Source organism: Streptopelia decaocto (assembly GCF_964273445.1).
Source record: "Streptopelia decaocto genome assembly, chromosome: 2".
In the NCBI taxonomy this organism is placed as follows: domain Eukaryota; kingdom Metazoa; phylum Chordata; class Aves; order Columbiformes; family Columbidae; genus Streptopelia; species Streptopelia decaocto.
In genome coordinates this window covers 42,568,553-42,640,641 of record NC_138655.1, presented here as the reverse complement: position 1 = coordinate 42,640,641, position 72,089 = coordinate 42,568,553, and the positions used below count along the sequence as shown (strand labels likewise).

The window sequence follows — 72,089 nt, the reverse complement described above, 5'->3', positions numbered from 1 at the left end:
CATCAAGAGAAGTACTGATAAAGAAATTTATTAAACGGTGAATTCATAACAACATCACATTGATACACAGGAGCCGAGAAGTTTATAGATTTATAGATCATTACCAGCTAGTATGGTAACTGACAATATTTGAATGATGCTATTAAATAACATTCTTTAAATAATTTCCAGTGAACTACATAAAAATGAAAATAAACTGCGCTTCTCCCTATTCTATACTGTAAAATCTGTTCTGAGCTTAATTTTCTGGAAAACATACATATAAAAGAAAGGGAGTGTAAAAATGCAATATATTGTCTTACAAGCATAATTAAATCAGAAAGTTTTGCTAAAATATTTCCTTTCTCCACTGAAAGCATTCTCTTATGAAGTCCTGAGATTCTTCTGCTATCTCTCTCTCTCTGCATATTTTACATAAGACTTTTCTGGCTGCATATTGCAAAAGGAAATGTGTCATTAAATTATTTTCAAAGTGACATCACTGAGTGTGTTGGAATTATTTTCTGTGCTCATCATGAATGACAGGCTGTGTGTCCCAGGCATTATCTATGCACAGTTCATTAGTGCTACAACTGCGGCAAATCAAATGACTGGTTTTGCCAGCTTTCACTGACTGAGGAGATTACTCCTATACCCACAAACTTCAGCTTTTGTTTTGGTTTGGTCTTTGGTTGCTGTTATTAGTTTTGTTTTGGTTTTGCTTTTGTTTTTTTAGAAAACAAGTTGTTGGTCAATGAAAGGAAGAATGAAAAATAGATTTCTAAGAGACACAGAGACCTTTACTAGAAACTTGTCTATCCAGGTCAAATTGGAGAGTGGAAAATCTTTTACTGGAAATTTTTCTGGAAAAAATCCTCTATTTTTCCTTGATGATTTGCTTCATAATTTGTGGAGGTTTTTAGTAAAATCTAAAACAGGCTCAGGTGCATCCAGCATCTGGAAAGGGCACACAGAGTTTGCTTGCAGGAAGTATACTTGAAGTTTCCTTAAGTGTATTAATATATATACACTTTAAATTTTACTTGCAATTACTAATTCAGGTAGCTTTTCTATAAGCCTGGTTATTAATGTATGCAGTGGGATCACTATAATACCAGCAGCTCAGTTTCCTCTAATGGTTTGCTGTATATTAGATTTTCATGAATGGAAATGTAACCAGTAGATTAAAGTCTTGAGTGCACCCCAATGTTTTCCAAGCATAGACGGGGAAAGACTAGAGCAAAAGTCTCTTAGGTCTTGTTTATGTAGAACCATTCTGAGAATTAGTTATCCTTACACTAAAGGATAGGATATTTTCAACAAAAAGATGGACAAAACATTTTTGAAAGGTAGAGAAGAATGTTTTACAAAAGGCTCTATTAGTTCTCTAAAAACATTTTGTCAAGTTTAAATGTGAACTTACTTTCAGAAACTCTTAGAATTGGGATAGTGTGTTGCAAGGGAAAGCAAGCTTTGCATGTGCCAAATCATGCTACTAAGGACTACAGAATGAGATGGAAACACATACAGCAGTTTTAAGCATAAACATGACTAGACTAGTTTCTGTATGCATTTGCCACAGCATGCTCCTTCTCCTGAGATATATCGTATCTGATAACTTATCCCACAATCCAGGACACTGATGATATTAAAGCAAATTTGTGCAGCCACATGACACCATGCATCAAAATACACATTTAACGAATGTAAGCAAGTCACTTTTGTTAGCATGACCCACTGAAAAACGATCGGAATCCAAAAATCACTTAATCTTTCTGAATGACCTCGAACCTGAACATCTGGCACCCCTACTATAAAATTCTCATGTCATCTTTGCTTCTTCCTTTCAATTATGGAGAGGTAAGACACCAGGAATGTTCATAAATAAGTGAAAACTGCAAAGTAAAAGACTTCAGGCTGGATGGAAACTGCCCATGCTTCCTTTGTCTCCCAAGTCAGTTCAGATAAGCTTGTGACAACAGATTGCTCAGCTACTGAGAGATTCATAATTAGACATACATCGTACACTTAAAAAAAAAAAAAAAAAGAAAAAAAATATATATATATAATGGCTAGCAGCAAGTGGTAGGTTTGACAAGACATCAGGTGAAGAGGGACATCTGAAGAACGCACACTTTACTCAGGATCCCAGGTTTCAAATCAGGTCCAAGCTCACAACTTTTCTACAACTGAGTGCTTTCATAAGCATCTCACAAATTATTTTGTCCACACTGAAATGGAGTTTCTAGCTCAGAGAGTAACAAAACAAAAAACAGACCACTTGATTACAGTTTTAGGCATAAGAGCCAAGATGTGAAAAAGAAAGAGCTGTATTTGATCATCATTCCCACTAAGGAAAAAATGAAGCTCTTTTGATCCAATAAAACACACAGGCTAAGATCTGGAATAAGAACTGCCAAATCTCAAACAAAACCCTATTTTGTCCTTGACAAAGCAGAAATTTTTTCTTCAAGATGGAAAAGTATCTTTTTGTCCAAGCTTATTCTTTTTACAGGTTGTTTCATTTCTTCACAGAAATGGGTAACCTCTTCATTTCTACATCAAGCAAAAAATGCCATAAATAGATCAAATATAGATTTGACACTCTCCAAGTGAGAGAAGTGCATTCTACAATATATGAAAGGAATCCTAAACTAGAAAAACAAAAATAAAACCAAACTTCTAAACAGTTATTTAAAATTTATATCTGAGAAAGCACTGTATATATTCAAATGACAATCAATTATTGCACTTATTTACTCAACTTTTTCTTTAGTTGTTTATCTTTCTATATACATAACCATGCAATTCACCAGAGAATTGCATGACATACTGCAATGATGCAGAGCACCCAGCTGAAACAGTTGAAACAATATTAGACTGTTTGTTAGCAAGAATTCAGTTTGCATCTACAAAAATCTTTATTTATTATAAGGATTTTTTCCATCTACCAACATTCTGATCCATTTTGAAAGCAGAAAATTTTATATTTTCCACCCTTCAGGCTGGTGAGGGAATTCACCCTCTTTGAGGGACTTTAATGGTGTGTCATGTGAATTTATAACCAGGTTAATATTGAAGATATGGGATAAGATTTCAAGCAGATGTAGTTCTGCATTTAGCTTAAGTTTATTTGGCTAATGCTTAAAAAGCCCTAGATTTGCACCTTTTGACAGAATAAGGTTGTAGCTTAAATTAATATATAAACAAGGCTAATTAAATGCATACAAACTTTTCCCTAGCATGCTTGTGAGTATATTTGTAACGCTCAGTAATTTTTGTCTTATGGTAAGTAAGCAGATCTGTTCCAGAACAGACCTTTTATCACTTGCATCTTTTTTAGGTCACATGCCTGAAAAATGGTACACTGTGGGAGTTCAAGGCATTGCTTATAATACATTGCAAATGTTTGTCACCATTAAACTAATTTAAATGCTTTAAAATAAATCTCTCGGCTCCCAGAGGTTTTCACTTTCTACGTATATTCCACCTTCTATGGAACACGCAGTTTTAATTCTCTTTTAAGATCCCATACTAGTGCTGTGCAAAACACTGATTAATTACACAGCACCAATGATAAAGAAAACGACCAAGATAAAACCACACTGCTTCTTGTGGAAGGTATACAACAGTGATGATGATTAGACATAGCATCCAGCTGTGAAGGAACCGTAGGTTCCCCACATACAACAGCTTTTCAACCAAAAAAAAAATCAACCTCATAAGAATCCAATGAGGATTTTCTCTACAGAATTTTTGCTCCCTGTGTCTATACTGCATATATATATAACCCCAGTGCTATTCCAGCTCACACGTTCCCGCATTTGTTTTAGCTGTGGGCAGCACCTCACCAGGTCCATGGTTCTGCCTGGATAATCTGTGCTGCTCAGGACACTTGGTAGCATTTACATAGGACCTCACTGCTTGCCACGGAAGAGGCTCCCACGTGGAGGAGGGATAAGAAGGATCCCACCTCGGACTGTAAAGTGGTGCATGGACTGTGCCACAAGCTTGACACGTGGGCCCTTCATGAATTATTACTGACTCTAACAGTACAAACAACAACAGCAATGTTTTTGATAATCTTGTTGTATTTCATCAATTATTTTCAGTATAATCCAGAGATTATTTAACTTCCTAACTAAAGCCTCCAGCATTCAGCTATATGTAGGTACTATAAGTGACTGTAAATCATTCTTTTCTTCTTTAGGAGAAATAAGTAGGCGAGCTCAGGGAAAATTTTCATTGATCTGAGCTTCAGAAAAGAGAATTTGAAGGAACAACACACCGTGTTGTGGCTATAAAACTTATTGCTTAGCAGTTTCAGGTAATACACCGTATTTGAAAAGATTAATTCAATTGTGATCAAATCCAACCCAAAGTTCATTCATTTCCATACAATTTCCAGCCATCCATTGTTCACCCATTTAATAAACTGCCACTTGCTTCCCAGGCTCCAAAAAAGCATTGGGCAGACTGCTATCGAGGCTATAAAGAAAAAACAAAACAAAACAAAACAAAACCACACAATTATTACAAAATTTTCAACATTGTTGTAACTCTTTTCCGAAGGTAAACTATGATATCTCCTAAATCAGATCATCCCGTCTACACACAGAATTAGATAGGCAAACAGAGCGTGTTTGTCCACAGCAGTTTCAATCAGTTACAATCAAACTATTTTTGATTTTAAACAGTCCATAAGTAGGTGGCAGGCTCAAAAACATAATCACTTACAAGCACATACTCTGAAATAATAGTCATTTGAAAATCCCATGCTGCTGTAATCATTATCCAGTGTTCCTTGTTCATATTACACTCCCACAAAACAAGCATTTCCAAGCATCCCCTTCTGACGTATGAACATAAGGAGAGCAAAAATTATGTGTGGGAACCTTAGCTAAATGACAATAGAAGTAATCAAGCTGAAAAAACATCTGCTACTACTGGCTGTGCAGTGAAGTTTGCTCTAAAAACTACATTGTGGGAAGCTCATCTCATGAGCAGAGAAAAAGGTATCCTGGCTTAGCAATAAGGAGAACCAGCAAAGCCCAAACCTTCAGATGCACATCAGCTTCCTCTACCAGCAACTGCACTGTGTGGCCTCAAGTCCGCCATCCAGTATGATTCAGCTTCCACATGTATGGAGATGTTACCTACTACTTATATTACTGCAGTATCCAGCAGCCTTTTTATTCAGTCCGTGCATCCAAGCATCCTATGATGCAGCTACATGGTGCAGGCAATAAGTACTTCTCCTTTAAGCAGACAATTTTCTGTCCTGCTGCTGCTGTTTATTCTGCTCAGAGGTCCTGCCAGTACTAGCCTCTTCAGAGCTGCTGCATTTTCACCTTCGATATTTGCAAAAATTCAAATATTTTGAGGTTCTGCTCACCAGGACAGTTTCCCCTTTCCCGCTGCCCCCAACCTCATCTCTCCTTGCCACTCAAACTCTAGCAACCCAGACAATCACTTGTGGTCTGGCCCTTCCCTGGAGCTCTTCTGAAACCCAGCAGAGTAAGGCCAGTACCCAGCGGCCTGGGACAACATCTGAATAAGGTGTCTGCATGCCAGCAGGTGCAGAGGCTTTTCAAAGCGAAAGAGGAGGTAGAGGAAGAGCTGCTTCTCACCTGAAAACCAATGAAAACCAGGCTGGAGAACTCAGCTGCGCACACACCTACATGGAAAGGGGGCAAATATTGCTGATGACAAACTGTCTTGCAAGAGGAGAGCTGCCAAACACAGTCCACTTCTGAAATTCCTCAGAGGTAATATCAGTCTCAGGCTGTGACCAGCAAGAAGTTATCTAGATACAGAGCATTAAAGCTACATCACGTTCTCTGCAGCCTGGGCAGGCAAGCCCCCTCTCTTTTGCTTTTGTTCATTCTTCTGTTTTTCACTGCTGTCTTTCCTCGTTCTTTCCCAGTAAGAAGAAAATAGGAGAAAAGCAGCTCACCGACTTAGCTTGTCCTGCACCAGGACCTAGGCCCGGTTACATAAGGTCTCATTCAAATAATAAAGTGCTTCTTGTAACGAAGTAGTCCTTTGTGTAAAAGCATTTGCTAAAGGGGTTCAGTGACATAAAGCATGTTTTCCTAATGGATAAACTGATGCATTGGCTAATGACATGTATTGTCACCAAGAGAGCACAGAAGGAGCCTCCAATTCCCCCCCAGATTTCCTGCATGCCTATTACTATGAAAGGCTGTTTCTTCAGATCTGCTGGTAAAATTCGAAATTTGTGGCTAGATCCAACTTAACAGCTTAGATCTCACAGTTTTAGCAGTAGCATTGTATAGTATTCCCTAATATGGGGGCATGATGCCTACAAATGATATGTGCTCCTATTGCCAGACAATATTTTAAAGTTTTAAAAAGAAAATTTTGGAGACAGGCTCTTTGCTTTCAGCTTCACATTGTAATGAAAATAGACTGGCATCTTCAGATGAAATTAATATGGTTCCCTTGGACCACAGTGTAGAGCATCTATATTTATTTACAGCCTCCGGTTGGGCCCCATACCAAAGCAATATTTGACAGCAGCCCTCTCCCTCCCACCAGTCAGCTTCTTGTTTAACTGCAGATTTAAAGGTATTCATGGCACCCTGCATTAAGTGATCTTCATCTCTCTGTGTCTGTCAGGCCCCAAAATCAAGGCTGGGGCCAGGTGACAGGGAATCCACCAGGGTCAGGCAGAGTATTCTGCCAAAATTAAATGTTGAAGAAATGATGGGACTGGAAGTTGAGTCTGAAATCTTACAGTTCTAGGAAGAGTGTATTTCATTGAGTTCTACCATTTATCTTCATCAAAGCTGAAAAGACTGAGTATTCCCCTGACAGATGCCTATGCTGCTCCTTTCTCATGAAAAAAGTGCCAGTGTCAGCTCTTTCTTTCCTCAGTAGTTGAATTACTACAGGAACAATTTTCTAACATTTTCTCTGCTCCCCTGAAGGAAACATGCTGTGCTGGTGGGAGATGGGGTGGCCATCGTGAGCCCTGGCTGGGGAAGGGTTGGCCAAACCCTGCAGGGAGCAGGGGCCCAAATCAGCACCCCATGGCTGGCAGTGAGTTCATCCCACTCCCTTTTCAAGGGCAGCCTCAGCACTTTATTTTCTTTATCCTCTGATCTCTGCATATCTGCTACCTTTCTTCTGTTTACAGTCAGATTGGTCTCCATTTTTGTGGCTCTGCCCCTGCCTAATTCCCTCTCCTCTCCTCTCCTCTCCTCTCCTCTCCTCTCTTCTCCTCTCCTCTCCCATTTCCATGTCCCTTCCTTTCCCCTGGGAACTGTATCTAGAGATGTCTCAGCCAAACCCTTGTGTCTCCACCACTCATTTGCCCCTTTTTGGAAAGAAAACTTGCCTGGCTTTTTCTGCATTTAGTGTGTTCCTTGTGAGGGTGCTTAAAATAAAATATTTAAACACACATGGGATTGCAAGTTGAAATTCAAGTCCCTTCTCTCCCCAGTGAGGACCCTATCCACCAAAACCATTTTTTTCAGTTGCCTCTGACCTAATGCTTACTGAATAATTCCATTAAAGTGAAAATATTTTCAAGTTGAAGAGACACCGAAAAGTCACATTTTATCTTCCACACAGAATAATCTACAGGTCAAAAATTAGCATATGCAAAAGACAGAGGATTTTCAAACACTCTGATCTAGCACAGAAGTCCAAAAGCACATCATGTGCATTCAGTGGCCTATTGCTCAGCGCTTTTTTCTTTGAGGCCTTACATACATTTTAGATTGGACTCCATAAGCAAGAGAAAAGGAGAAATTTGCAGAACCAAGGGGTTTCAATGTGAACGAGATGAACCCAAGACATAAGGACTTGTGTTTGTGAAATGTTACAAGCATGTGAATACATTTTCTTGCCCTCCTCTGAGTTATTTGGACAGATCTAGGAGAATAAATTGGTATCCCTTTCAGTCAGACTAGGTCAGAAGTCAAACAAGGCTGTGCCATTGTAGCCCAACCACCTCCCACCAAAGCCAACAGGTCTCACTGGGTACAAAAAAAATCAGCAGCTTGCTCTTCCAAGCTACAATAGTATCAATGTCATTTCACATCTTCCTTTCATTGCTGGCTCATCAGTCCAGTCCCTTCACTACCAAGAGAATCCCAGAGCAAACCCAGTCCATCCTTTGTACCTGATACTCACAGTTCTTTCTTACCTTCCAACTTTCCTCCTTCCTACTTTCTGCTTCATCTGCTCAGCTCGTGTCCCAGGGAAACCTTCATGCTGCTATGCAGGCTCCATTTCATATGTTTGAAACCAGAAAAGGCCTTGCTTTAAATTTGAACAACTTACTGTAAGAAAAAATAAACCACTACTACTAATGTGACATGAAGCTGGTTACACGCTATTTGCATACCATATTCCTTCACTACATACTTCATCTCTTCTTTGTCTTGTATTATAAACTCTTCAGAGACAGGAATTTTTCTGAGCCGTGAAATCCAGCATTTATTGGAGGTGATAGCAGAAATTCTGTTGACTTGAACAGAATCAGGTTTTCATCTTTTTCACACTTATTCCTGAGTAGACTGCTGCTCTTTATCAAAATACGTTACATCTGTAGCTGCTAGCACACTGATGTTATAGGTAAAACCCAAGTCAGAAATGTATATTCTGTTTAAAGCTATAAGATTTCTAGAATATTTATTTCTAGTACACTTGAGAACAATACAGTGAGAAACTTACTGTTCAGCTATTTCCATTAATATTATTGTCTGTTCTAAGCCATATCCCCGAGCACTAATTAGGAAATTGCTTTGACACAGAGCTTTAACATTTGTCAAAGCGCATAGCTAGCACTTTTGCCATTCTTATCTGTGGCCATAGCCTTTTCAATCTCCCATTTTTTATATTGATTCTGAAATCTCCAAGCAAGTTCACAGCAAAGCAAGGCTGCATCATTAAAGGCAATTGACTTACAAAAGCTATCACACCAGGGGGAAAAAAAAGAAAAAAAACCTGAACCTAACATAAAGCACATGACGTTAGTAGAGCTTTTTTCCCCAAAAGATCTAAATAAATAAGTGAGTCCTAGTATCCCACTATGTTGCAGAAGCCACACATCTGAGATAACTTGTGGGGAACAGCAAGGGATTCACAGCTGTCAGCATGATGACATGGGAACTAATTCAACCAGCCACAAATATTGAAGCCTAACACAGGAAAAGATTGCTGTTATTCACTTCCATAAATTCTCCCAACATGGCAGTTAGATGTCTTCCCTGTCACAGGGGAACTTCCATTGACACCCTTTGTTGTCAACAACCTGGTTTTGGGATGGCACTTGCACCAGTACCCTCACTGTCTGCAATAGCATCATTCACCTTCTCTGAGGGCTGAGGCTTAATTCAGCAGAAGTGTTTTGAACTTTCAGCACAAAATGAACCGGTGAATACCTGCTCTGTGATCCTTGCTGGGATTTAGGTGACAGCTAAGTTATATTAAGCCCCACGGCACGTGGGAATTGGAGGTAGCAGTTGAGTTGAGAAGCTACGGACATACAAACTTCTGTCTTAAAGTGCCCAGTGGGAGGCACTTCTAACTCTTTTGCAGACCTTTGCCTATATGATTTGCAGTTATTTGATTTTTTTTTTCATAATTTCATATTAGCCTGAAAATTATCATGCAACTCCATTATCCACTGGCATTCAACGTTTCATCTGTGATCAGTTGCTAGAGATTATGTTCTTCTCCCAGAATCTTATACAGACAGTGGCTTGCAATTAGTGACTGCTGGAGTCCATGGATTAGATACAAGGCAAAAGGTCAGTAGTGAATAAAAACAAGCAAGATCACTGTGACAAAACTAAACCTGTCTCACCACATTTCCTATGACTGCAGAGGAAAAGAACATTAATGTGATTATTTTAATAGTGGTAAAAGAAAATATGTTTACATGAAAATAGTTACATCAGAATTTATCATCAATCTTCAGTCAGTATCACATCATTATCACTCCCTGAAATGTCAGTTATTTTCCCTTCTCCACAAAAAAAAAGAAAAAAAAAAGCCTGATTAATTTTTAAACGCAGTTTCTTGAAGTGAGATAGGGTCATGGAGATGTATGTCATTTTTAAAAAATATTTAGAAAGGGTTAAAAAAACCTAAAATCCCTGTTTCTGGTATGGAAGAAATCACTGAGTGCAGGTACTTACGATGATCCTAGAACAGCTTTCACAACACATTCACACAATCCCTATTTTAGGGAGTGTCTGAGACTAGAAAACAGGAGCTGTGAATGAAGCACTAGAGGTTTTCCTAAGGAGATGCACCTTGTTACCCCTTTCCCTTATTTCAACTTGTACAAACTCTGGTCTGAAAACTTCTTAGTGACGTTTTGTGTACCTTGTGCTACTCGAGCTAACAAGCCTGCCAACCTTTGTATCCAGGCAAAACCTCAATCTGGCCTTCGAACATTCAGCATTGGTGTCCTTTCTCTGCTACCACAACAGTTTAGAAATGTATTCTGTTTATCAAGAGAATCTGAAACTGCATCTGAGTAAGATTGTTGCCAATGCCATCTCAGCACTAGCATCATCACCAAAGCTGAGATCATGCTGTGGAAATAGTATCACAGATGTTTGTCTCATGCTTTAAATGACACTTGTTTTTTGGCCACTGTTTTCTATTCTTCCCAGTTTTAAGAAGTACATCAGTAACTGCCAGAGACTATGAACTCTCAGGACTGCAAAACTGCCAGTTTGCATAATCCAGAGGCTTGAATGGCTACCTTGGTTGTTGCTGCAAACACTGAAGGTAGGACTGGAATCTGTTTGTGGCATAGCTAGAGGATATGAGATGGACAAAAATCTTGTCAGTGCCCTTGGCAGCAGAGCAACTCCAAGGTGTTCCCTCTCTCAGGTCACACCTCGTTCTCTGGGAAACGTCGTCCCGCTGGGGCCAGGCTTTAGCACTACATGCTCTGTAACGCTCAGAGTGTTCTTGCTTCACAACTACTGCCTCCCTTGCAGCCAACGCTTCTACAACACACACTGCTCTCCAGCATAGGAGATGAGCAGCAGCGCTGTGCAGCAAGTACATACAGCAGGCACAGCAACAGCCAGCTACTGCATTATATAGGTCTGCAAGAATCGTGCCCACATATAGATGATATCATGCATGGCAGTTTTCCACACAGCCGTGCTTTCCTCACACGCTCGAGCATCTAGTTCTCACGTTTTCAAGTAAGCATTTGTACGAATTTGAAAATATCTCTGGCAGCTGAAGATCTCTAATACCCAATTACACAGCCAGTCAAGCCCTTCCAGACCCTTCTACAGAGTGGTACCTTAAATTCCTATGAATGAAAGGTTTTATCCACATCAGTGATTCTGGAAAGGTCTCAAATTGCATTAAAACATACCCTTGAAGAAACCTCTTACACTATACCCCTAAACCAGACATTTCAGAGTATTTAGAAAAATCATAAAAGCACTTAGAGGAAGATTCTACATTTTTCACTTATGCATCTAAGCAAGCTACTCAAAGAAAAATTTCATTATAAAGCACCAATGTAGGTATGATTTTATTATTGTATTTTCTGCCAGTTGTCTGTGCTGGCAGAGCTTTAAGTTTCCTGTGAGGCAATACTGCCCTCCTTTGGTGTCATTTATTATGCACAATTCTTCTGATGCAATTCCTCAGCAAGGTCAGAAAGCATTTTCAGGGATGCTGGGGTTTTTATTTTTGTAGAAAACTAACCCATTGAGTTTTGAAAAAGCACAACAAACAAAACCAAGCAAAGTACTACAAACAACAGACTTTGTTTTGTAGGATGTTGATCTAAAGAGGTCACTACTGTTAACAGATTACTGAAAGCCAACATTACAGAATTTGGAGCAAATAATACAAAAATAGCGCATTATGTTTGCTTTTACTAATTACAGCACAAATATGCACTCCACCATTTAGTAGAGAGGCAAATTGCAGGCCAGGACAAAAACTAATTGAAGTTAGAAAAATTAAAAACAGGTATTTAAAGTGGTTAAGCCACTTAACCAAGGAAAAAAATCTCCTTTCAAGCTAACATTCAAAGAATATTGTTTGGACAGACTTGGGAACTAAGAGATATCAAAAATTTTGAAACAGGAATCAAAACTTCTTGCTAAATCTTCTGTGACATAAACTCATCTGTTGCTACTATTTACCAGATACTTCCCCCTATACAGATTTCCCACCTCCCACTACCTCCTTTATCCCTACTCCTGTCCCAGTGCTAAAAAAATGCTTTGTGATGACTTCATCAAGAGCTTGTTTTCACCCTTGTGAAGCCCTGTAGTACAGCACCAACATTGCCAGTAACACGCCACATACTTTGTATGGAGTTTGCAAGGCCTCTGGACTCTATATCTGAACTTTCCTTCACCTGCTTGTAGCTTTTACTCAGTTTAGCTGTGACAGCAAGCTCTTTAGCTGACCCAGTGTCCATAGGTAACCTGTTCCGCTGTTTACCTCTGTTTGGTATAACCCTAGTTTTATACAGATAGCACTAACAAGCAGTTATCGCTGGCAGAACAATATATTTATCATTCTCACACAATGCTGTAGAGCAGAGAAATGTGGCCCTGGCTCAAGAGCAGAAGCCCTGGAAAGTGGGGACGCAGGAGGAGGAAGAGGCAACTGCTAGCATGGGATGGCAAGAAATGGGGCCCACACCTGGTAACGGACATCCCACAGCTGTGCACAGCTCTCTGTAATAGTCAGCTAAAAAAACTTGCAGACTCAAAGCTTAATAAGACTGGTGTTAACAGCAAGAAAATACAGTACCTAACATATAGAGAGTATTCTATATAGTGAACTTGGATACAAGCTGGAGCTACAGAACAAAGAAGCTGCAAAAACACATTATCCAACATACAGACTCCCAGGCTGACCCCAGGAGAGTAAGAAGGAACCAGCAACATCGACAGAATATTCCTCCCATGGAGGACTGCAGGGCTGTGGTACGCTGGTACCCGCTCCAGCAGTCAGAAGCTCTGGACTTAACACTCAGGAAGCCAAGGGAGGTTGAGCATAATTGCAAAGAGAAGGAACAAAACCAAAGAAGTGCATGTGCTACAGTGTTGCTTTTATTATTGTGATTTTTTTTTTATCTCAATTGTGGTGAGGAGCAGGGAGTGTGTATGTAACAATGATTCCAAGTGTAACATCTTCCAAAGACAAAAACTACTTTTCTGGGAAGCAGGATTAGTGACCTTGCATATCTTCATCAGGAACCAGTTAAGAGCTTCAGTAAAAATGACCACTTCAGTCACAATGGTTTCTATCAGAAGATGGAAAGAGTCTCTACCTGGGACATACAGGTTGTCATATAGATTTGTAATAAAGATCTGCAATTCACCAACACAATTTCAAAAGTGAGTCTAAAGTAAGGCTCCTGAACTAGCTAGTTTTCTTATTTAGATGGTTTGATTTTCAGAAACGTGACATGAATAGAAGCCACTAGCCTTCAAAATCACAGTATACAGAAATGTCATCAAACTGAATATGCTTGTGCAAAATTCAAAAGCAGGTCAAAGAGAAAAAACTAGCAGACGAAGGGTGTATCAACAAAAACCTATAGGCCTATTTGCCTGCAAGGAACATTTCTTGGTTTGTAGAGATCATCCATGCGTAGTACAGATGTTTGAAGTAAGTCAGTCACGTAAACAGTAGAACAGTAGGATGGTTCACTATTGTCCTAAACCAGAAAACTCTAATTTCTCTTTCAGCCAGGAGGAAGAGGCTAGCAATATGGGAAGAAAATTCTCATAAAAAATATTTTTTAAAAGCATTTAGCATGTATTGATTCACTTCTACCCCCTATCCTCTCCTTCCAGTCTACAGTCATCATGGCTGCTTGTAAACGCATGAAGGAAGAGGGAGATAAAACAATTTAATGCTTCCTTCAGTGCCTTTGCTTCTCTCTAGCACCGAAGTATTTTGCAAAACATCCCGGCTAGGTATTAGATTTCTAGTTCACAGCAAGAGAAGATGGAGCTTTAACAAAGAAGTGTAAGTTCCCTCAGCTCCCCTCACAGATCTCTGAAAATCACAGAATACAACATGTGACAGAAGACACTACAAAGAAAATGTTATAATGTTAGAAAGCATTGATAAATCAGTGTTAGACTCTTGGTGCCATACTGACCATAAACACAGTGCAAGCCTGTTGCTAAACAGGCCAGCTTACTTGAGCAGAGTAATTCATGAAGTTGACACAGAAATATACAATTGTTTAGGTTTGAAAAGACCTTTAAGATCAAGTTCAGCCACTAACCTAACACTGTGAAGTCCATCACTAAACCACATTCCTAAGTCCCACATCTACACAACTTTTGAATACCTCAAGGGATGGGAACTCAACCACTTCCCTGGGCAGCCTGTTCCAACGTCTGACAACCATTTCAGTGTAGAAATTGTTCCTAAACACCCAATCTAAACCTACCCTGGCGCAAGCTGAGGCCATTTCCTCTCATTCTATTGCTTGTTACTTGGGAAAAAGAGACTGATGTGTATATGGTGAAGCTGAAGAAGCCAAAGAGGCAGGCACTTATCAAGCCAGCCACTTAGATTTTACTAGATTAATTCTACTGAAGGCATATAAAAAAACACACAACTTCAAAACTTTACTGTTTCAGTTACACTCCAATGACCTTCTCAAAACAAGTTTATGGAAAGAACCTCATACATGATTCAAGTGTTGTCAAAATATTTAGCAGCTCATTAAGGTGAAGCTCTGTACACACCTCTAAGAACACAACACACAATTCCTTTACCCTTTATAATTGATTAGTAAGTTACACTAAGGCAGAAGCTTTCAATTTTACTCAATTACATGAACAACAGAAGGAGACACTCTTGAGGAGATACAGATTAATACTTAATGAGTTAGAACAGATTTAATGAGAACCAGCACATTTTATTGAATTTCCTATTTGTTTTAAAATTGACAGGTAAAGATAAATTTTAAAGAGTAGTTTAGAGGGAAAAAAAACACCAAATCACAACAACCCCCCCACTGACACACACACACACACACCCACCAGGATTTATTTTTTTTTTTTTTTTAAGGCAGAATAAGTTGCCAGCACCTAAACAAGCCAGAAATACTGCCCAGTTGAAAAGAGCTATTAAGGTTCACTTCAAAGAAAACACTTTCCCAAGTTTTTTGGGGGAAGCTGTTCAGTTATCCTAAGCAACATGAGATTAAAAACTCCATGTCTTCTGAAAGTCTGCAATGGTCTTGAGTCTTCCTGCAGACCAAAGATGATAAAAGCCCCTGAAAGTTCCAATTCACCACACTTCCTTACATCAATGACACTTGAGTAGCACTGGTCAGCTTCGCCTACCCACCTGGTAACTTTTGCTCTAATTGGTAACAAAATACCGCTTCATCTAGAGGGAATTTCAATATGAGTGTGAGTCACTAGTCAGTCACCATCCTTGGTATTTCTTACCTCAAAGTTTTCCTTATTTATTTTGACATAGATAGTTGCTCTGTTAAGGGTGAAAACAATCTCAGTATTTAGAAAAAAAACCCACAAAGCTCTTCTTAAGTATATGGCTTGAGCATTGGTTCCGGGCTCTCCAGAAGAAACTAACTCTTCACATGAGTACTTCAAATGTTGTGCAGGGCCCAAAATATGAATATGAATATGAATAACATTACATCATTCACCTCTAGAAAGAAAGTGTATTACTGTATTTCTGAAATTCAAGAATAGCCTTTATTAAGAATTTACTGACCTAACTATGAACAAACTGGTATTTGAATTTCCAAATAACTGAAAAAACTTGCTCAGAAACACAAAGTCAAGCAAGCAGAAACCACCAAAAAAAAACATTTTATTGCAACAATGTCCCCATCATAACTGAGATGGCAAAAATTAAGTTTTCATTCATTTTGCATTTCTACCATTTTATTTATGTAAATATAAAGTCAAGAGTGTAAAATAAATCCACATATAAAACACAGAAGAAACATCCTCTTTCAGCAACTCAAAAAACCCCTTACATACTGAAAAATCATGACAAGTCATCCGCTGTCCATTTTTGCCAAGTATACAGGCGTGAAAGAATACAGAAATTTATTCTCCAAAAGCATCCTGTATAAAGTCCTTGAAGTATTTAAGTAACATTTAGTAATCTCATACTCTTGAGCTTATGGATGTAGATTTCAAGCAAAGGAGAGACAAAAACCATCTCAAACTTCAGATTATTTAAACTCCATCTAAAATAATCCATTTAAAACAAGATTATGTTCAATTCATAAAACTGAAGCATCACAATTGCTTTATTAGTATTATTATTTTGGAAACTTATTTCTTATTAGTTTTTCCTGCTTTTAAAATAAAGTCAGAATATTTATTTCAAATAGTTTTGTCTACTTATACTGTAAATATATTGCGGAAAGTAACTCCACATGCTGGTACAACAGGCCTTCATGAAGTTCCACTTACACACTAGTACAATGTACCCTAAAAAACAGGGACTACAGCATGAAATGCATCATAAAGAGTCAGTGTCATGGGATTACGCATTATCTTCCTTCTCAGATGCAAAAAACAGTTATATATTTTGAGGTCAATATTGGACTGTTAGGACCACATGAATATTGGCTGGTTATACTTGGACTAAGAACATTTACTGTTTTAGAAAGATGTGATTATTTTGTTTTATTGTTATTACACACAAAAAAATATTAGCATTATAAAATGTATTGTGCAGGATATTTTAAGAGGAATGTTTTTCACTGGGTTCAACAAGCAGATATTTCCAATGATTGTGGCTTTTAATGCACATCATGCCAAGTTCTTAACAAACAGTGTTTTCCCTCATGGTTATAACTGAATGAAGAAATTAAGATGGTAAAGGCAAACAAAGTTGAAAATGAGTACTGCAAGTAACTTCACAACTAGAGGAGGAAAAATAGTAGGTCTTAAATCAGCACTATTGTGGGCCCCCACAGTTGCACTGCTACTCTTAGATTTCCAAAAGATGGATATGATTTTATAAATATTTTTGTGCTAAGAGCCATGCTCAGAAACAAAATATAGGCTAGCACAAGTCTACCTTCTTGGAGATGCATGTTAAGTATAAAATTCACTTACTAAAGTGCATTTGCTGAACAAATTCTAGCTTCTACTATTATAGCTATCCCAATAAGCAATACAAACTAAACTTTTGTTGAAATCCTATCTCTATTTAAAAGCAGTAAATATAGATGACTGCAACCTAAATTACAATTTTGTGTTACCAAACATTCTGACTCAATGTTGTGAGCTGCAGAAATAAACAAAATGTCCTGTCCCAAACTTCCCACAAATGAGGACATGCCTCTAGTTAGAAATACTGAAAGTGTAGAATGGAGTTAAATATAAGCAGAGCTGAATTAAGCATTGCTTTGCTTCTTATTCAATGTGATGTTTCTTTAAGGCTCTGAGAGAAGCTGTTACTTTTCTCAAGATCTTTTGGCAAAAGATACAAATGCAGAAGTAGCAGGGTCATCTGACATTTCGGAACTTGTATTTTCTTATTTCATTAAAGCCAGCGCATTCAGTGTCTGAATATATTTATTGCACTTGTGTTGTTGGAATACATCTATACCAACATAAGGAATAATGATTGCAACAAAGCCATAATAAAATAAACTTTAATAGGGTCTGATTCTGACATTAGAGGATAAGTGTCTGCATGTTTAAAATGTTCCCCTAATAATAATAAATACAGACAAATTGCTCATCAAGTCAGATGCACATGTTTAACAATTATTCAGCATATATAAAATTTCACTCATCCTTTTATCAATAAAAATCTGTTAGGGATCAAAAAAGACTTACCATGCAAAATACTGATTAGTGCGGCATAATGGAATATATATTTCTATCAGAGTTAAAATGGCATTTTCAAAAGTTAAAGAAAAATAGATTTTTAAAAAGGGATTCTACTGTTGAATGCAAGTCTTCCTTGTAGCAAAGATAGAGACAAGTTATGATTTATCGCTGTACTTCAGTCTTGATGAAAGACTAATAATAATTTGTCCACCTACTTCTTAATAAATGCTACATATTCAAGAATAAATGAACTATCAGTAGGCATTATTTCTACTTAAAACAAGTTATTTCTCTCTGTAATAGGTCAAGTATGCTTTTAAAGATTCAGGTAATGGTAGACTCATAATTTTTTCTCTCAATAAATTTCGAGGAGGCTCTTCTGGCTTCAAGGCTTCACTGTGATCTTTATCCTCCTCCTCTTTGTTATCGTCTTCCATTCTTTCATCTTCTTCGCTATCTAGAGGCTGAGGAATGAGCTGATTACCAACAAACACATAGGTGTTAATCCTGCGTCTACGACATCTCCTACGTTTTCGTTTTGGAGGAGCCTTCTGAGCAATACCCTTGGCTTTCATCTCCTCATTTATGAAGTTTCTAAGGGTGCGTCTGATATATATTCGAGCTAGGTCCTGGAGATTCCTAACAGCACATGGAGCTGAAATGAAAGAAAAGGAAGTTAAGATAAGTGAAATTTCCCACTCTAGCAAAAAAAAAAAAAAAAATCAGCTGCAAGGCAGCTAAGACTAATGCTCAAGAACAACTGACATTTTACTATACAACACAATATGCAAATGAAACAAGGGCAGATAGAATTTTTCCCTATTTCCTACTGAATCCAACTGATGAGAGAGGGCCATGTCAACTTCTCAGCTGACCAGCCCACGTAAGTTACCTGTGACTTTGCAGCAGAAAAGGAATCAAAATTACTCAAGTCCTGAAGAAAAAAAAAAGCAAGCAACAAAAAGCCAAAAGTCACATACTTTCCAATGACAGGCAGGTGATAAGGATGTATTACTGGGCTGGTGGATGTCTGCCCTAGGTAACCTACAGCTGGCTAATTCCACGGAAAAAAAAAAAGCACACAAACCAAAACCACAGCCTGTTCAACTTGCTACGTACACAAAGTAACATAAAATTAATGGGGACTACAGCAAGGAAGAAGTTAGTGAAGAAATAATTTTGATAATTATACTTTATATATTGCATCATCAGCTTAAAAAAGCCTCAATATATTTCAAACAAAACCTATATTTCATATACTGACTTCAGCTGCATGCTAGTTACTGTCATTTGAGATAGAAAGGGTGTTTATGACTGGCAATACTGATTTCAGCTAATGACAATAAGAACAAACTAAACCATACACGCACAACCTAAGCCCCCATTTTTTTAATATAAACACAACTCAGAATTAAAGAACAAAACCTTGTCTAACCATCCAAAACAATTTATCAGATCAAGCTAAATAAACCATGATTGCAGATTGCATGGCAATAATAATAAATGCAAGCACAAGGTATATAAAGTTGAGGGAATGGACTAGCAAGCATTCATCCCACATGTAGACCTGTGTAAGAGAAACTTCATAAAATCAGCAGAAAAAAATTATTTCCCTCAGAAGAGGATGAAAAAAAATTTGAAACACTGTCTCCTGAAAAAGGTGTAAAAGCAGTAAGTTCTCAGGTTTCTTATCCTCTAATGTAACAAAAACCAACCATATTATTTTTAGTGCTAGTTATGACTCATTATATGCTAGTTGACTGTGAAGACAAAAGCATCTGTAAGGTTTAAAGACAAAGAAATAGCTCAACGTCCAGATGGGAGATAGGTGCCAGGTTGTGTCCCTCAGGGGTCCGTACCAGGATCAGTACTGTTTAACATCTTCATCAAAGACACAGACAGTGGGACTGAGTGCACCCTGAACAAGTCTGCAGATAAAACTAAGCTGAGTGGTACAGTTGACACACCTGAGGGATTGGATGCCATCCAGAGTGACCTGAACAAGCTTGAGAAGTGGGTCCATGTGAACATTACTAAAGCCAAGTGCAATACCTTGCACCTAGGTCAGGGCAACCCCCAATATCAATACAGGCTGGGGGATGAAGGGATTTGAGCAATCCTGTGGAGGAGGACTTGGGGATACTGGTGGGTGGAAAGCTGGATGTGAGCCAACAATGTGCACTTGCAGTCCACAAAGCCAACTGTATTCTGGGCTGCATCAAAAGCAGCAGAACCAGCAGGTCAAGCAACGTGATTCTGCCCCTCTACTCCACACTGGTGAGGCCCCACCTGGAGTATTACATCCAGCTCTGGAGTCGTCAGTACATGAAAAACATGAACCTGTTCGAAAGGGTCCAGAGAAGGGCAACAAAAATGATCAGAGGGATGGAACACCTCTCCAATGAGGAAAAGCTGATCAGAGTTGGGGTTGTTCATTCTGGAGAAGAGAAGGCTCCAGGGAGACCTTACTGTGGCCTTTCAGTACTTTAAGGGGGCTTATAAGAAAGATGGGGACAGACTTTTTAGCAGGGCCTGTTAGGACAACGGGTAATGGTTTTAAACTAAATGAGGGAAGATTCAGACTAGATGTAAGGAGGAAATTTTTCACAATGAGGGTGGTGAAACACTAGATGCCCCATCCCTGGAGACATTCAAGGTCAGGCTGGATGGGGCTCTGAGCAACCTCAACTAGTTGGAGCTGTCCCTGCTCAGTGCAGGGGAGTTGGACTATGTGACCTTTAAAGGTCCCTTCCAACCCAAACTATTCTATGATTCTTAAGTTAATTTCAGGAAGTAACTTTTGAAGTCTCAAAAAGCAAGTGTTAAAGCAATCAAAATTATTTATTTCTATAAAGAACTGATTACATAAAGGAAAGTATCATCTATATTTTGAAAAAAAAAAAAGGGAACTGTAATAAGGAACTATCCTTGGCAAATTCATACGCACTCTCATAATTAATAACCAGATCAGTAGTTACAGGCAATGCAACCTGACAGGACATTCTGGAATCCTGAAGGGTTTATATTTGTTTCACAGTTAAAAAATCTCCATGGAGGCAAGAAACATGTGAAGAGGACAGGGGGATTAGTTCCTATTGGCTATGTTAGAAGAAAACAAACAAACAAACAAACAACAACAAAAAACAGAAAGCTGTTTTCTTCTAGGCTCTTTGCTGTGTTAAGTTACTACGTCTTACTAAAGCTGTGTATTACTCTACTCCTAGCCCTGACTATTCTGACAGAAAATTTCAACTCTATACCTTTCTCTACCACATTTTTCTCTTTCCCTTTATATCATCTTGGCAACACATATACTTTCAGAGACTTTCCAAATACACTTAAAAAACTAACTCAAAACTAGAAAGTCAACCCCAATAACTACTTCAAAAAAAAACCTAGGCATGTCTGTATCACTTGCAGACAGACACAAACACACTCTGCTTTTAACATCCTACAGTACCACAGCTGCAGAAAAAGTCTCTTTCTCTGGGAGTCCATCAGAAAGTTAGCACTCTTGACTCACCTAATATTACCTTGCTATTTTATCTATAACGTGCTAGAAAGAGATGTCAAACCTAAAAGAAAAGTGTGGAAAAAAAAGCCGGAAACACCCTGTCAGTTTAATTCAGGATACTGACTGTTCAGCAACACAGAACATGAGCCAGGAGCAACGTATCAGTGAGCTACCGCTTTGCTAAACTGTATGTTCCCATTCTATCACATTATGTCTATATAGCATGCCCTCCCTGCTTTCAGACCCCCACCAGCAGGCACTATAACAACCCCTCAAGACAAGAGGAGTGAGCACAAATGACACTTACGCAGTCCCACGGTATCATGTTTACCATTGTCATTTCTGTTTGGTTGCACTAGTGGAGCAAATGAAACAGCAAGAATATTTTTACTTTCCCATGTGTTTTGTCCCGTTCTCAAGATTTGTGTTAGCTGCATAAAAATAAGAAGAAAACAAACCACTGGTTACAGTTTTGTCCTACTCAATACTATTGAGATTGGTGTCAAATACACAGCTACTTTGATTTGCTTCAAAATCAATTTATAAAGGCTTTTTTATCAATAGAAATAACTGTCCCCTTCCTTTAAATATTACTGGGTCACTAGAGAACTGAATAAGGTTCTTTGGCAATGGGAAAAGATCCAACCAGAAAATTAAGGCACAACGTACGTTTTGCTTTTTCTCATTTTTTTTCCAAAAGATCACAGAATACTTCAGGTTAAAAATAACCTCTGGAGTCCTGCATCCTGCTTGAACAAGACCAACTTCAAAGTTAAATCAGGCTTCTACAATTAAGTTTAAAAAGATCACCTAGGACTGAGATTCTCCCAGATGTCTAGGCAACCTGCTGTACTGTTCAACCATTCTTATTATAAAAAACTGTTTTCCCTACATGCAGGCAGAATGCCCACTTGCTGCCATTTGTAACATTCTTTAGTTTGCTGGGCACCTGTGAGAACTGGACTCTTGTCTACTAGGTAAATTCTCTACCCCTTTAGTATGCCAAGACAAGAATTCTATGTTTCCTCAGCTGTTTCTTTGCAGGCTAGATTAACCCAGATCTTTCAGCTGCTCCTTATACTTCACATGGTCTGGCCTCTTAAACATTTGTATATAATGTAAAGACACTCAGAGTTTTAATTTTACTTTCAAGTCCTGACTACTTTTAAGATCAATTCCACCAATTTCAACTGACAGTATCTTAGTCCAATAAATACCGAAAAAACTATTCATAGAACTGAATCATGCAGACTGTGTTTAAATCACTTTGGTATTTTGAAAAGGCAGATACATAACGTGGTAATTCTTTTTGGAAGATAAATTAACTAGCATGTTTATGAACAACCATTCTAGTAATTATCTGTATTTAGGAGGTCATCAACTTTAATTACATTATTCTTCTCTGTTTCCCTATTAATAAAACAGGGAGAATAATACTTACCTTTGTAAAGCCTTTTGAGATCTAAGGATGAAAAGTGATAAAAGTGCGAAGTATTATTAAAATAATACACCTGTCTGAAAAATGTTTACTCTAACATGGAAAAGCAACACTAAAACCAGCTGGAAATAAGTTATATTTCTTCTGTCAGTTTTTTCCTCCCCGTACAATGTCTCACTAATCACAACTATTTCATATTTCTCTGAAATAAGTTCTCTTGGTTCAGAGGGTGGTTTCTTTGTTTTGAAGTACCAACTGACAACATCTGGCAGGGAGATTTCAAAGCAGTTCTGCAACTGGTATAATATACTGAAAATACTTTGAATGGAATTCTAGTTTTACTGAAGACACAGTTTTGCCACAGACTTCACTGGAAGCAGGATATTGATACCTTCCTACAAGTTTAAGGGAAAAAAGTTCAAGACTTCCATTTAAAAGACTAATATCTGCTTAACTGCAGCAATACACTGAATCAAGACACCATTAGTTGAACATTAACTTAGTCAAATACACATTTAAATGCGTTACTTGAATTATATATTTGTTTTACAAAAAAATAAAAAGAGGAAATTGTCACTAACTCACCTGATCTTCTATAGGCATTACTAGAATGCCTCCAACTTTCAATAAAATTTTCATGTAGTTTTCATGGTCTTTCTGGACTCCAGCTCCACAGTAAATCCGGTCATATTGGTGACTGTCTGAAGCTATTTCCAAACAATTACCAACCACAAAGGCAGGTTCACAGAATTCAAATCTAAGGGAAAGAGGAAAAAAAAAAAAAAAAAAAAAAAAAGGACAAATTTGAAATTAGGATTTTTAAGAAAAAATTCATCTGGTTAAAGACAGAAAAGTATTTTTCAGATCTTCCCTTATGAAAAAAGATTAGCATACATACTTTAAAAGTGTGTATTATGGCAGTAATACGAAAATAATCTTTTTCTTCCTGCCACATCAAGGACCAAAGAAAAATTCTTAAGCAGTGATAATTATATATTACGTAAAACAGAAAAGCCCTCAAAGTATCACCTGCAAGAAAACAGATTTGTCTTCAGAAAACTTATAAGCCATATAGTAGAAGTGCCTTTTAAATAGTGCATTTATCAACAATATGCAATATCCAGGCTGTTGAATAAATACTGAAACAGTTAATTTCCTAATAGCCGCCTCCATTTTTTTTAAATTAGGCTTTTAAAAGATTTGTTTTCCTCTGCCTCCTTGTTTTCTGCCTTGAACCCAACCCACTTTTGACCAAAATAGGAATTTAATGGAAAAGTCTGCCATTTTTTTTTTGACCACACACTAAGGGGAGGGGGAATTATCTCAGAAGCATGTGTTCCAATTTTAGTCAGCAAATGGAAGTTATACAACTGCTTCTAAGTGGATTTAACTTTATGATAAAAGTTGCAAGGACTGTTAAATACTCTTTGCCACTGCATAAAATACTGAAGGGAAGAAGAACAGAAGGATAGAGCTTTATTGCCAAAGCTGGATATGTTCTCTACTTCGCTTATATTTACTGACAGTTTTCAAACCTTTGCAGCGCCTTACTGGTTCAGGTCTTAACACCATAATAAATGTAATTTGCCTTTTTGTAAAAAAAATTCCTTCAGCAAATAACTTTGTTTTCTCCAAGCACTTTAAAATTAAAGAGAGGTTACACAGTTGGTCACAGAAAGGATTTATGTTTTTCTTTGAAAAAATATTAATTAAAACTCAACACGTTGTTCTTGTATTAAATAGTTCATAAAGTTCATCTGGCAGTATTAAAATCTAATGCATCTTAAAACTCAGCCAGAAAGAACGAATTTTTCTAAGAACTTTTTCAAATACACATAGCCATTTGAGTTGGCCTGACAGAGAGTTCATTTTCTTCATGCAGTTAGAAACTCTTATTAAAACAGCCATCATGGTCTTTTGTTTTGATCTAGTAGGAGAATACTGTGACAATACACTAAGTTTCCCATGTTTTGCCTGAAAAGAGCTAACTTATTTTCGCTCAGTAACTTTCTACTGTTTGGTATGAAGAGAATGTAAGAACTTACAGGTATCTTATCCATTGTCAGGGAGACCAAGGTCTTTCTGGGATCTATCTGCAGGTGTGAGGCAGCTAGGGAAGCAGATATGGATGGGAGAGACCCTGACCAACATCCAGGTTGATAAATGAAAATACACCCTACCATTACTGTCATGCTTCATATATAGTTGTAGTTGGCTTTTCCAGCTCATTGGTTCTTGTTCCAGTTCGGTTCTGATCCAAAGTTCCATTAGTCCAGCCTTTTGCTGTTTCGCAGTTGGCTTTTGGGCCTTTCTGCCTTTTGCCTTTCTGTTCTCTTGCTGGGACTGGCTGCTCTGGACCAGGGTGCTCTCCTCTCTGGGGCTGGCTGCTCAGCACAACTGGAGTTTCATGAGGGATTGTACCGATTACCACTTATTTTATATACACTATTATTTTGTTATTACTAGTAATACACTGTTTTGTTGTGTCATTAATCTGTTCTTATCTCAACCCATGAGCTTCTCCCTTCCCTTTCAATCTTCTCCTGCTTAGGGGGTGGGGAGCAGTGAGGCACCAGCTATCATGGTTCTTTTGTTGCTAGTTGGGGTTAAACTGCAACACCATATTATGAACTTTACAGCTGACTATCATTAGAAATTTTTTTTTTTTTTAACTTGGCTAGCAGTCGCAAATCCCAGTACAACACCTGACATCATTCAAATCTGTATTTCTTCAGTTAAGCAAAGCTTGGCAGCTTTCACTGCTTAGGGATGCTGCTTATAAGGCCTGGCTGACCTTCCTATCTACAGCACTGCCATTAACAAATCAGAATTCCATCAAACTGAAGTGTTTGCTTCTAGTTGTGGGGTGTTTTTGTTTTTTTCCCCAAAGATGGGATCCTTGATCTTGAAAGTAATCTTCCTTCTCTGACTAGTCACAGACAGACCCCAGACCCCCTGTGGTAAACAGTCCATAATGTTGCTTCCTTGCACAAATCCGGAGGAAAAACTGAAAGCCGGTAAATTAAAAAGCAAAAAGGGAGAGGGAGGGTGAGTGGGGAACAACCACCTTGTTGCACACAACTGGGCAGCTATCCCAGCCTGAACTGCACTTGAAACAATTTCAGATTAACACAGATAGATCCAGAAATACATTATGCAAGGTTAAATGCTGGGAAGAAAATGTAACCCGAATCACTGATCACTTTGCTGAAGAAGCAATCTCATTTCATAAGCACTTGGACTATGATTTATTTTTCTAAATTGACTTAAGGTCAATCAGGCAGTTAATGCTGTAGTTTTAATTTAGGCTGCCTACAGTTTAAGTCAAGCATCATCACATCAATTTAATTCAGAAATTTGAGCAAAGCTTTTTGGTGGCTTCAAAAGTACAAGAGGAAGGGGGTGTGGGAGCATGGAGAGAGTCAACACGATACTTTTCTAAAATGCAGTTCGCAATCTTGATAGTCCCTGGTTAGCTTTAGAAAAATGAAAACAGCCTGCCTGCCTAACCTGGCAACTTTCACAGCTCCTTGTGATCTTCTTAGGACGCTCCCCTAAAAGCCTGCAAGCTTATTACTCCTAAACGGTCTCCTCTACTAAAAACCGTCCTAAGCCTCATGAAGCCACTTGTCACCCACTCTCAAAATAAGCAGGAACACCAAACTATCCAAGGAATCAAAAATACGTATCACATTAGGTTCTTCAGTTGAATCTGGTATCTTGATTACAAGAGCACCAACGGCACAGGAATTAAGACTTCCTCTTATAGATAACGTAGCAACAGAAAACAAGCACTTGTCATAGGATAAACTTAAGCACACACAGATCACATTTAGGCATGGCCCAAGATAATCGAGCAGTTTCAAGCACGTAAAACATCTGTTGATTCAATTCCACCCTTCCATCTTCTGTATTTGTGTAATCTATCCCTTAAGGATAGGCATTTCAAGTTCATCCTCACAGCCACGGGACTTTTCTTCCAGCTAAATATTAAAAAAAAATTCTGTAGAATTTAAAGTGCATTTCTGTCTTTGCTGCAACAACTTAAGAAAAATTCTCAAGAAACTGATTGTTAGTGCCCATGTTCCTTTAAGTAATATTCCCCAGAAATATTAACACAATGAAGTATTACTGTTATAATAAAATGAATATCCATTCAAAAAAATATTTATAGCAAAGAACTAAGATTAAAGTTTGTTGCTCTTGTATCCATATCCACCAATCTAGTATTTGTGTGATAACAAGATATTAATAAAAAAGAGAACATAGTAAAATGACCTACTCTAATGGTAGGGGTTTTTTTGGTTTGGTTTTGGTGTTTTTTTATTGTTGTTTTTTTTACAAGAGGATCCATCAGTTGGTTGTACCATAACATCCACCCACAGAACCCACCCTTTAACTATTTCCAACTCTTTGAATGTTCAGGATGCTTCTTGGGCTAAGATCTTCTATCTATACAACATTCCTGAAAGCGGGATGTCATCCTGATGTCTCTTGAAGACATAACTAAGTGCACACAGGCATGAATTGTCTTCCCCCCCCCGCAAAGTGATATACATACTCGATTCTTTAAAAATAGAACAAGCTCAATGAAACTGGGGAGAAAAATCAAGTAATGTGAAAGAAAACTTTCAACATCCACAGCCTTCTGTTTGAAGGAAAGAGTAAAATATCTTACAAGATGCTTTAAAAAAAGCAATAATGAGGAACCACTTAAACTACTTCACTTGTTTTTTTGGTAAGAGAAAAATTATTTAGTTCTTAGAACCAGCATCGCTCCAGGTACATTTTACACATCTCAACTACTACGTTCATACCAAGATATCATCTCACAGTACACTTCTGCCTATGCCTTTATTCATTAACCACAACCCTACATCTAGGAAGTTCTGGGTCCTTTGACCATTTGCATTAAAAACACAATATTCTCAGAGCTTCTCCTATGTCAAGCGTAACAATTTCTTAAATCGGCGAACTTAATTCAAGTACTTCTAGAACCTGTTTAAACACTAGTACATTCACTGAAAGAAATCCTGAAGAAGCTTTCAGATCATTTAGTTTTGAGGTTTTAAACTGACATAAAACTTGTATTTTTTTTTAAAACCACAGATGAAGGTGAAAACTCACATTGCTTTGTGTGATTTAACACGTCACAAAAGTGTGCAGCAGAATAATAAAATACTTTTTGATTTCTACACCTTATTAGCCTTCCTCAATTTGCAAAAGTGCTTTAGAGCCAATGTCAATCACATTTAAAGGTACTTCTTATATATTTGCAGGAAAAGGTTTTTCCATTCGTTTCTCAATAAATATTTCCCATGTTTTATGCTGCCAGTGACGGCCACTTAGGATTAAATCACTACCTAAAAAACTTAAAACCTGTATCAGTTACTATGAGGAAACAATTTTAAAGAGTGTTAATTCTTTTTCTATCAAGTAGGACAACAGCAAGGCAAGATGGTAAGTTTTTTACACCTTTTTTGTATTTTTTTCCTCTATTTTTCATTCCATCTCATTTAACTGTTTTTTTTTCAAGCTCTTTGAACTAGTATTTGGTTCATGTATGAACACACATCTACACACATGCTATAGCATGTTCTTGAAGAATGACACACATTTTACATATTAGTACTGCTGTTATTTGTGAGACCTTCTGCATATACACTACAAACTTTAGAATAAACAGAAACAAATACAAATTCTAAATCTTTGACAGCAAAATCTCCAATGACAACTTTTAAAGCCCCTTGCATCCAATTACAAAAAAAAGTAATTTTAATCAGCATTAGAGTAATAATCAAAAATAATGGTGGTAAAATTTCTGTTCAGTAACTTTGTCTTGAACTTTTTTTTTCCAGCTTCCAGACTATGTTGGACAGCAAGTGAGAAACATATTTCTACTTCACTTGTATTTGTACCTGTAATCTCAATTTTTGAATAAAATTGTCTTGGTTCTTCTATTATAGTACCTCAACTATCTTGTTTACAATTTCAGGTATTATTTCATTAGTTTCACTGAAGTGGAATAAAACACTTATTTCTGAAGAAAAAATTCAAACACCGGTTCTTAAAAATACTTAGGACTAACCTCACTCTCCCTTTAATATTAGTTTACAAAATTTAAACTTGTGTCCTACTCCTAAACTTTGGTGGTAAAGTGAAGAATTATATCGAAGGAATAAGTTTTATTGATTCCACTGTGAATTTTAAGGTAGGTGGACAGGAACAGGGAAGTGAAAAAACATTTCTGTCACTTAAGTTTACTGTCAGGGCTCTAACATTCATGGATAGAAGTTTGGAAAACAACTCATCTCTTTACAGAAAAGTAGTTTTTTGGGGTGTGTGTTTTGTTGTGTTGTTGTTGTTGTTGTTGTTTTTTAAACAGAAGCAGAAGAAAGTTCTCATAGGTTGAAATTATCATATTTTATACTGCATGTTTTAGCAAAGCACAGATTTTAAAGGAACTATGCACTAAGTCAGCACTTGCTTTAATTTAACAAATGTTCTAAATACCATCAAAACGTGTAGCAATGAGAGATTTCCAGAGGAAGGCACCACAGACATACTTCTGAAAGATACTTTATGTGTGTTTCTGAGAGGGCAAGAATATCTATTTCTGCTACTACCAAATACTTCAAAAATGCAGGTCTATACAGGGTGTTTTAAAAAGACAGAACCCATTTGAATCACAACATAAGGCGTTTTATGTCCTTCTATTTGAAACACCCTGTAGATTTTTTCCTAGATAAGAGCAGATTCAATTGTCATTTCTGATGCCTTCTGGTTTACGAAGTGCGGGATCAGAAATAGTACTTCTCCTTATTAATCTCTAAATGAAAAAGGGATATTCAAAAAGCTTATTTTACTTTCCTTTTTAACAAAACCTCTGGAATCACGAATCCCACTGGAATTCTTGTAGTCCCTGTGTTGTTCTGGTTAGACTAAACCTCAACAAGAATTAATTCACCACAAAAAAAAAAAAAAAAAAAAAATCTGTCATTTACATTGCTTGAAACCAAGACTAAGTTATCAGTAAGATTTACAATGATAAAGCCACCAGTGAGTTTGAGACAGTTTGCCTTCCCTGCTTACATTTTCACTGCAATCCACAAGCTGCACAGAGGCAGGAAGGGTATTTTTTTCTTTGCATTTATACAAGGAACTTTCAATTTCAAATCTGAAGGCTCACTGTCATTAAAGCAGAGTCCTAGCAGGAACCCTGAATTTCAATTAGGACAAATAAATATTCTGTTGGAAGATTAAGCTTACTATTTTTCAATGCCAATAAAATCTAGCACAGGACTTCAGGAAGAAGTTTCACTCATAACAGTTATCCCAGAAGTAGTACTAGGGTTCTTGTGACTTACCATTGAAGTGGTTTCTTTTGATCCTGAGAAGGGTGGGTGATTTTCCTTCACAGCAGGGACTTCACCAGCTTACCCAGGTTTGGTTTTTGATAGGGTGCTAGAAGATGGGCAACCTAGCCTTGCCCTGTGGCTCTCTCTCCGAGCTGGATATTCTAGGTCTAGAAGTTGACTGGGAGCAGAAAAGACAACACATTCCCCTTCAATAAACAGGTGAAGCGGGGCCTGGCACTTGCACACATGTCTTTCAGATAGAGTCTTCTTAAGGAATATTTTTTTTTTCCCCTTAATTGGCATGCATTTCCTGAAGGTTTTAAAGATGATAAGAATGATGAGAGCCTTATGCATATTTCAGACTCGAAGAACTTCCTTTAGTCTATACCTAAAAGTTTTGTACCTCAAACATGATGACACTTTCAGATGCCACTTCTCCTTTGCTTCTACTGGTGAACATATGTTGTCAAGTAAAATCAAGGCAGCGCTTTTTACCTCTCAGAATGAAAAACTCCACGTCCATTTAGAGGAAAACTTTTTATAGATTGGTGGGATATGGATACAGATACAAGTCATTACTGGAATTATCTGCCTTTCTTAAACAGGTACCTGAAAAGCTTTTCCTCTACTCAACAGTTCAAGAGGCCAAAACTGAGAGAATCCCAGCTACCAGAGACAGACAACCCTCCCTTTAGGCAGAGAGTGTGTCTCAAATCCTTCTGGACGTTCTATTTTTACATTGTCTCCAGTCTCTGGTCAAGCACCTACACCAATCATAGAAGAGCAAGTTTTTAATTACATTTCAACAACATTCTTATCAAGAATAAAAAAACATTTTACCACACGACACTGGATCTTTCCTCTATTAAAATGGCATCAAAGCAATACTCCATCTTGCTTTATCAGGCAGAAAACCACCGAAATCATCATGACCCAGCTCCACGCAAAAGTCAGCTGCAAAGACAATGACTTATTGCTCCAAGAGAAGGAACACCACAAAGCATTTCTTTAGGATCCAGGTTGAAGCTCTCCAAGTACCTACCCATAAGGCTAAACCTCTGCTTTGTGTTTCAAAAGGAGATTGCTTAAAATATTCAAACTATTCAGACCAGACCAAAGAACATTATATACTAAAGAAAGAACACAAGAAGTGGCAATGCAAAGCTTTAGAGAACTCCCCATCTGTATTACTCTGCTACAGCAAGAAAAACTGATTGTGGTCTCTGTGTTCTTTCTGTCCCCCACATGCCTCTCTAGAGGCTGCTGGCAAGAGTAAGGTATTTTTCCCCATCCACTCAGACAGTTAAAATTCATTCATACCAGTCTAATACACAAAATCTATTCCCAAACAGTAAGGACGCCTGCAAGGTATACACCAGTGTTCAACAGGAGACAGACACCGCACACCTTTTTCTTGGGTGGTCTTTCATCCAAATACTAAGCTGACCAGCAGTTACGTTCAGGTGCCACAGTCCACACAATTTTGGGTAAATATCTTTCAATTATAAATGAAGATGCAGGAAAAAGTTACTGAAAGAAGAATCAAAACCAGACTTACTGACCCAGAGTACATTATTTTGAGATACAGATTAAAACTCAAGACATGCTGTATGAATTTGCTTCTATTAAAAAAAAGTAATACAGAAGGACCCCATGACAGAAAATGCCACATACCATCTTCATTAACTACTTTAAAATACAGAGTATTTACAAAGAAAGCAGTTAGCCAGAATCAGCTATGCAGACAAGTTACAAATTCCCCCACAAAACACAAAATCCAACCAGCCACTCAGTATCATGTCAGCTGCAGTGCAGCTATTACCAAGTAGATTTGTATCAAAAAGCACTTTCAGAGAAGTATAATTTTGTTATGCTGGTGAGGAGCGTTTTTCTGTAGCCATTGCTTAGCATTTTATTGTTGTGAGGAGAAGGTGGATTGTTAAACAGCATATGCCAAGATAAAATACACAAATTAGTGATAAAGTTTAATCACGTTCACCAACCTGCTGATTTTTTCCCCTCATTGGAATAATTTACTCTATATGATCACTAATTTCCTTCAAACACAATATACATACAACACTGACAAACTTACGCCAAGTTTAGCAACTTTGAGTTTTTCCAGTTCTTAGATGCTTTGAAGCATAAACCCCAGTGTTCTAATATTCATTTACATAAATATCCTAATGAGACTATATTTAAACGATAGTATTTCTTCACTGTCCCTTCAATCAATTTATTTGAATTTCTGCATATAAACTTATCACCATATTGGAAAAACATTTCAATCAAAACCAGCTTTTTGTACATCTGAGTACACACACTTAGAGGAATGCAAGAATCCAGGTATGTGCAGGAATTAGCTGGTAGGTACATCCAACTTAATAGAGCCACTAATGCAATATCAGTAATGATCACAAGTGACCACATTTCACACACTTTTTTTTACAAAAGAGATTATATAAGGTGCACCATCAAATTCTAGACTGAACCCATTTTTATTTGTTCTGGATTCTGTATGTATTAAACTCAGCTACCATAAATTCTTGAATTAAGTGCAATAATTAAGCATATGTACTACTTCTTACATAATTGTATTTATTCTAATGGAGAAATGCATTACTAAAATCATCCAGCCAATATCAGAAGTACAGAATTGAATTCAGATACAGGTAACACTAAGATGATGCCTTAAGCTTTATACTGTAATTTAGAGTCTTCCACTACTTGGGAGCAGGAAGGCTTGTGGTCAGAAGAGAGCTCCCAAAGCCTGGGGTATGGAAAAAAGTAGACTGAGCTCCAGACAACAAAACAAAGAGCACGGCAGTTTATAAAGCACTTTGCAACAAAGGTAAAGGGATAGAAAGAATTTTCTCTGCTGCCCCCTGGGGAAGAGAAAAGACATAAGATGTGCAATTCTTCGGCTGCTCCTGCAATTCAAAAGCTTTTCTGCATTTCCAGAAGCTACCTTATAATCACTGCTGGAGAACTTAATGCCTATAAGGAAAAAAAGTCTTTAGAGAAAACAGCCCCAAGTTAGAAACTTGTTTTGCCTTCCACAAAGGCAGAGAGGCACAAGATTCTTAGGGGCCAACATTAATAATAATAATAATAACAACAACAATAATAATAATAATAGACAACTGTTGAGCAGACAGAACAAGTAACTTTCAAAGCCCTGTAACCCACTATACCAGTAAAAATGAGTAGTGTGTGAGCACAGATGAACACTTCTAAATCCCTCTCTTCAGGAAATAGACATGAAGACAATCAGATTTTCTCATGTCTAGATCAACAGTGGTAAATAAGAAAAAAAGGTAATACTATACAAAATGATGATGTTCAATTGAAAACTGACTTAATGCTCTGTACATGCAAAGACACCTGCATATCGCATCATTCTCTTAAGTATGTATGTATATATGCATGTATGTGCACATACATACATATTCTAAGTGTAGGTAAACACACCACCAAAATGCAAGGAAATCAATTTTGTTAAGTATTACACAACAGGAACACTCCCACGCTTCCAAGGTGTGCGTTCTTAAGAATTAACTTACCTTATGAACTATTGTCACAAACTAGAAGTTTCATGTTTCGGTTGTGTGATGCCATTCTTCTCCCCTCCCTAAACTCGTAAGCAATTACACAGTTTAAAAACAAAAACATTGCTGCAAAGGGAGCTAGACAAATCAGATACTTACTTATCAAAGCTATCACTATATTTTATGAAGCACTCCAATTTTTCCTTGGCATATTCTACCACATCTGAATGAAGCTCTATTCCATGGTTTATCCCAAAAGGTCCTGTAAATAAAAACAAAAGGGTGTTGTGGGTGTTTAACTTTTTTTCTTTAAGCACAGCATGACTACATGGAACAGCATTATACCTTTAATCTGTGAAAGCAGCAACATCACATAAAACACAGAAGTGTCCCAACACTGCTAGACAAAGTTAATTTTTGTATCTGCATTACCAGTGCTTAAAACAGAAAAAGCCAAAGGATCGATGAAAGAACAGGGACAGAACTGTGGCAAAAATATTTTGTAGAGTTAATTTTCTTCATAAGCATGCAAAAAAAAAAAAAATTCTGACTACACTTTCATCATTCTGAGCGACATCTTTTTCAACACAGTATTTAGTTTTACAACAATTTCAAATGGTAACTCAGTTGGCATTTTGGTATTTAAATTTTGAAGTCTTCTTACGGCAAAATTTTCAGCTTTTGACAATTCAATGATCAGGTATTATATACCTTAGCCACACCTGATCTTCTATTTTGCAGGTTCCAAAATCTGAAGTCTGCTCCTGATCTACTTACATAGTAATTGATTTCCATCTAGAACACTGAAACTAAACACATGTTCACTCATCACAATTCCATCACAGTTGCAACACTGCACTCCTGCAATCAAATCCAAGTAAATTTCCAAGTCAATTTGTGTACCAAAAGTTAATGCTATTTTTCAGGAACAAGAAGAAATAATGAGATAGTATTATGAGGATTATCCACATGAGGAAGAAAGCTGAAGCAGACAGTCACATTTGCTTTGGGGATTCTATATTTAACATGTAGTCATAGCCCACAGACTAGTCACTGGAGTACAGAATTGGAAAAGAGAGAGGGAAGGAGAAGAAAAGAAAGTAAACACCAATAAGACAAAACTTACACCTCATTCTAAATCTTTCCTCAATATTTAGCTCAAAGATGTTACCACAATGAAAGAGAATTCAATTTGTCAATTAACAAAGCAGACCTAGGGCTACTGAGAAAGTTTTCGTTTTACTGCAAGAAAAACAGTTTATGTCACTAAGATGATTAATAATTGCAATGCTTAGCATAGTTTAGAGCATTTTCTACTGGGTGAAATAAAACAAATCAAATAGGTTACCATATGCAGTGCTCATAAGACCTCCTCTGATGGCAGGCAAGAGGTAGGCAGATCATCCAAGGGATGCTCTTAGAACTTATGAAAACATGTATCTCCTGTTGACCCTCATACCTACTCTAAATTTAGTTTATTATCTATCACATCAAGAAAAGCATTAGCATAGGCAATCCCCTTCCTAGATGTTTAATTATTAAATGTTCCCCCTTGCAGCGATAGGCTATAATGTTTCTACCTAGTCTAGCTATAGTTCTACAGCATGCAACAGCATCCAAGGTATGTTTTCTTTAATTAAAAGTTAATTGCTATTCCTTGAACCTCCTAATTAAAAATGCATCACCATCATCCATCCCAAAATTCACTAAGCATTCCTATCAATACTCAATTTTGAAAAACAAAGAACTAAAAACACCTGTAAATGTCAGTTGCCCCAACAGCTTGAAATTAAACATATAAATGCAAGACAACACCACATCATGACACATCATAGTATTCATAATATGAACAGAAATTCGAGCAACATATTCTCTTCTTTCATCAGGAAAGTTACAGCTGTACATTTAAGCAGAGTCAGCAATTCTAAAAATGTGAAACCAACTTCTGTGCTACCCTCCAAAGTCAATGGCCTCTTTCAGCATAATGAGCTAGCAAGTCCACCACCTAGACTGAGCTACATTTACATTTTAATGGTATCAGCAACTGTTAATTTAATCTCTAGGGAGGCATGTTTTTTTTTGTATGGGAGGGTAGTGTGTTTTATTTGGTGGTGGTTGGTTGTTTTGTTTGTGTTGTTGGCTTTGTTTATTTTTTTCTTCTTCAGTATGTTGCTATACTTCAGTATACAAATGCTTACCAGTTTCAAATTATTTGCTAGTTTAATGTTGTTTTGACAATGCCAAGGTGGGAGAAATGCTACTCACTACACTGTCAAATTGAAAGATACTCAACTACTGTCAAAAAAACACATGGTTCTGTTACTAATTGCAGTACACACCAAAATTGGTTTTTAAAAAAATGTGAGCCTCTAAAAATATAAGGTTTATCTGTCAGAAAATTATGTCTGTTTTTCTTTCTTAAAGCAGGTGTTCCTTGGTTTAAAACAAACACTAAAATAAGGAAAAATGATTAAATATAACTAGTAATTTTATCAAAGGAAGCAGAATAATACAATAAAGGCACACAAATTGTATTTATACCTTTCATGCCTCAGCCTAGCGCCCACACCACATCAGAACACTAAGCAGACTTCGAAGCCTGGATACAGTGCTACAGAAACACAGCCTGCTTCTGCAAGTGGCTAAGCAGAAGCTGTTCCAGGCTCCTCAGCACTGCTAGAGGAGCATCAGCACCTGAGCTCGCTCTGTGGGCACATCTGCAGCTCCATGCTCCTCGGGGCTGGCAGCCCATCTCACCCACTGTGGAGGACACGTCTCTTGCTGTTTAATTTCTTCAGCTCCACATATTACACTCTGAAGGGCAGGAATTCTGCTTGATAAGGAGAGGCCAAATCCAGGAGCGCTCAACGGCCAAAAAACAGCCACTCAGAATAGGTTAGATAAATACACAGATACAATTGCAATATACATAAGCCACAATTTCTTTTTTAGCCGTCATAGTTGAGAATAATGAAATAACAAACCTTTCCACAGGGCGGAGAAATAAATGAATGTACTTACTCACTACCATGGGCACACATTTTAGAGAAAAAAAAAATACAGCAGTATTTAGTAATTAGTGCTGAAATAGAACTCTGAACTTATATTACAATCTCATTAAAAGTATCTGGTCTCTTAAACAGAAACACTTGAAAATGTCAAAGCAACACACTATTAGACATTATTTTTTCTTTAAACTGTGAATGAACATAATTATAGTTTCCACATAAGAAGAGTATGCTATCTGTTGTGTTTATTGGTATTAATTGAAACCAAAGACATTGCTGAGACGCCAACAAATGAAGTTTGCTATGTACTATTAGGGATAATTTCTACGCTTTAATAAATAAGAATGAATGATAGAAAGTAACTAAACTGACAGAAAGTAACTAAAGTAACAGAAAATTCATAAACACTTTACACTTCAGTTGTGTATATAAATATATGCAAAATCTGTGTATTATCTGTCAGTAAGTTTTCTGCAACCAAGGAAATACAAGAACTCCATGTAACAGTCAATAAAATTGCATCTATGAAAGCCACATACCAAAATATAGGAAGATATTTAATAGAAAGGAATTTTTTTAATTACTTGTTGGTATATATGCTATGTTAAATATTGGGGGGAGGGGGCAGAATTAAAGCATTTTTCTCTTTAGGTTTGTGGTTTTGTTGGTTTTTTGTTGTTGTTGTTTTTGGTTTGTTTCGTGGTTTTTTTGTTTGTTTGTTTGTTTTAATTTAGACAGTGATATTTCATTCCATCTTTTTTTTTTTCCCTTAAAGGAAATGTACTTGAAATCATAAGAAAAACCAGTGCTAATCTGTTAGAATAGTTTTTGAAACCTACAGACCTGTAAGTCCTTAAACAGTCTTATCAGTCTACCTCCCGAACTTTCTCGCTACTCAAGGGATTAAATAAATGTATTGTAAAATAATTGTTTGTGTGCTCATAGAAAACTATATTTCCATTAAGTTTTTTTCAGAGTTATTAGCTTTTAGATTTAGATTTTTCTTTCCATAAACTGAAGATCAAAACAGCAACCTAGAGTAAGGACAAAGACAGTGCAAACGCAGACTAAAATTGTCCCTCTATGTCTTTTCTTTTTAAGCAACACAAGGACTGTTTCCTTTCAAGTAAGAATTTTAGCTTATTAAAAGGCAAGCAGGAACAATTGCCTCTCTTCTAAAACATTCCATGACCTGCCACTGAACAACAGTGTTAGTGAACAACCTGTAAAATAACAATATTTTAACAAATCTCAAACACCCTGTCTTAAGTATAGTGCTGTCATTTTAAAGAAGCAGAAGTTTTACAGGGCTTGTATAACCTGTTGGAAATATGCAGAAACACTATATAAAAAAAAAAAAAATCAAGTTACCTAATATTAATCCCACCATTGTACTCAAGTATCCGGTTCCACTACCCAGATTTAGAAAAGATAATCCAGGCTGAAGCTTCAGTGCTTCCATGACTTCAGAATAAATGCAAGGTGCTGACAAGTGTATATTTCCATGCTTCCAGGCCAAGTCTTTATAAGCATTGTCCCTGTATCCTTCCAGATAATAATCACCACGATCAATCGCTCTGAAGGCTTGCTCCACACTCTCAGTGCGAATGTACTGAGCTTCTTTCAAGTTATCAATTAAGTCATCGTTGTCTTCTCCAGCACTCACAGCTCCTCCCATGCTGAATTTCTATGATAATTCAATTAGTTTGCAAAGCACATTAGGAGGAGAGTTTTCCCCAAAGTGTAAGTATGTAATGGATTCTCAGTTCTTCTTTCAGAAGTACATCACACAGGTCTCCTGGAAAATAGACATGTTTACATAATTTGAGTTTCAAAAGATAAACAAATCAACAACTATTAGAGGGTGATGAAATATTGTTAGTGTTGGGTCACTTGACGAAGCAGAACTATTGAGTCAGGACAGCTAAACTCCTGTCTTCAGATTTTAACTCAATCCAATGTTTTTTCAGTTTAGCTTTAAAATGTCAACATGGGCTGGCTACATCAGTAAGCAGTGCAGGAGTTCACACAGGCACTAAAAACAGCACTAAAAACCTATCACCCATCTTATATACATTTGGGGGCAGGATAGCAACTGCCTTTGGTCTCACTCTAGAACCACTCTGAGAACTGAATGTCCAACAGCAGTTGGAGCATGTACCAACTTAGTTACTCAAAGGAACCAGGTTTACGTGCTCTCAAATCACCCCACAGTGGGAGACAAAGCCAGGTGAGTGGTAATGTCCAGGAGATGCTTCTCAGATGTTCATTTTTGAGCTGACCCAGAACATGGGGCTCTGAGCAACCTGCTCTAGTTGAAGACGTTTGTACTTATTACAGGGGGGCTGGACTAGATGACGGTTCAAAGTCCCTTCCAACCCAAACCATTCTATGATTCTACTAGTGCAGACACTACCACACATTGCTCTGTTCACGATTCAGCACAGGAAATCCCTCTGAGTACCTGAGCTCCTTCCAAGGCCTGCCATATTGAATAAAGGAGTACAAATTCCTTAAGTACATAGACATTTTCAACAGCTCGCCAGCTCTTAAGTGACTGGCAAGTTTCGCAACTTCAACACAGCACGTTAACTACAAAATAATTCCTTCAGATCCATATTTTATCTGCAGTTATTACATTATTAATAACTAAACTCATATAAACCATGTCAACATTTTTAATGTTGCATGAATCACCAGTAAAATAGCAACAGAAGACTGGGAGAAAGGAAAGCAAAAAAGTTTAATCCGCAACTTCTAGATGAATAGAGTACACATAGTGAGCTAATTATTAACATTAATTACAAAGCCAGCTTAGATAGCCAAAAGAAGAAGAAAATGACCATCATGAATCTTGGTGCACATTCCAGGTAACCCAGTTAACAAATTGAGGGGGGGGGGGGGGGGGGGAAGAAAAAAAAAGGACACTCACTCCTGACTCTTTAATTACATTGCTAAGTATTATCTTTTAAAAAATTCCACCTGCCCCATCCAACAAGCATGTTGCACCAATAATTATTTTTAGAATTATGAAAGTAATCTTTTATCTGAGAATACTCCAATACAACTCAACAATTTCTTGTTTTGTACATGCCTGTTTGTGCAAATTTGTGAGTCACGAGCTCAAAAACACAATCCAGACGCCCAAGGTCATTTAAGTCACCAGGATGAAGCTGGTTCATAAGTTTACAATGTGAAGATCAGCACAATACAATTTTTATGGTTACATGCTTTAAATGATGAACCTTCTTAAAGCGCTAATGAATCCTTTTCCATATGTTTAACAGGTCTCTATCAAAACAGTACTAATAAACCTTTCCATAAAACTAAATGAAAACTTCCAGAAACTACAAGCAACTTAAATCCTGGTGGGGTTTTCCCCACTCACTGCAACAATAAACAAAGGCTTCTGGCGGTTGAACCATCTTCCTGAAGGATTAAACTGCAAACAATGAATAATTCTGAAGTAGAGCACTGTAACATCCTTGCAAATTCAAAAAAGTGTGCTCATGTGCTGGACAGTAGTCCAATGAGTAAATTCACTTTTCTGAACACTGAGCTCAGAATCAAGAAGAGTACTAAAACTATTGAAGATCAGTTCTGAACAGAAAGGGCATATATTATATAAAGAAACACAGTCCTAAATACGGGAAAATTACAATTAAACCTTTGACATTTTGTTTTGGCTTGATCTTTTCTTCTTGCTTTAAAAGCTCACACAGCTTTCAACACCAAAGTTGTATAATTCTTATCCCTTCCCTGTCTAGATGGCCATCACATTCTTCCAACAAAGGAAATCTCATTTCTATTTGCAATTCTGACAGCAGTGTTTCCTTATCCTTCTCTTAATTTGTATTTATCATTAATTTACATAAACACCAAGTCAATAATAAAGATGAATAAACATATAGTACCAGTGCTAAGATATATAGTAGCTAGGTTTAAAATTTCAAGCACACAAGCTCAAGTTTCCCAGATCATACAGTCACAAAGCTACTCCTTAACTACAAACATACTTAAAAAAAGGGGGAAGAGAAGGAGGAATGCCCAGGGCTGCTGAAGCCTCAGTAAAATCATGGGTGAAAAGATGACTGTTTGCCACACAGCTGTGTGCTGCTGTCTAAAGCAAACCCAATTCTCACTGACATCTTGGAGTGGGAAGAGGAAAAAAGTCACCAGGCACAATTATCAACCAGCAGCAAAACATTTAGTGAAAGCAGAAAAACTGCACTTCCTTAGTGTTCCTGGGCAAAGTAAGTAACAGAAATGTCCTTTTCTATCTGTGAAAAAAACTAAGGGAGAATTTTATACTAGAAATGTGGAACTTGAGGGAAAATTTTGTAATTTTTTAAGTTAAAAAATAGTTTGTGAAAATATTCCAGTCCTGCTCATTTCTCTGCACTTGCATCACACCAGAAGTTCAAGGAACTACTGAATCGCATTATAGTTAACAAGCTAAATAATCTACAGTGACTAAAACAATAGTTTTTGCCATCCCTTCATCCTAAGAAGTTCATGATTGTCTCGAGAAATTTTTGGAAATAATTCCAACTAAAAAGGAAATGCAAAAACTCAGTTCCTTTAAGACTAATGCAGCTGCCACATTGACAAAACAGAAACACCACTGCTATCCCAACCTGCAGAGTGCATTCACCAGCTTGCACCAGCAGGTGGAGAACTTCACCAACTATCTACACCCAACTGGTGAGCAGGCAAATACACAAACTGCTCCAACAGAAAAGGGCTTTTCTTCCAACCTAAAGCTTTATTGTTTTTAATTAAAAAACGTCTTCACTAGTTTCACATACCATCTCTTTCCCATAAATAACATTTTCTAATTTGAATATAGTCACTATGGTAAACCAGAATTTATTTCTTCAGGTATTTTGTAATTTTATATTCTTGGATGTGACAGCTAAAAGTTACTGTAGTAACACAAGACTTTCTACTGATTACATCCACCAAGCATTTCAACTTCATTAATGGTTATCACACAGAATCTCAAAGGCAAGAACAGAAAAATCCTGGTATGTAGCATGACACTGTGGAACGCAGGGAGAAAAAACACGGGGAGCATCTCTCACAAATGGGTGCTTATACAGGAGAAAAAAGTGACTAGTTGGAAGTGTGGTTGAATGTTGCATCTTATTCTGAAAAAGCTGACATTGATATTGTTTGATTTTTAGGTATCTTGCTTTTGGTTTTCTTTCACTCAACTATGGTGCTCTACTCTGGCCTCTACAGCTATAGGTAAGCAAAAATGCTACTCAAGTGGAAAATATTAAAAAACAAACAAAATGCACTCTAGGAAGTTAAACAAATAGATCTTCTCACAGAAAGAGACTTCTCATGCCACAGAGAAAAATTCTGTGATATTTTACTTCCCTCCAGTGCTTTTGTTTGTAAGCTTTTACCATATGAAAGTAAAATTACTTGCTTCTAACAGAGGCAACAAATGTTTGAAGTCAGATACATTTTCTACTATTTTAAACATGCAAAACAAACCACCCCACAAGCTATTTTAGTACAGCTGGAGAAAAAAAAAAAAAAGGCAAGTTAGTCTAAGCTTCCTTGTGACAGCTGACTCAGGACCAAGATAAAGACAGCAGAGCATACTATGATAAAACTTTCTACATAGCTGCAATATTTGCAGAAAGCATCCTGTGAAGCTCACCAATACCTAAACTGAAACACAGGCAGTTCACAAGGACCACAAACAGCATTCTGATGCCTATTACACCAAGATGTATAGACATTTCAGAAGAATATATTAACAAAATATTAAATATAAAATATTTAATATTATAACATAATATTAACAAAATGCAACAATTGCCTTTAGACTTAGGCATCTTTGGAATACAGAAGCCAAGAGAAATTGTAGCTTAGGCATTAAAATTCCAATATAGTCTTGAATAAAAAAGTTAATTCACTGATTTAAACCAATTACAATTAGAAAAACCTGTTTCTCATTCCACACTACTCATGAATTTATTTTTACAAATTGGAACACTTGATTTTTATTGTGAATATGAAAAACAAAGTGTCAACACGCTTTCAAACTTCTAAAAAAATCCACACAACTGTATCATAACACATCTGACCTGTTTCTAACTTGCAACCAATTTTACTGAAATTCCTTGTCATAATTAATTTTGGGGGTTTTGTTGTTGTAGGTTTGTTTGGTCAAGGGGCTTGACTTTTATTTTTTTTAATATTGTCACCTTAGTTGAACAGGTGTTCTTCGGCTATGTGAATCTAAAATGTGCTGACAACTTGAGCGCATTTTAATTCTTCACCATTTTATAAGCTATGCAAAACTCTTATCTGAGAAGTTAGTAACCACATGTAAGGTTTGCCAAGTTTTTTTTTGCCAGCTCTCAAAAGGAGAGCTTTGCACATTTCAAATTTTAACAAATACATTTGCACTTCAAGGAATTAGGTCACTAAGGACTGCATACTCTCTTAAATATGGATTAAATACCATGCTAGCAAGGTATCCAGTTAATTTGACAGACAAAACTTTGCCTTTGCTAAATCCATACAACACCAAATATCTTACAAATTCAGTATCTTGTAATACTGACACATCCTGACTCTACATAGATAACTTTTTAAAAATACAGATTATTTGAGCCTACTAAGTTGACTCATGTTGTTTCAAAGGGTGAAAAATAGATGAGAAAATACAATAAATGGGATCAGCCATATTTCAAGTCTCCTCCTCAGAACTATTTTCACTAGGCTATCACCTTGGAGCCCACCACTAGAAACTGAATCAAGACTGTGATACATTACTTTAAACTCATAGATGGCATACAAAATTGCTTGGCAAACCTTCCACAGGAGGGCAGGAAGTGAAAGGGACAACAACAAACCATGGAGATACTCATTAATATAGTCATAGCAGTCAGCTCTTAAAGTTTCCCCAAAAAGGAATACTCTGTGACTGGTGACAGGAGAGATTTAGCCACAAATGCACAGAGGGGTTTGAAACACTTCAGTCCATTTAACAGTTTCAGTTTTCTCATGACAGAAGCCAGCAACACCACTCTCATCAGCAGAGCTTCAAACTTTCCCAGGCCACCAACCAAGCTTTAGACCTACTTCTGTTCAGTCTCAATTCGTGCCACTCCTGCAGCCACAATTAACATCATGTTTTGTCTGTCCTCGTCCCCTCCAACAACTCCTGCAACAAAAGGACTCCACTTGTAGTTTAGCTTTGCCTTTCCTCCTAAGTATTTTAACAGTTGTTGCACAAGGAGAAATTCTACTCCAAACTGCAGAGCTCAGTCTAAGACCTTTTGAATAAACAGAATGACTGATTACTATCTGAAAGGAAAAGAGAAATTGTAACATCGGCTTCACCAGACAAAGGCTGGAGAAAACCAATACATGAACTGTGTGCTGAAAGTAACTGTAGCAGGTGACTACAAAAATCACAACAAACTGTGGGACAGTGGTTATTTCAGAATGAAATATTTACAAATGTTTTTTAAACTTTTATATATATGCGTTGGTGCTAAACTTCTAAGGGTAACAAAAAGCCTAAAAGCTTTGGAAAAGCAGATGCTACTTGAGTTGCCATCTCTTCACAGCTATTTGTTTTGTCACTCCAAATACTTCAGAAAGAAGGAAAACCCTTGTTTTCACAATAAAGTAACATACTACTTAGTGCATTAAGGAAAATTCTATTGGAAACACTGCACATTTTTAAGTCTAGATTCATCTCACTTATAAAAATTCACTCCTAACCCACTGTTCGGTGGATCCTTCCAAGAAGCCTTTCAGGTCAAACAGCAACAAGTACAAAAACAAGTACAGTCAGCCCTGCAATGCAATGCACTCCACAAAGCATACTTCAAGGTTCTTTGTAATATAGCAATGGAACAAGGAACAGACCATAACATTGAAGTTAAGCCAACTGAATGTAAACAGCTACAACTACTGACTTAACCTGAATTGCATTGACCTACTTGGGCAGAAAAATATTTGCTGAGTTTGATGTAAACTTAAGCCCTGATCCTCCTGTTCACATCTTCAACAGCTGTTTATACAAGATTCCAGGTATGCGCGTGCTCTCACTCTTCCTCCACCTCCAGTCACCTGAACACACCAAACAGCACACATGGTACAGCATCAGAAGATGCACTGAAGCTTATGACACTCCACAAATATATGAGCAGTGACAAGCACACCAGCCCAGATTCCATGAACAAATTACCTTAACCTTGATAGTTATACAAGAGCATATTTTTTGGACCAACCTTGCTGCCTATTGAACCTTTTGACTTCTCAGTCTGTTTTCTTCTGCACTAGATTTGCTTTTCCCATCTGAAATTCTATCTGCGCTCCTCAAATGATGGAAAAGATTGAATGCTGAAAGGAACATTTTCTATATACCAGTTTTATATTCCAGATCTGTTTTCAGGTATGCTGATAAAGACTTGAAAATTCATTACCTTTTACCACAAAGCAAAGAATCCTGTGTATTTCCTGGATGGAACTTTGGAACTTTTAGTGCATACCTTCATGCCACATCCTGACTGAGTTCTCCTTACTGCATAAAATCTGGGCAAAGCTGAGCCTCCCAGGCTTTAGAAGCAGTTTCTTCTTCAAATGAAGTCTCCCATCTGTGACACAACAAATGTGTTCTGAACAACTACTTCAAAACAAAAATGTAACAGTTCAGCACTTCCAGCAAAATAGCTAATAGTCCAAACTGCCATACTGGGGTGAAACCCAGAGTACACGAGAGCTTCTGAAATTTAAAGGTGTAGGCTCATACCCAGAAATTTCTAAAGCAGCTCCATACCCTCAAAGAACAAGTCCTCAGCTGCGTCCTCTATCTATTTAGGGCTACCTTATGATACTCCAAGAGTTGTCACTACGGTCACCACAGACTCAGCTTTAATGTTCATGGCCTAGAATGCTCTTCAGGCCACCAACTGACCTTTCTTAATTACATCCTACAAAAACTCCCTTCTGAGAGACAGGAAAGCTGTCTCACTGCCTTCATTTAGGTTTTACTAGCAATTGAGTCACTATCTGTTGGTCATTTGCACAAAATTATTTTTCCCCCACTTCTCACCTCAAATACCTGGGATCTGTGGGATTTACATACCTACAACCATTTTGAAACCAGCCATTCACAGTACAAAAAGTTTTGAATTCAGAACAAGCACAGAAACTTAAGCCCTTCTCTTAAATAATTTGCTAGTATCTGATTTCACAGGAAGTTTTAATTTAGCCAGTATCTGCCAGAAAACTTTAGATAGGAAATCCTCTTATTTGTAAAACGAAAAAACGTCCACAGATGAGAGGCTGATGAGATGATACATAGCTCTGGAATTTTCTGACTGGCCCATCTTTGCAAAAAGTCTCACGAGATTTTAAGCACCTGACATTATTACCTGTGTGGAAGACACTAATGTGTCAGGCATAAAGAGTTTGCCCATTACTGATGGACAGTATTAATAATCAGTTGCTGCTCAGTCCCCAGAACCAGCTCCTCCTATTCTGAAACAGATGAACAGAAGTGCTGAAAACAAAATAGCCTCTTAAGTGTTCTGAAAACAATTTTCCAAAGAAGTAAGATGCTACGATCCTCAGAAAAAAACAAAGAACTAAAATTTGTTATTGTGTCAGTCCAGTGAAACTGTCCACGAGACTTAAAAAAACAAAAACAAAAAACAAAAAACAACCCAAAACCAAAACCTAAATTATTTCAATAATTCAACTAGGCAGTTCCTGGTAACAGGACTTGATCAGAGCACCACAATATGCTCTTCTCACAGTATGTAGTGATAAGATTTCAACAAAACAATAATTGTCAGTCTGTTGCTTATCATTAGAGGTCAGCTATATGTAAACTGGCAATTACATCTCAAGAAGTCATCTGCATACCTTTATGAGTGAATTAACATCAGCTCTGCCCTGATTCTGTGTACTGTATAGTGTCCCACCAACTATAGATTTCAAACCAATTACTTCTCTACCCATACCAGTCAAAAGTTCGGTGGTGCTTGTTTGCAAGACACTGCATAAAATGTTTTCATCTCTGAGAAGCCTAAGATGGCTCATTAACATGTCAAAGTTCCATTAAGAGATCTCATAAGCAAAGGATGCCAGCTTAACCCAATGTCCAACATAGAGAATATCCTCTACCCTTCCTCTGAGAGCAGTGTCCATGAAAGAACTCCACAGTGCCCTTAGAGCATACTCATCTGAAAGGTCTCAGCTCCTGAGAGGCATGCCTACAGCTCTGCCCATTCCCCCACTGCAACTATTTTCAGTCTGTCCAGTACAAACTAGTCAGAGTACTGCTTCATCACAAACTGGCTGGGAGAAAAGGGAAAGAAGCTTCTCTGGAGGGCCTAGCAGACCCACAAAAGCATGAGGTAGCAGGTAATAGTGGCTTGCTCACAGGCAAGACAAAAATATCAGGACTTCCTAAGGTAGATATGAATCAGTGATGCTCAATACACACAGGTACCTGAAATCCTCGTGACCCTTTATCATGCACCTGTTTTTCAAGAAACTGCTGTCTGTGTACATACTTCACAAGAATTTGTGAGCTACAAAGTGACCAGGCTGCAAAGATTATTGCCACAACAAATGGCTTTGTACAAGGGTATTTAACAGAAAATGCCCATTTCAAGCAGGTTTATAGGGGCCATAACAGTTAAATGTTAAGAATTAGAAGAGTTGTAGGGAGATGTGTAAAACAAACAAAACAAAACAACAACAAAAAAAACCCCACACACCACACTTCTGGAATATCTAAACCTTTTCAATCTGGAAAGGCATAAAGCATACAAGTGACACAAACATTTCTGCAAAATTTAACATTATCCTGATTACAGACCAACTAAGACATTTTGATATAAAAGACAGGCCAAATACTCAACATTTTTCAAACAAAACCTGTTTCTCTTAATGAAAAGGAACACTTACTAATTTACCTGTGATGACCAGAAGGTAAGAAACCACAGTAACATATGATGCTCCTTTACTTTCAGTATCACATTCAGGAATCAACCAATAACCATTGGGGGAGGGGAAGAATCCTCTGGTTTAGTACAAGAATTGAAGCATACTTTCCTAACCCTACAAACGTAATTTCTGCAGCTATACTCTTAAACAGACCAAGTCACAGTTCATATAATTTTGAGTAGGCTAAATGTGGGCCATAACAAAATATTCACTATTTCATCCACTGCTAAAGTTCAGAAGCTTATTACACATAAACATTAAGTTATTTAAATAACTCACTTCCAGCAGCAACAGAACAACATACGCCTGTTGCCTTTAGCAAAAGAAAACAGAAATGAGGTCAAGTGTAAAAATAGAAGATGGTTACATTCCTGACACTTGAAACCTCATGTTAGAGCTATGTATTTACTGCAGTCTCTAGGAAAAGAAACCCAGGCCCAAATAAAAAACAAAAATATCAATCAGCTTTATCAATACCCAAGTGCACTAAAGCCTTTGGATTTTCTGATCTTTAGAAATATATGTAGACACACGAAAATAACATGCAATAATCACAGCATAAACAACTTTTAATACTGTATGATAAAATTGTTTACTTTCACAGCCTAAGAATCTAGTTTTTTATGTCCTCTACTTATGAGATGCTAAACAACAACAAAAAAATACAAGTCCTGATCCTGTTTAACTAGATTCTTAAAATAGTGCAGTGCAAATACAACAGTATGTCTTGAGAAGTTACTTTATTTCTTCAGCCTGTAATCTTCAAGGATAAGTAAAGCCTACTGTTTCCTGCTTCTCTTCCTCAGAATCATGATACAAAATTCTTCCACTGATGCAATCTTTCAGAAGCATCACACTTTATTCACCAATTTTTTCATATGTCAATTGTTTACTAAAATACATGCACACAAACAGTTACTTTTAATTTATTTTGTCAAAGTGATGGATATCTTCTTGCATATCACTTTCTTCTTTTTAATCCCCAAATGCTGTGTATCTCCATGTGCCTCACACTTTAAGGGTCATATCATAATCTGTCTCGTTCTCCAGAGATAATATAAATCCATAAACAACAGTCTAAAATGTGACCTTGTCCATAAATCCCTATTTCTTAAGATATGTAATGCATACTTTATATAAAACAGATTAACTATCCCTTCACAGTACTTATGAAAGTGATGATTTATCAAAACTTTCAAAATGTACAAATCAAGTATGAACTAAATATATTTGTAAAATCTACCAAAGAAGTCTCCACATAAATGCAAGATGACCAGCAGAAAAACAAAACAAACACCACACAAACAGCACACAGCTCCATATTTTACAATTTAAAACATTACAACATTAGTAGTTACCAAAGTCTGTTATCAAAGCCTGTTCCACAAAGTTTCATGCAATCATCCTAGCATTCTCTCTCTTCCTGTTGCTATTGAAATACGGTACACTTTGAGGTAATATTTCAAAGTATTGCTTTTGTAACAATTTTAATTCACATCTCTGTGGCCAATCAGTAACTTCTAGAGTGAATTTTCAACTGTGCTTACAAACAATAAAACAGATGGGCTAGCACATATCAAAGTTAACACTGTTAGGTTGTACAATAAAAAGCTGTCATGCACACAGAGGAGCACAGAGGCACACTTGCAGATAGTGGAACCCACCTAAGTACCCTGACCCAGTTGCTCCCAGGGCAGTCATGAGAACCATCGGCTCTCCCCACATCACCACCACCAGGCCTCTCCACGGCGCTTTTGAGCCCTGCTTACAGGGCTACCAGATACATCATGATGTGCAGGGAAAAGGGAGAGGGAAGAATCAAAGTGGCTTGGGGAGAAACAAGCATGGGAAAGCTGAGGGCTATGGTGACAAGAGGGACCAGTCACCTGCTAACAGGCTGCAGGTGAGTATGCATATCCAGCTGTGCTGCTTTCCCCAAAATCATCACTGTCTGTTCCATTTACACACTAATCTCCATTTGTAACTTTCCTTGGGGCTCTCTTCAGTGTGCACGTGTATCTACATGACAAGTGGAATCAGACCACAGGGGCCTGTGGATCTGTGGTGCCAGAAAATGACGGGGTGAGGAGCTTTTGCAGGTCAGGGTGTGATGACAGGGAGAATCCCACTGGACTAACCAGCAAACTGGCAGAGTGGCCTGGGAACCAGGGACAGGGCAGACTGTCCAAGTGAGGCCACTGAAGGAGTTGGCTGCTGGAAGAGAAATGGGGGCCCAAGTGAGCTGCTGGAGAACCTGTGGTGTTTGGGGAAGGTTGAGAGTGTGTGGGTGTGGGTGTGTGTGTGTGTGTGAGCGCACAAGAGGCAGTGTGGTATAAACAGACCTATGGGCCAGCTTCAGGGTGGAATGGGCCTCTAAACCCAGTAACATGAAGGATCCACACATGCATGTCTTTTCCACTATCAGACATTCAGCATGACCACCCAGACAAGACAACAGGATAAGGCCACTGGCACTGTGTTTGCACTACTGCTGTGTTTTCTGCACTGATGTGGTGGCCAACTCTGTATTCATAGATGTACACGCTGAACACATGTGTTTGTGTGCTACTGGGAACACATGCTGAGCCTCACTACTGACTGGGCCTGGGCTATGCATGCCTGAACTAAGAACTAGAAATACTTTAACAAAACACCTTTTAGGCATTCTTTAGAAGCCAAAACAAAGATATGTAAGCACATTTTTAACTTGAAAATGTTTTTGCACTATTGCTTTTGTCTCCAGGTATGAATTAAGTACTATTACAAATATGGCTCCAAAGTAAGGATTTATTTACAGTACAAGCAACAGCAGATGTGGTCTACAGGGGATCTGTAGAGTTTGGGAAAGCTTCAGTAACCATTTCAAGATATTCATACAAATATTTCACCAAGTAACGGAAGCTGAGAACCATTTATCCTTGCTTGATGTAGCAGCTGTATACTTGCACAGCATAAGTGTATCTTCATCATCATAATCTTAGCCCATCAGGTTTTTTTCAGTCACACAAAGCTCGTGGTTTTTACCTGAAAGAAGTGTAGTTTACAGATATAACACAAGAGGCTGCTACAGTCACATAACCTTCCTTAGTTATTTCATTAACAACTCCAGTTTATCCAGAGCATACCAGAACCAGGAAGCCAAATCCTGCACTGACTTTTTCTGACAACGCAGTTACTCCAGAAAACATCACATAATCTCAGGAAACTTGGCAGTAATGAGTCTTAGTCATAATGAACGCATAATTAACTGAAGTAAACAAGCAGAGACTAAGGCCTATGGGATTTATAATGTTGCAACTGTCAGCTCAGCAGACATTATAAATAAACTCAGCAACTCAACTTTTCTGTGTCCTTTCAGTCGCACTGACCTCCTGACTGCAATAATGCCAAATTTGTAATTTCTTGAAGAACACAGCAAAGCTTAAGAAACTGGACAGCAGGTGACTACACTGAATGGAAACAACACCACAGCTCTTTATCAAAAGGGAGAATTTTGCAGATAAACACCAGGGTCGCATAACCCAGCACAAGAGCCAGCAAAACTCTACCTGCCAGAATCCAACACAAACAACGAGAGTAAATAAAATCTCTAAGGGTCTCAGGCAAATTTTCAGATGGATATCAAACCCTTTAATGGTAAGCTGATGTCCTAGTAGAAATACTCACAGCATTTCTGATTACCTGAAATTATTAGTACTACAGGAATATTAACCTTTGCTTTGTTTGCTGAAATTAAGCATCGCCTTTAGTGAACTTCAGAGTTCATTCATCCAGCAATGCCAGCTTGCATACATTTTAGCTGTATCTATGAAGCAAAAAAAATTCTGTTGAATCTATTATTAGCCAGATTGTGGCTTCAACTTTTTTTTTTTTTTTTTAGCTTTGATATATAGACCATTATACAGCACAGTGGTCCTGACTGGGTCAAAGAGTATGACTTGGCATCTTCTTTCAAATATTTGTTAAGAAAACCACATGATAATTCCTGAATATCCACTGAAAACATTTACTACAGAAATAACACAAATTCTCAGAATAGTAGTCACTTCTCATCTTCTCCCAACCACACAATTCTAATTCCTTTTCCAACGATAAACCATTTATAGGAATCAAGCTTTTCATTTGGGACAGGGACACCATAGGCCTATCAATTGCTGGATGTGACTTATTAGCTGACTAGTACCATAAACAATTCCAATAACTTTATCATGTATGGAAGCCATACATTGATACAGGTATCATTTTGGAGCAGCAGCTTTTTTGGTCATTGAAGAAAAAAAAAAAAAAAGGCGCAAAGAATTAAGTAATACACATCATCTCTGAGTTGTTATCTTTGAAATTTAGTTCCCTTTCACTCCTGAAGACAACAGGAACTGATAGCAAATACTATGTGGTTTGCTTCAAGGACAGTACCCATACTTTCAACAGTTATATTCAAGAGTGCATGTATTTTGTGTTTACTATATTACCACATACTGCCTTTCACTACACCTTAAACTACTATTGCATAAGAGCTCTGATTTGACTCTAACTCATACTGCTAAACCTAAAAAAAAAAAAAAACACAACACATTTCTAGACATCAGGTAGCAAAAAAGAAGTCTTCCCAATGACATAAAGATGCCTCCTGGTGGAACACTATCCAGTATCACAAAGTTGTTGCTATTCATCATGAAAATAGTTTTCAGGATTGCTTAATTTGCCACTAGAAATACACATCCATCATTTCAGACTTTAACAAGCCAACTGGTTTTTTTTTTTAAAAAAGGGGAAGAAATAATTGTAATTATTGGCAGCTTTAATAAGCATTATCTATTTAGAAATCATGCAAATAAAAGTTTTTATGTTAATAACAGCAAGCTTTTGAGACTTGCTATGTGACTCGCGTGCTTAAACACAGACCTCAAGTGCTATTTTAGGTGCTTGTGCTAACTATAAGCTACTTGGCCTACGATATGACAACAATTAGTGTTAAGTAACAAAATCGAAAACTCTTCTGCCCACATCCTGTCCTTGCTTCCCCACAAGTGAGAAGAGCTGTTGTTGTTATGTGACTTAAGACTCATAGGCAGAATACAAACCACATCAAGCTGATGAACGTGTCCAGTTTGGACTGGAAAAGTAACCAGATAAAAAGTTAGGGTATCATCAGCCAAAAGACTCCTGAGACCAGAAGAACAAAGCTGGAGAAACTCTGACTTGTAACCAGAACTGAACGTGCAATCCGCCATCACCAGGTTCTAAAAGCTCTCACGACAGAGATCCTGTTTACAGTCACTATACTCACACAACCAGTTAGTTGTTCATGTATTCCTTGTGTGTGTGTGTAAAAACACATACAGTCTCCAGTACAGCATGCATGTTAGCAACCACGACAAAGGCTGTCCCTCCTGTAAGGCTCAGCTACCTCTACTAAGATTTATCCCATCTGGCTTGCTTTTTTTTTTTTTTTTTTAAACTTCAGAAAGTTTAGGCCTTCAGTAAACCCTACCTCGTATCTCACAGCTCCATGCTGACAACTCGGATGCCCTACAGCACTTTCACGTAAGAGTCCTTCACACAGGATTCCAGACATCCCATGTCACTATCAAACCACTTGCTTTAAGCCTATTAGGTTTTTAAAATAGTTTTTAAACCTAATTTTACTGTTTTGTTGGCACGTTCTGGATTGTTTCCTCAAATAAGTTTTAAAAACAAATTCCATTTGTATTCTTTTGCATGCTAGAAACACTGCAAATCCAAATTCAGCATTTGTTTTGCAACTGTATGCTGAGCAAATACTACTTTGAGAAAATCTGGAGTGAAATACAATATTTAAGAGAAATTATAAATCTATATTTTATGTCACCTCAATAACACAGTGTCTTAAATCTCCAACTCAATGCAACTCACAGAACTCAGTGTACCGCACTTGTAACAAACTAGATGCTTACATCCTTTCTTTGCTAAGCACTATACAAGACAAAGCCAGAACTCAAAAATCAGCTTTATTAAATGCATCTTCTAAGCAGTGGACTCCAAGTCTTCTGCCACTAGAGAGCCTTCTAACCAGAAAAGAAGTTTATTCCTCCTCCACAGTCACCTCCTCACTCTACCACATGAGAACACACCAGAATCTGTAGCCTGAGAGTTACCATGGTGACTCCTGATGTCACCTCCAAACTATTTTAGGGCTGTAGTATTTAGGGGGTTTTGCTTGTTGTTTTGTTTGTTTTTTAATTTTTTAAACTGCTCTATGATGACTTTTAACCAGTGGGTTTTTTTCCACACTATGAGGGGCAATTTGTATTTCTGTGTTTCAATTCAAAGGGCTGATAAAATTTGTTGAGAAACAAGCCACATACGAACTGCAGACACAAAGTACAATTGACAGACACCGCAGTTGCTCTCTTTATAAAATTTCTAATATTTTTTGCTTCTAGAAGTAAGCTTCTTAGGGCTGCCATTTTTCAAGGACATCTTTACTTCCAGTTTACTTTTATTTTACTTCTTTCTTTCAAGGTTTCTAATAAGCTTCTGATCAGGAGTACATTTAACAAGAATCCACATACATACGTTCACCAAGATTTCAAGTTCCTTGAGTTAATATCCCTGCCAACCTTGCAGTAGTAACACTAACTCTGAAACATGAAGTTGGCGTGATGTATCAGGACAAAAAGGACAGAGAACTAACACTACTATTCTGAATAGCAGTCACCTTATCTTTCAGTCCTGTAAAAAATTACGTTCGGCATCCTAAGCTGCTACAACACCTACCCTTTCTTCAAGGCCCAGAAGTCCAGCCCAACCTTCTTAACACAGCAACAGCAACTGCATTAAGAGCTTGCATTAAGCAGGTCTAAGGGCTCTCATCTAGTGCAAACAAATAGTTCCCAAAGGAACTGGAGCACAGCAGTTATTGCCTGATGTTTTAATGTAATTATATCCATAATATTTAATATAAACTACTCCCTAGAACTCCATAAAAGAAGTGGAACGGCATGATCACACTTCTGTGAAACAGATACATTAAAAGAATTCTCCATCCAAAAAACTCACACTCGTCTGTTAGAGAAGAAGAAGCATACAAATCAGCTTCTGACCCTACGGGAGGATTCCTAGAGTGCCTTAAGCCAGTTGCATACCTGATAATTCATTTGCAAAACAAGACAGCACATATATTCTTCCAACTTTCACTTTGAGGAATTTACATTCCAAGTAGGTAAAATAAATGAGATAATATTCAATGATGTTTGCATTCAAGAGTGCCAAGTGCTGCAGACTTCAAGGCACTTTTCTTACACAGAGAGCTTATTAACGATCAGCTACAGAGCATCATTTTCAGTTCAGCAGCGTAAAATAGCAGATCTCTGTGACATTCCTGCTGACAATGGAAACAAAGCATGAAATGAAAAGAACAGGTACATGTAAAGACACTTCTCATCCAGAAACAATTACTGTATTCTCAGGCGTTTCTCATCATGCACTGAAGACTGGGATGAGTATCCCCATACTGCCTATTTCAGAATTGCTTTTGTTTTGGGGAACTCTTACATCTCCCTGCTTAAACCTTTCTGGAACACCGCATGGAAAGACTATCTTGCCTATATTGAGTTTTGAGAAAAAAACAAAAAAAACAAAATTACTAACCATGTCTTGAGGTAGGAACTTCATATTTGATCTTCACGTTACTGATTCTTCTTCTGCCTAGAAAACTGTCACAGACAACATTCTCTTTAGAGACTTCCACCTGTGCTGCTATCATGCCTAAGCCTACCTTTAGCTTCAGAATACATGCTTACCATCTCAAAGCAACCGCACTTCAGGTTTATTGAAACACAGTCAAGTGACTGCACTGGTATGGTCCAGCACAGACATAGAAAACAACAATACATGTCTATCAGTCAGGTTCTGTTCTTAGTCTCCTATTAGGCAGAAGCCTCTTCAAAAGGAGTTGCTGCACCTTGGGGTAGTTGCAGACATGCAAACATAAAACTGAGCAATAAAAATCACCAAACTGCCAAGATTAGGACTATAAAAACAGCAAGACTTCATAAATTCATAAATAAAGTACTGCAAAATTGAAACAGGCTGGTCACATATCTAAAGCAAGTCACAACACAAGGTTTGAAACTGGATGAAGAAAACCCAGAGAAAAAGCCAATTAGGAAATGCAAAAGTTTTTTCCAAGAATTCAGGAGTGAATATGGGAGATTATGCAGGGAAGGAATCTAATCCTACTCAGTGATAAAATTTGGCCATCCAGGGCTGCCTGGTCTGTTTCTGTGATTTCATGATATTCTCCACATTGCAGACCTCCCAACAACATCCAATTGTTTTTCCTTGCATTTCTGAGGGACACTGACTGTTGTAAAGGACATCTGGCTACGTGTTCATCTCCAAAGCCCTCATTGTGGCTCTCTGACCTCACATACTTCTTACATTCCTATCATTATATTATATTTATTCACACAAAGTCAGTTGAAATACCAACAGAACTTTCACACATTGGTCCACCTACACATCCAAAATATTTTTCAAACTTTCCCAACAAATCAGGCAGGAGTTCTGCACAAGACAGCTCCTTTTATCCAAGCCTGATGATTCCTTCCAGAGATGGGGAGCCCAGTCCTCAGAGTAAGATAAGGGTCCTGCAGGGGAAAAAAAAATGTATCACACATATTATGATTCATTTGCAAAAATAATGAATGATGGTTACAAAGGCATTCTCACTATACACTCTCATAATTTACTAACTTCAAGCATCAGATTTCTTGCATCTTGCACCTTAAAAGCATTCTCTGTAATACAGAGGGCAAGAAGGATGGGTATTATCATTAATTCACTGAAGTGCTGACTACTCTTACCTGTGTCTTTTTTGTGTGTGTCTCAAAGTTTACTGCTCATTATCAGAAGTAACCTTACTTCCTTGCTAAAAGCCTGCAATTCAACTGTGCTTGACTTTTAGTTGATCAGAGTAAAGAATACCCACTAAGAGAAAAGTAGCTACATGTGCAGTGGTAAATACTGCAAGGACACAAGCATTCTTCACACATTGCAGCAGTTCAGTACTTCCATATGTCTTCTCTCATGCAGACCCTAAAGATGTTTTCCTTCATTTTCCACGACAAAAACAGCCCCCTTCCACCACTGGAACACACACCCACCCCCCCCCACTCCCCTTCCACCATCGGAGTTTTTCTTTTTTCCCTTTTGCTGTCAAAGATGACAGAGCTGTACAAAGCAGGCCCAGGCTGCTGACTGCGTATCAGATAAATACCAAGATTCCTTCCCCCTCTACCCTCCCTTGCCCTTCCTCCAACTTCACTGTGAGCCGCTGACAACTGCCGAAGCGGGGCGGGGGGGGGGGGGGGGGGGGGGGGAGGGCGACGGCGGAGGAAAGACAAGATCTGAACCATGCACAAAAGGTTTGGGGCCGAAGAGGAATCACATTAACAGCAGACCGCAGCTCAGCTATAGGCAGCCGTGACCCCACGACGCCTCCCCCGAAGAGGTAACAACAAAGAAAACAGAGCGGGGAGGAGGTGGATGCCCCGAAGCGAGTTCCTGCTCCTCCCCTTACGCTGCTCCCAGCCAAAACAGACACCACAACATAAACAGAGACAAAATGTGCGTTTATGGCGAGGCGGGGGGCAGCGGCTGCCGCCCGTAACGCTCACTCTCTCCTGCCACCGCTTGCCCACCGGGGCTCACGGAGCGGAAAGCAAAGTTATCGACCATTTTGCACGCTTAATTTATGCAAACAAAGTATTTTCCCTTCGCTGCTGCTGAACCACTTTCCCGACAGAAGAAATACCTTAGCTCATAGTTACATATTGAAAGAAAACGTTGCCTCACACTCCCTCCTCTAAAACGTCTCGCCCTGGAAGACGCAGCCCGCACAAGAACCTAAGGTTGTATGGACAACAGTCAAACAAAACCAAACACAACCTTAAGCTCCCGTCCTCGCAGCTCTTCCTCAAAGGCAAAACACCAGCCGTGACGGGGAGGAGACAGGGCGCTGCGGGGGACGAGCGCTGCCCTCACCTTGCCTCTAACTCCCCTCGCCCAGATCTCAGGGCTGGAACCTTCTCTCCTGTCCCCGTCCCCTCACACCTGCCCCGGGCCAGCGCCAGCTACATCAGCCACTCCTCCTCCCACCTCTTTTTGGTCCAGAGATTATTTATTGCGCAGGCAGCGAAAAGACGCGGGGGGTGGAGGGGGGAGGATCGGGCTGTCGAGGGCGTACGCACACTCTCCCCGTCCCTCCCCACCCCGCGAGCGGCACCGAGCCCCGTCCCGGCTGCGCGAAAACAACCTTCCCTCCCCCCCCCCCCCACCGCAAAAGGGCGCGCGCCTGCGTGCCTGCGCGCGGGGCCAACGGACAATGGAACCGGAGCGCCCGGCGGGGGCGAGGGGAAAGCAGGGCAGGGGGAGCGTGTTTCCTTCTCACTCCCGCCGCAACTCACGGTCCCGGCTGTCAAACGGCAGCCTCCGCGCCCCATGGCGCACCCGAGGAGCGCAATTTTGCCCACCCCACCCCCAGCCTCCTTCTTCCCAACCCCCTTCCCCCCAGCCCCCTACCCCGCGGGACACTCACCCGTTCTGCAGCGGGCCCCGAACCCTGCGCGGGGGGGCAGTGGTGAGACCCGCCTGGGGTAAAAGGCAGGTGGGATAGCGCTCCGGTCGCCCGCGCAAGGCGCAGCGGGGCGATCGCCGAGGGAGCGGCAGCCGGCGCAAGCAGAGGGCCGGCGTGCCCCCTGAGCCGTCCTCCCCCGGCCCACACGTCTGAGGGGTCCGCGGGTCCCTGCCGCCGCCGTTTGTGTTGGTGAGAGACGGCGAGGGGAGGAGGGGCCCCAACAGCTGAGAGGATGTAAACAGAAGGTCACGTGACCCTGCCTCCGCAGGCGGCCGAACCCCCTCCGCGCCACGGGGCGGCTGGAAAGGGGGAGGGGGGAAAGGCGAGCTGCTCCGTTCCGTGCTGTGATTGGCCGCGCTTTGCCAGCACAGGAGCCAATGGGAGCCCGGCATTTACGGGACTCGTCACCAGTCGCTTGGGGACATGGGGATGCTTGTCCTCGCGGTGGCGCACGGCCATAGGCTCCCCCCCTCCCCCACTAAGCTGCGCACCCCGTCCTGGGCCTGGCCCGGGCCGCCCGTGGCAGGTGGCTGCTCGTCTCCCGTGTGGTGTTGTGGAAAGAAAATAGGACCAGACTCTCGCCCTGGAGGAATGGGCGGGGCGAAGCAAACCCCCGAGCTGCAGGCGGGGGGTAGGGGCCGGCCGCGGGGGGAGGAGCAGCAGCAGCGCCGGAGGGCGAAGGGGGACACGCAGTTCTCAGGCCTAGTTTTTTAAAAGTTGCGGGGAGGTGCCCGTCGCCCAACCGTAGTTACGCTGCTTTCACCGGGCCTCGTATGGTGTGTTCGGCCATCCCTGACAAGCAGGGACAAGGTGGGGAGGGAGGCGACATCTTCTCATATCCCGCTTCTGTCGGGCCTCTCACACGGGGACTCAGAAAGTGGCACCACCCTCTGCGAGAGAAGAGACTTCAGGCTTTGATGTTGCCGATGCTCTGAGTGATCAGACAGTTTGAAAAGCTACAGGGAGGAAGAGATCCCGGGGAAAGCTCAGAGAGGAATTTGGTAAAGGAGGAACGACTGTGGAAGAGAAAAGGCAGGAGCATGTGAAGGTCGGGACAGCCTGAGGCCTTGGTGCAGGCTGGTGAAGCCTGAGGTGGTCAAGAGTCATGGGACATTCTGAGGCATGGTCTTAAATGAGGTTTCTAAGGCATTGTCTCAGGTTTGGTTTGTCAATGGGGGCTGGAAGAATGGTGTGAGATCTAGGGAGCCAGTGGGGAAAGCAGGCTGTTGCCGGTGTTTTGAAGAATTAGAAGTACGTAGGTGTCAGGACTTGCAGCAGCTTGGCTCATCAGTTTTCCATTAAGGAAAGGAATGAGAAACACCAGAGATCAGTATCAGAGAATGAATGATATTCACACTTGTGGAACAGTGAGTTCTTATTCACCAAATGATCAGGCAAAAAGTATAGTGTTTATGGGTTTCACACTGCCGGGTGTGAAAACCTGAAGATCTAGGGCGGATGCTACAATAAAATCAGCAATTTAGGTAACTTGGTGATATTTACAATGATAATTTAATCTGAAGTACTTTAAGTATTCAGAGTTTTGTGAAATGCAGCTGAGGCATAAAGTTTTGAGCTTTAGCCAAAGTTTGAGTACTGGTGGAACAGGATTTCTAAGTTAAAACCCTGAGAAATGGAGAACACAAAAATGTAGCTGGTAAGAGGCCAGGAGCGAGCATGACTCTCTGGGGGCCAGAATTAGTTAATACCTGCAGCATGCAATGGTTGTAGATGGGAACATCTGAGGTGGAGATAATTGGCAACACAAAGGAGAGAGTTTCTGCTAGGCTATCACTAGGAAATATTTTGTCTTTTGTTAGTAGTACTGAGGGATTCAAATAGTCCTACAAATTGCCATACTGTTACTGCTGTATATAGTGCACCTTTGCATGAGAGAAATGTAGGAGAAACAAATAAATTCCATTTTTACATTGAAATATGCCTTACCCTCAGATAGTAAACTTAAATAATTTCTGCTGGCTTTGAGTGTTGATTTTTTTTTTCTATTAAGAATTTTTAGATAGATATAATAAGTGTTTATAATTACCTGCCTATTGGATGTATGAAGGTTTCTCATTCCCTCTTTCCATCATGTCCTAGATCTTCTCATGCATGACCGACACATACTCATTACCTGTCAGATAAGGTGCACTTAATCAGTATTCACCCCGGACAGAGGTTATGGCCCTGTTTTGCTCATTTATTTTTAAGACAAATTTTCAGATAGCTTTTTACCTTGTAAATTATCATGTTATGTGCTTGAACTGATACCATTTTTTTCCATTTACAGTGGACATGGACATCCAATTAGGAAGGTCATTCTGCCATCTTCTCTCAGAGCTGAAAAGAAACGTCAGCATTCCAGTCTAGCAGAAAATTCTACTCAAGCATGTATGATTCTCCAAATCTGCCCTAACTCCTGTCATCCACTGTCAAACCAGAAGTAAGGTTCATATTTTCTCTTGCAGTATGTAACTTCTGCGTCTTGATGTTGTCACATTATTTTAAACTTGAGATGTGCATAATTTGGGCATGTTTTCTTTTTCATATGTTCTTCCTTATTGAAAATTTCCATCATCTTTTTTTATGCTAATGACATAGGAACAAAAAGTTGTCCCCCAAAATATGGTAGCACCAGAGTTTTCAGAGTTAATGGTAGATGCTGTTTCTGTTTTGTTATTCTCACCAGAGGGATAATACATGGACAATGTAGCACAGTCATTAGAAACTAAAAGTGTTGGAGCTGAAGACCTTCAGCTGAAGAACTGAACAAAGAGTTTCACCAAGAGCAGCCATTAGTTGGATGAGAAGAATCCTTGGCTTTCTGAACTTATTCTTAGTCCAGGATTTAGACTGATACGGAGATCAGAAGCTGCTACTTTCCATCTATTCCACAAAATAATTTAAAAAGTCTTCATACTGAGACTGAACTTAATGCTCATATACTTTTAATTTATGTTTAAAACTTACAACTTTTGGTGATTCTTTGTGTAACAACCTGTTTCTCATTTGTTCTAAATGAAGCTATATTTTTTTCTAGTTTCCACTTTTGTTAGACTTCCTTCCACCAGTCTAATCTCATTCTACTCTTCTGTTTCATCTTTAATTATCAAACATTTTAAAATTACAGTTGATTTACTGTGTCTAGGATTCTGTGACTAGGGCTACTATGACTAGGGTTTTAGTAAATGGGGTTATGTCGGGCTGATGACCAGTCACAAGTGGGGCTCTGCAGGGATCCATCTTAGGGCTGGCACTCTTCAGTGTCTTTATAAATGACTTAGACTCAGGACTTGAGGGATTGCTTAGTTAGTTTGCTGATGACACGTGATTGGGAAGATCTGTTGGCACTCTTGAGGGCAGAGAGGCCCTGCAGAGGGATCTGGACAAATTGGAAAACTTGGCAATCACCAACCGCATGAAGTTCAACAAGAGCAAGTGCCGGATTTTGCACATAGGCCACGGCAACCTTGGCTGTACATACAGACTGGGGGACGAAATGCTGGAAAGCAGCTCTGCGGAGAGGGATCTGGGGGTTCTGGTCAATGGCAAGTTGAACATAAGCCAACAGTGTCCTGAGGTGCATCAAACACAGCATTGCCAGCTGGGCGAGGGAGGTGATTGTCCCGCTCTTCTCTGCGCTGGTGAGGCCTCACCTGAAGCACCGTGTACAGTTCTGGGTGCCACAGTATAAAAAAAGATACTAAGCTACTGAAGAATGTCCAGAAGAGGGCCACAAAGTTGGTGAAGGGTTTGGAGAGGAAGCCGTATGAGGAGTGAATAAAGTCACTTGGTTTGTTCAGCCTGGAGGAGATCTCATCGTGGTCTACAGCTTCCTCACAAGGGGAGGAGGAAGAGTAGGCACTAAACTCTTCTCTGTAGTGACCAATGACAGAACCCGAGGGAATGGCAGGAAGATGTGCCAGAGGAGGTTCAAGTTGGACATTAGAAAAAGGTTCTTCACCCAGAGGGTGGTGGAGCACTGGAACAGGCTCCCCAGGGAGTCAGTCATGGCTTCAAGCCTGACAGTGTTCAAGAAGAGACTGGACAATGCCCTCAAACACATGGTGTGAACTGTGGGGTTGTCCTGTGCAGGAACAGGAGTTGGACTCGATGATCCCTGGGGGTTCCTTCTAACTGAGGACATTCTATGATTCTGTGTGTATTTTGTATGCCTTTTTATATTGATGCCTACCTGATATTCTTGCCTTCATACAGTATATACATTGAGCTCTTTCTTTGTCTCTTTTTTTTTTTTCTTCATTGCCTTCTTCCTTTTCCTTCATTTTTGGTTGTCTTTCTTTCTTGACAAGCTTTGATAGGTCAGTTTTACAGGTGTAGAACACAAAAAGCAGATGCTGTGTAAGTAGCAGTTACAGTTTTCAGATAGTGTCCTCTGCTCCCTCCTGTAAATATCACTTCAGGGAACTGGATACAGTGAGCACCTGCTTCACACTGTATCATATGTCAGCATAGGCATAGCCTGCATCAGGAAGAGAACTTCAAAATGGAAAAGTGCTGCAGTGGCTTTCTCCTGTCTTGCAGACTTGGTCTTCCCACATTAGCATCTAGTCTCTGAGCTAAAAATACTGTACTACTGAGAAAATTATAGGTAACACAAAGGGAAAAGGAATGAAATAACTGCTGGAAAAGAGTTTCTTTTACCCTTAATGTTTGGCCTGCCTATACTACTTTTAAAATGTCTTATTTTTGCATTCTTTGCTCTCAGATATTGGAGTGTACCTTGTATGGCCCTCATCTGTACTCCAGCAGCCATCGTGCCGTTTCCAAAGATTTATAGTAAGTAGCGTTCACAACTCCCCAGAGTGCCAAACCCAAGCTGAGTCCGTTTAGTTCACAGACAGCATCAATCCACTCACAGTTAAGCTGTAATGGGCTAGTCTGACTACACAGTCACGTATCACATAAGAACCCACACTTCTGATGAACAGCAAAACAACAAGCTGGCTCTGTAGGCTGTTGATGTGGACCTCTGAAACCAGCTATGCAGCTGCTCTACTTTCAGGTGTGGCTTGGCTCTGGAAGTAGTTTAGTCACATTTGTATAGTGTTGCTTTGACAGGTGAAACTTGAAAGATTTCACCTGTGAGACTGGTAACATCTACATATGCAAGCTCTAACATCTCTTCATTTTTGGCAATTTGGGTAAATAAACCAAACATAACTGTGATAGATAAAAGTGATTGTATTTTGATCAAGCTTTAGGTCAGAATAATGTTTCCCAAAAGCTTCAGAACTAGAATAAAAAGGCATCTTTAAAAGGAGTAAATCATCATTTATTCCAGGCTGTGTCTATATGCCAGGTTACTTCATAGAGTACTCCTACTAGTCTTTAAGACTTAGTTGCCACTTTAATTTTCTTTTAGAACTGCACGCTCTGTTCCTCTCCCACCCCCTTCAGAGAGGCAAGTGGTACTGTAACCTTGCTAAGACATTTATAATTTTTAGAAATAGAGATTTTCTTTGCTGTAGATTTTTAAATACACTCTTCTCAGACATGAATTGCATTAAGCAATTGAACAGCACTACACATGCTGTGGATCATGATCATGCTTCTCTGAAGCACGCATAAAATGTGTTAGGGTTTGAGTCCCATATATTTGTTTGGTATGGCTATAATCTGTCCATGCATCCCACTGCTCTTGCCCTGTTTAAGTGATTGCAGCTCTTATCTGCTTTATCAGAGGAAATGTGATACAGTAGTAGCAGAAAGTTCTTCTTTTGTTGGCCTGAGTAAGCAGGAATAGTAGTGATAATTACCAAAAGTGATATAGCTGCATAGGTCTGGTTAGGAGAGAGCAGGAGGCTTTTTTGCCTTGCCATGAACTCCTCTGCTAGGGTGGTGTTAGCACTCTCAGGCTCCCTGGAGCAGTCGTGTTGGGGATGCTACGGGCTGCAGGCAAAGGATGGCACAGAGACAGAAGTATGATTTTTAGCTGCCAGAACATAAGCTATGCTCAGTTCATACTTTAAAACATTGAAAGCACATGATAGAAAAAAAAATAATGTATATATTTTTATCTTAAAGATGAAAATGACTGAAATAAAATGAAAAATTAAATGGAATCTGTGGCCACAGATATTGGCCTCAAGGATGTGTCTCATGATCAGCTCTCTGGCCTTCTTCAGATTACTTTTCCAATTTAGTGCTTGTGCCTTCATGTCTTTTTTCTTCTGTTAAGAACAAGCCTGAGATAGTAGCAATGGAAGGGTTCCAGTGGCCTGTAGTCACTAATAAGTGTATACCCAAATGTTTTTCATAAATGTAGCAAACTGATCACATCTAGATAATGTTTGATGTACTGTTAAATCTAGTTGTGCAATCAAATGTTAAAAAATATTTTAGAATTTGGTACCAAGACAAGTATGTGTCTTTTAGATTTCATGTATAGAAACAACCTGTTAATCTGTAATGATATTTTACAAAAAATAGGGTATATTAAGCCATTCTTCTTTTTCAAAAGGTTATGGATACCTGCTTTCATAACTTTCTTTTTTCCATGACAGGAAAATAAATGTCTTCCTTCAGTGTTTCTTGTTTCAACCACTTGTAATTTGAGGTACATTAGGATACAAAATGAATGTGCCCTCAGAAAGTATCATATGTTATCACCTCTGTCCTACTCATTGATTGTAAACTGTAAGCATAAGATGTTCTCCATGGAAATATGTTGATTTGTCTCTGGCTGTAGCTGACAGTGAGTCAACAACAGACTCTTATGTCATCTTTTTCTTAAATCAATAGGGTGTTTTGCTAAATTTATAATGCCCTTTTTTTAGAAGCAACACAGTGCTTCGAACTGAGAAAAATTATATGCCACCATGAGTAATAGTTTGAAGCCAAACAGTCTATGAGCTTCCCTTGAATGAGTCATATTGAAAGGAAGTTACTGTATTTTGAATCTTAAATAATAGGAAAAAAATTATTCTGAAATTAATATATGTTGGCAATTTGCCTGCAATTTTGCCTGATTTTGTTAATCAGACATGGAACAATATGTAATTTAATTTATATGAATTAACATTTAACTTATAGAGTGTCTCTTCTGCTTATGGGCTAATAATACACTGTCATTGGTCCTCTTACTCATAGTCAGCTGAACTATGTGCAATAATTTCAGAGGCTTTTAAGACTAACCATTTACTTAGAGTGATAATCTATTAGGTATCTGTTTCTTACATGCTGTTTCTATCTTTAAGTAGGAAAGATGATGAAAGCTATCTGCATGTTGTAAACATGTCAAAAATCCAAATGTCTGTAGCTTCATTTCTAACACATATAATGTTTTGGAAAAGTGAGAAGGTTAACTTTATGTGATTTTTTTTCTTATGAGAATTTAAATCTCTTAATCAGTTGGATTGAGTTGTTATAGATATTAATTTAGTTGTCTTTTACAGTGTATAAATCCATCCTTTACCAACAGGGTACAAAAAAGACAAGGAAACAATCATTTCTTGTATAGAGATCACTAAAATTAATGTAGTATTTTTTAAAGTTCATAACATATAATATTATATATTTTAAGTAATTTTTATGAGAAACAGAGAAAGAATATATTAGGCCCAACAGAACTTACCAAAAATTTTAGATTTATATTGAGCATGAGATTACTTTTTAAAGGTCTTCTAATAGAACATAATCTTTTATTTTAGCCTCCTCCAAACTCTTGATGCTTTCCAAAAAAAAAAAAAACCAATTGATATTTTTCTCCTAATTTGACAGAGGTTTTACACTTTTTTTTTTCTTGTTTTTTGCTTTTTGGATGATGTAGTTGACTATTATTAAGTCTTTACTGTATGTGCAGATGGCTGGGGCAGTAAAAGTGAAACTTCATAACTGTGTCTGAGGAGAGCATTATTTAGTAAGTTATATGAAACGAGATTGTTAGGTGAGATGTAAAGGATCTCTGGAACAGATCTGTTGTCAACCGTTTAATTAGAGTGCTTTCCTAGAATCCTTTATCTGTGGTTATACATCACATCTTTAGGTAAATAGTAGAAGAAATTAAATGGCCTGAATAGTCTCCTCCATTTTATTCCTCCGTCTCTTGGAACAATGGTGAGAAAGTAAAAAATTATGAGACCTTAGCTAGGTAAGATAACCTGAAATCAGTTAATTGAATGGAACAATATGCATATTAGTGAGCTATGTGCAAGTAGCAAGCATTGGGTTAGTTTCACAATTTTATGGCATGTAAAGGTGGGTAGGAGATTAAGTGAAGAATGAAAGAAAATGGATACAAGAAAGAGGCAGGAAACAAAGGATGAGCGAGACAAAAAACGGTATGACAAGAAACTGGGGCCTGAGATGTTACAGAAAGTTGCAGAAAATAGCTAATGAGAGTAGTGCAAAACAAAGCTCAAGATTTTTTTTTTTTTCCATTTTGACTACACAAATCTCTCTGGCCTCTTCTGCAGCTGTTTCTGCTACTACTAACTGCAATATACTTTCTGCCTTCAGCTGTTCTCATACAAAGCCATATAGATTGGAGCACAGCTAGATCATGGAGGAAGTGTCACTAGCCCATTTTGGAAAGGTTCCAAAAAGCAAGAGTGGCTAAAGAAGGAAAAGAAAGCAAAAAGATAGCAAAGACAAATCTTGTAAATGAAGTATGCTGATACTGAGAGTGATAGACTTGGGCTCCTCCATGCATACCTATTTGTGTGATATACTGAATGCTTTCAGGTGCCTCACTTCTAAGAGATATTAACTTTTGACAGGAATAGCGGCTGCAGAGTACCAGGGAGCAGCAAGAGCAGGACTCTAAGGTTAAAGGCAAACCAGGAGCTGGGAGCAGCCACAGCACAGGATGAGCAGTGTCCTAATTGCCAGGGCACAGTCCAATAGTACCTGAGCTGGATAAACAAAGCACAGTGGCAACAAATCTATGAACAGTCCAGGGATCATAAGGCAAAAGCAAGGCAATAAGCCAGATCCAAGTTGAATCCAGGAAATCCAAACAATGCAGGAATGAGAATGGGAGGTACACCTACAGCATAGAGCATCCCGAGGCTAAATGGGTCTTCTGGGGCCGTAGGCAGGTGTTGTTAGTGGAGGTCTCAGGTGGAGAGCTCATCAGGGCCATTACAGCACTCAGTACTGACATGGAGTTTTTCAACTGATCAAGCCCAAATGGAGCTCTTTCATGACATAAATTGGCAGGCCAAACTTTGCAGTAAATACATGAGTGCAGAGTATAATATCCAGATTAAGATTATACTGATTAGTCATGTTTAAAGTACATCAAGTTAAAAAGTTTCTGATTTTTTCAGATGACCTTAAGTAGGCATTAGGTCTCTTGTAGAAATTATATGGCTAAATGTTGTGATAAGAAACAGGCGTGTGATATTTCTCATTTGTTCTATTTGGCCTTACTGTGCAAGACTAGGACAAGTAAGCAGACCAGTTCTTGTGTTGTCTTGAGTAAATACCAAAGGTCAATGTTTTCGCCTTACTACATATTGGTAATAGTGGAAGACGTTATTAAAGCCAACTTGTTCTTGAGTGCAACTACAGGACTGAGCATTTTATACTCCAGAAGGTATGAATAAGTTCCTAAGTCTCAACCCTTTAAATAATGTGAAAGATTGTTTCATCCTGATACCTGGTAGTTCTCAATTTTCTACTAACCCAAAGAAATAAAAAAAAAAAAAAAAAAAAAATCAAACAGTTGGCAACAAAACAGCTCTGTATTTTCATAGAGATTGAATGCCTTTAACTGTTTTACTCAATTTCTTTCCATTTTTTCATGCAGTTACATGAAAGGAAAAAAAATCCATTGAAGAAAACTCAGGTATGAGAGAGGCAGATTTATTTAATTGTTTTTTATATAGTGTGAAAATTAACTGTGCTAAAGTCTGCAACATCTCAAGTAAAATAATAGCCTGCAATCAATGGGACTACATGCAACTGTGAGGATAGGTCTATGTGCCATTTCTTCTTGTATGTTGAGCCTTTTAGTAGCATGACAGTCGTCATCAGACTCTGAGATAGAAAAGTATAAATGTATTCTGTCAACATTATGCTATACATTACAGCAATGGTGGAGTCTGATCCTGGAACAATTAAAATCTCATTGTATTAAAGAAGAATAATGCAATTATTTAGCTTATATGTTAAGTTTGCCTCTCTATGACTTATCACTCCTCTACTCAAGCAGGCAAAAATTCAAGGATAATACAAACATCTTTTTCCTCCACCGATAAATGAATTGTGTTTCATTGACTTGCTCTGCTTTTTCTTTGTATATTCTGGGATATGATCAATCAGAAGCTGCAATCGTGAAAATGTTTTACAATGTGTAGACAACAATATTAGAGAATGCCCACTAATTATTTGTGTTTACTTTCCTGTTTTTGAAGTCTGTATCTAGCTATTTTTTAGGTGTTTCGGTGCTTCACATAACCATTTCCTATTGAAAAGATAGAACTCGAAGCATACTCTAGATTACAGACAAATCTATCTGTGGCAGGTAAACATGCGTATTTAGATTCTGCCAGCATCAACTTAGATCAATGAACAAGGTTTGCACTTAAATCTCACTTTGGCTTTGAAGTAGTCAGTAATTGCAGTGCCCTGCTGATTTAACATTTGTTCTCTAGAAAGAAGGCTTGTACTGCAGAATGGGAGATGAAGCTCAAGAACTTTCCTTTCTATAAGAAAGTAACTGATACTTTTTCTCAATGTAATTTAATTCAACTGAATAAAGCCACTTGTATTTTTGGCATAAAATAGCAAACTTGAACCCATAATGAAGACAAAGGTAGTGATTAATACCTATGAAAGAACAGCATCCAAGTGGTTTCAAGTCTCTGGTGCAGTAGAAGCTACCACAAGCTACCCAGCATGGAAGTTACATGCTTTTGGCACGTAGCTAAAACATGTATGACACATGAAATTATTTGATATACAACTGGATTCATGGGGTTTCTTCATACACATCTGTCTAAAGGGTAAAATTACACAAATATATTAAAAGTAGATATATAAAACAAACAAACAAAAAGCCCACACAGCTAAGGCTATTTAATCACACTCAACTTTGTATGCATCTTTTAACATTAAAAAAACTGTATGAAGGCTACTGCATAGCTCTTCATATATTTTATGTTGCCAGGATCTCTAGAATGTTATTTAGGAGTATAAAAGAAAAAGGAACTGCAGTAATTTCCTGAACCTCAACTCCCAACCAGAAGAGGGTAGAAGCATCTTATTTTCTGGAATAATTCACTAGAAACAGATTTTAGAAAGATACAATGAAAGATGCATCATAGGCATCTAAGAGCTGTTCTGAATAATTTTACAAATGGCACACTTTCTTGGATTCTAGTTTAGGTTTTTTTCTGTTATGACACACAAACAGCTTTAGACATTGTTCAATCCAACTTTATCCCAGATCCTTAAAAATTTCTTTGCATTTTTTTGCTTAGAGCATTTGGACCCTTTAGACCCTGACTGTCAGGGTAGCTTCAGTTTGATGTGTAATGTGAGCGTGCTGCCTGCTGTTAAAATATCATCTAGCCAAGTGACCCTGAGGCTTTTTTCATGGCCTTTCATTTGGTACTATCTTTACCATCACTGACATTAATAAAGTCAATGTAGTACCTTTATTTATTCTAATTTCCTACCCTGCAGCAAGGAGGGATCATTCCAGAAGATAACAGTAGCTCTTCTTTATTCTGGTAATTAAGTGTAAAAAAAGTGTTACAGAACTTTCATTTAATTCATTTACTAACCCCCTTCAATCATTAGAATTAATTTATATTATCACAGGCTAATCAGTTTTCTGCAACAGAAATAAACAGAGTATATGGTTGTAGTGTTTGTGTGGCTTTTTTAAACTAATTTAGATGTTGCAGAAGAATGACTCCATTCATTGCAATCAGAACTTGGGAATCAAAACACAGCCAGATAGTAAGAGTGCAGACTGTAATAAGCACTTGATTTGTGACAAAGAGCTGTAATGTCTGGAGACATTCATAGTTAGAGGATGAAATATACTTTTCATTTCACAAAAAAAGACAGGACATGGAAACACATAAAGGTGAGGACCCAGCATTATAATAATGCCAATTGCCGTTTTAGTGAGATGTAGTGTAAACCTTCCAGCATGCTAGGATGTAAATCTGAACAGCTATAACCAGTTTCCAAAATCTCAAACCAACTTATGCAATACCTACATTTTATCTGAAGCCATAAAATCTTATTAAATATAAATATACATATTAAAAAATTATGCTGGTAATCAGCATTCGTTGATGGGTTAAGGGCCCTCTAAATATTCTTAGGGTTATTCCTGTGTACTTTTTTTTTTTTTCTTGGTAATGGTCAGGGGAACAGTAACGTCCAAAGGTGGTGTTGTTGCAAAGGTCAGTAACATCCAAAATCTTTGTTACTTCCTCTGCCTAATGATACAGTGTAAATTCTTTGGGTACAGGGAGTGTCATTATATTGTTTTATTATTGCACCTCCGCTATCATAACGCTCCGTTTTAATAGATCAAATAGCTTCTGACCTGATATTGATGTAGTAATCCTTCTGCTGATAACTTTTCTCATTTTGCAAGAGTTGCTTTCAGAAACACAGTCATTGGTTAGCACAGAGGAGGGAGGGACCTATGTTACACTACTCCTAATTTTACTGATTTTCAATGAGACCTTGGATTTGTCTTAAAAATCTCTGGAGCACCTTAATTATGTAATCACTGTATTGAGGAAAGTTTATTATATTGCTGCAGAGAGATTTATGTTTAGTCAGCATTCTATTGTTGTTTCTCCTTCCGTCTGGGACATTGATCTTCACCAAAGAGATTGACTTCTTTAGCTTATTTTTAGATTATTTTTCTTCATAGTGTAATTACTAGAACAGCATTGTAATGCTAGCAAAATGCAAATGCTTCCAGGCCTGAAACACTACAAAGTGGCTGGAAAGAACCTAAACTAAATGGGTGATATGAATTTGATGGGGTTTCTTCCTCTGTGAGACAGAAGATTGGCTCTGTTGCTCTAAAAGGACTTGAATCTACCAATCAATCATATAAGTAAACACTTTTACTCATAGAGGAAATAAAGGACTAGGGCATTCGTTACTTCTGCCCACTCTTCTTATATTTAAACCAAAGGCTTTAATGGAAGTTGAAGGATAATTTTAATACAATTAAATAACACTGAAGTAATGATACATTTTGTTCCCATAGCTTTTCAATGTAAAGATAATTATCTTCCCAGATCTCTGTAGAATAGGCAAGTATCGTCATTATCCTTATTTTATAGAGAGTACAATGAAGCACAGCAAGGTTAAACAAATTTATCAGAATTAGAAGAAAAATAAGGAAAACCAAGAATAGTACTCTAATTTCTTGACATCTTGTTCTGTTCTGTTTTCACAAGATCAGCCTTTATTAAGTTGTCATCTGAAGCACCTTTAACAGGTTATATACCCATGGAGAATTTAAATGAGAGGCTTCTAAAGTTCATTTAGGAGATGAAGTATCAAGACAGGGATATAAAAAGCATTGCACTAAAGATGAATTTTTGCCAGGTATACACAGTTAAAGTCCCTGTCATGCTGCTTTGGTGTATGCAGATTGCCTGTGGACTTCCTTTTTATGACTGGAGCACTCACCAAAACAAAGCCAAAAATGTGATTATATAGGAGATATGGCCAGCTTGTGGTACTGTGAGGTTCCTCTGAGCAGAACATGTTTCCTGCTACTGTAAAGACCCCAAAATACTGGAGATGTCCTCTGGTAGCTTTTGTACTGCAAGCCTTATATTT

General features: G+C 38.4%; 1 protein-coding gene across 3 annotated transcripts; it reads right to left on the bottom strand.

The window, feature by feature from the left end:
* Window positions 1-15,792: 15,792 nt before the first annotated feature.
* PCMTD1 (protein-L-isoaspartate (D-aspartate) O-methyltransferase domain containing 1) lies at window positions 15,793-58,529 on the bottom strand. 3 transcript variants are annotated; one of them, XM_082044773.1, is made up of 6 exons: window positions 58,254-58,529; window positions 38,051-38,477; window positions 33,831-33,933; window positions 23,351-23,522; window positions 21,635-21,758; window positions 15,793-18,468 (listed from the first exon to the last, which is right to left on the bottom strand). In XM_082044773.1, exons 2-6 carry the CDS (start codon window positions 38,355-38,357, stop codon window positions 18,098-18,100), a joined length of 1,077 nt encoding a protein of 358 aa, XP_081900899.1. In that variant the 5' UTR covers window positions 38,358-38,477; window positions 58,254-58,529; the 3' UTR covers window positions 15,793-18,097. The 3 variants fall into 3 exon arrangements, with proteins under 3 accessions (XP_081900899.1, XP_081900900.1, XP_081900901.1); XM_082044774.1 differs by lacking the exon at window positions 58,254-58,529 and adding an exon at window positions 57,605-57,782; XM_082044775.1 differs by lacking the exons at window positions 33,831-33,933; window positions 38,051-38,477; window positions 58,254-58,529 and adding an exon at window positions 30,133-30,270.
* Window positions 58,530-72,089: the final 13,560 nt, after the last annotated feature.

What these genes read in the sequence shown, in the direction of transcription:
- PCMTD1 (XM_082044773.1), bottom strand. Translation starts at nt 38,357, where the DNA reads ATGGGAGGAGCTGTGAGTGCTGGAGAAGACAACGATGACTTAATTGAT. An exon ending in AATGGTGGGATTAATATTAG is followed by an intron (nt 33,934 to 38,050) that starts GTAACTTGATTT and finishes TTTTATTTACAG; the next exon opens with GACCTTTTGGGATAAACCAT. An exon ending in ACATGATACCGTGGGACTGC is followed by an intron (nt 18,469 to 21,634) that starts GTAAGTGTCATT and finishes CTTTCATTTCAG; the next exon opens with CTCCATGTGCTGTTAGGAAT.